A 72,089-nucleotide genomic window follows, 5' to 3' on the forward strand; every position below is an offset into this window, starting at 1 on the left:
CATATATTACAATATCTTAAATGATAAAAATATTCTGTTTTTTATTGTTGATTACTATGGCAATGGCAAAGTCTGTTTGTTGATTTAAAAATTGAATCAAAGTGAAATTATTTTTAGTTAAAAGTTTGTATGTTTAATTTATAATTAGTAAGCTATTACATGAGGAGGATTCACTTACTGGTTAGTTATGCAATTATGTATAACCTATACCAGATAAAGAACAGTCTATTCATTATAAGATTCAGTATTTAAGGAACTTGAAATATGCATAAATGTTTATATAAACTATTGTTTTCTTTAGAAAAGTTTTTATTGAGAATTAATAGAGGCAGGCTTTTTTTCTCACTACATATTTTTGACATGTTCACAACTTAGAAAAATATAGGAAATCCTTTGTTGTTTTGCTATACATTCTCTGTAATATGGTGACACTACAACAATTCCTGTGAACGTTCCTAAGAAAGGAAAAAAATCATGAATTTCAAGCTACACCCAGCTGTAAAAGTCTTTTTCAAAATAAATTACCTTAAAGCATCACCATATACTGTATCATCATACTGCATCAAAGGGTTAACAAATAAAACATACTGCACAGATATGTCCATTCTACTATTATTTATAAGTCTGAACTCTCAAATGATTCCTAGTAATCTTTCATACTGACTGCTCAAAAGTTATACAAGGTTGGGAATCTGCTACTCAAAGGAAATTGTAAGAAGTGTGTTGGTTTTATTTTTACAGTTGCACCAAAGATTGCCTCATCAGAATTCTGAACCACAACCATAGGAGGAAACATTGGAGAAGAGTACCTAGGAACATGAGAAGAGGAGTTAAAAGAAGATCAATGGAAGGGAAAAAATGGTTCTTAAGTGTGAAGTGGACACATAAACTCTCATTCAAACTATCTAATGTCAAGTAACTAGCATGGGTCAAGTTCTCTAGCTCCGCAGAAAGTGGAATCAGCAGACAAGCATCAAATGAGAGATAGAAAGTATGTACAATATCATATTTTGTATTTAAATAGCCATCTAAAAATCCCTTTTTCAACTTTTCTATAGTATTGAACCAGTCAAAATGTGGATGTAAAACATAGAGAAGGAACTAAGTCCCTCATTTGGGAGAGATTAGCCTTACTGTTGAATGGGTTCACAATCTTAAAAATCAGTTATATCTATTATCTAAAGGCATTTGCATTTTTCTTTTCTCTTTATGAAGCTGAAATATCAACCCACATCTATTTGAGGACATGCCTCCAAATGCAATTCTGACATAAATAGCACTGAATAACTTTGAGAGAAAAATGAATGGCAACCTAGCCATGCACAAAACCAGCACTTGCTTCTGTATATTTCACATTGAATAAACACAAAACACTACTTACTATTCCTTTTAACCTACTGCTGGAGTATGAATGGAATTGAATTTGGTTCCCTTTTCCTTCTCAATTTGTGTGGGAATATAATGGGAGTTTACAGAATTTAAGGTAAAGTTCATTAAGCAGTAACACTTTCTTTCATAAATATGAAATTCCAATAATGCAAATGGGCTTTTAAAGAGGACACTGGGGGAAAAAAATTACATGTGAGCCTAAAGGTTGTGTCTTACTCATGGTAAAGAAATACAGTCATGCTCATTTTAGTGGTATTGAACATACTTTGCTCTTTAAAAAAATATATTTTAAAATCCTTCTGTGGATTTGTTTCTGTGCACATAGCAGTTATTGCTTAGAAATAAGTATCTGAAAAAATATTCCCCTATCAAGCCAGTATCTCACTCCAACTACAATATGAAACTGCCATTCAGTATCTACCACCCCTCCTAACTCCCAGAGTTAGTGTTAGAAATGTCATTTTAAAATCCAGTGTGATTTTTTTTTCTTAAAAATAATTCGAATGAACAAATATAAACTGGCTATAAATGCACTGAAAAAAATTTCAAGGGAAGCTCACTATCATGGAAGCATAACTTCTCCATCCTCAGTCAACAAGTAACAAAGAGGGCAAAATCATAGTGATTTTAGCTGCCTTGACAATTGATATTGATTTTTGTGGCTAAATTGATGATGCAGGAATCTCTATCAACCAATATAATCAAAATGATTGGGTAAGCCATAGCTTCATAGTTCAATGAACATAAACTTTATTTTAAAATCGTGAAGGTAAGCCAGAAAAGGTAAGTGAAAAAGGCTTTTAGGATCTTAAACTTATTTTAAAATATTTGAGTGATGACATACATTTTTAGAGTTAGCCAGAGATACACGACTACATGTAACACGTTATATAAATATAATAATTACATGATATAATAATTATTACATAAAAAATGTGCTTATGCTACCAATATGCTTTCAATGTGAACTGCCTCTGTGATGAAGGCAGGTAGTAAAAGCTTGGAAAGCATCTTCAGGTTATATGTATTGGTATATTTATTTAAATTGAAATGTATTAATAGTCTGTTCAGAAAGGAGTATTCTAGTTTCCCAGACTGGAGGAAAGAGTGCATTTTCTAATTCTCTCTCAAAGGAACATGCTAACTTGGAGCTTATATAAAAGGAATAAAGCAACTCATTTACAATATACCTATTATAGATAAGCATTGAGGAAGATACACATATAAATAATGCAAAGTCCCTGCCCTTTAAGATCTAAGTCTGGTGGGGGAGATATGAAACATATTTTTAAAAAAGCTATGCTATTAAACAGAAAATAGCAATTCAAATGAATAAACATACATTAAGCACATACTAAGGCAAAAAACAAACAAACAAAAAACCTGACATAACAAACAGAGTGCTCACTTCTAAAAGGCTAAAGAAAACTTGTGTCCAGATCCTACCTCTGACATTTACTAGCTATGAGACTCCAGGCAAGTCTCTGAACTTCTAAATGTGCCTCAGGCAGCTCCCTTGGATTTATTTACTAAGTCATTGATGGATCACAGTCTTTCTTTGTAGAGGATGATTTCATATCAGGAGTTCTTCCTGCTGACGAAATCAGATTTTTGGTCTATTCAAACATATGCAATGCTAAACATCGGGAATACAGAGATGAAAGTAGGCAGGTCTTGCCTTCAAGAAACCTACAATCTTGTAAATAAGTAACTATAATACAAATTAGCATATGGTAAGTCTACAGGAATGGTCCATCCAGAAGGGTATAACAGATTTAGGAAGGAAATAGCCCTTCTACCTAACAGTATTTGGGATTTTTTCTTAGAAGTGAAATTGGAAGTGTGTATGCACAGATTCCCACAGATGAAGTTGTAGGGAATCATTCCACATCAAGTAGGAAATGGCATGAATAAAAATATGTACGGTACAATAAACCCGTAATTATTACATCAAATTTAATACTTTCATTTTCTATATGAGGCAACTGAGGCCCAAAGAGATGAAAGTACATGCTCAAGGTGACATAGACTGTAAAAAAGAATCCTTATTCAAATCCACGACCTCTGATCTGAAATGCAATAAGCACTTCACTCTGCAAAACTACCCTGGGCAGACTCATTGATGATGGAGTAATCAAGTTGGTTTGAAATATAGAGTACGTGAAGGGAAACGCTGTGAGAATTAGCATACATTAACAAAAAAAAAGTCCTTGAATTTCAGGCCAATGAGTTAGAACTTTATTTAATGGATAACAGGACTCCATTTAACAATTTTAAGATGTGGAATGATAGTCACATTTCTGCAAAAATAAAATTAAGTTGAAAGAAGTGACAAGATAGTAAACTTGTCATGTTGAAACAAAATCCCATTATTCACTTAAAATAGTAATGTGCTGAGGTAAAAGAAAATCCAGATTAAAAGCAAAAAAAAAAATTAAAAAGGAAAGCTCTCATCAAGAAATCATGGCATAGAAAAGGAGTAAGAAAGATTATCTGAAGAACTGGATAAGGGGGAGGTAATTATTCAAAACCCCAATTCAAGAAACCCCAATGAAAAGATTGTTGGTTTTGGAGTCAGAAGAATTGGGTTCAAGTCCCACCTTTGATTACCTATATGACCTTGGGCAAGTCATATACCTTCTTTGAATCTCAGTTTCCTTATCAGTAAAATGAAGCTTTTTCTAAATGTATAATGCTGTGATACTTTCACCAACCTGGCTTTTCTCTTCAGTATGCTTTCTGGCTTAATAACTCTCTTGTTCTATGGTACCTAGAACTGAATAGTCCAGATGACATCTGACAAGAGCAGAGTACAAAGAGATTATTGTCTCCCTATTTCTGGAAACTGCCTTAGTAAAACCCAAGATCACATTAGTTATTTTTGGTTTAAAGATAATACTGGTGATTCATATGGAGCTTGCAGTCTACTAAAACAGCAACAACAACAAAACAGATCTTTATCAGAACAATAGCTTTCTAGTCACATCTCTCACATTCTGTACCTGTGATGTTCATTTGTGTACCTATTTGTAAGACAATATTTATGTTGATTAAATTTTATCTGATTAGATTCTGCACAATGTTCTAGCCTGTTGAGATCATTTTGGAACATGGTTTAATTGTCCGGCGACGGTGATCTACAAATTTGATGAGCAAGGTATCCATGCTTTTATCCAAGTCATTAACAGAAATGTCAAATAGCACAAGGTTAAATCCAAATTTCTGAGATAATCCAATGGGAACTTTCTGCCACATTGACTTTAAACCATTAATGACTATTCTTTTGAGTGTGGCTATCCAATCAGGTTCTAATCCATCTAATATTGATATGGTCTGGGTTACATCTCTCCACAGGAATAGGATACAATAATTTATGAAAAAAATTACTAAAATCTAGGCAAACTATATTTGTAACTTTCCTTTCATCCTTAAAAATACTTTACTTATCATATCAGGAAAGGTAGTTTGTCATAATCTCTTGTTGATCAAGTCATATTGGCTCCTTATAATGACTGCTTCTCTTTTTAGATGCTGACCAATCATATCTTCATAGATTCATTATGGAAGTTTTCAGAAATAGAAGTCATTCTCACCAGCCTAACCTTGCAGACTCTACTCTGTTCCTTTACAAAAATAGAACATTTCCCTTTCTGAAATACTGGGGTGACATTCTATGATCTTTCCAGTATTAATGACAGTGGCTCAGCAATCACATCTGCCAGTTATTTCCATACTTGAGGATATAGTTCATCCAAAGCAGAGGTGTTCTGTACTTAATATGGCCTTTTTTCTCCACCAAAGAGAATGGCCTTTGTAATGAAAATGACAGAAACAAAATGATTAGCAAGGAATTAATAAGAATCCTAGTTAAGTGAGGAGTTAAGTAAAAAAAAAAAAAAAAAAGAATGAAATCCAGGGAAGGGAAGAGTCATTAAGGTAATGTGTTTGTTTCATTGTCCATTCCACACCACATCTCTTCCACCTATGACAAGACATGCTTTCTTTTCCTTCTCTTTCATTGTGCCATCCTACTCTTCACTTAGACAATGGAGGGAAAAACAAACAAACAAAAACAACAAAATGATTTTATCATTGAATAATACAGCTCACTGGGGCAGAAAGAGGAAATAGAATAAGTTATGAAAAGGAACACCAGCATGGTATAGAGGCATGAGAGAGATGGAGCCTTTCAATTCTATACTTGGCTTAATTAGAAAGAATTAGAACCTTGCTGAGAAATTTCCCTCTAAGAGTTAGTAATAGAAGAGATGAAATCTGGACAAAACCTGAAACATACACTAAATTTATGAAAGATTTCAAAAGTTTAGAGGAAAAATTAATGGGATGTGACTTTTTGTATCTGAAATCTTTTTTTTTTTTTTTTGAGGTATTTTGAGAGAAAAAAAAGAATGAGTTCTGGGTCATGTAATGACCAACAAGATGGAAAACATTTTCTGTAGTCTCCACTAATTCTAAAAATAATAAATAGAATTATGAGCTAAAGGTAGAGTAATCATAATTGAATCCTTGTGTAAAAATCTCAACAATGCAAAAGTCTTATGAATTAACAATGGAGAATGCTATTTTATAACGCACTCTTTCAGCACCCTTATCTTACAGCTTTCATCCTCTGTCAGGGCATACAAACTAATCCACCATCTTGTGCTTTGGAACTCAGCCACCCACTGCAGTCCCTGCCAGCATACCTCACCCCATGTTCCCCTCATTGTCCTGTTTCACCAAGTACCAGACATTACCATCTATCTAGCCACATAAAGAAGATAGGAGACAGGAAAGTGTAGGAGGGAGAGAATGAGATCCCTTCTTCCTGACATGACCCTTAGGTTAGAGAACCCTAAGCCTACAAAGACTGTTGGGTACATGGCAATGTGGCAAAAAGCAGTAGATACTGATCCAGCTCAATAAACTAAAGAATGGAGGGAACTAGGGCAGAGGGCTATCTCGTATGGCTGTACCAAACTCGAAGGAAAGGAAACTGGAATACAACTGAGCCTCCTCCTTTCACTCCAGAATCTACTTTGGGCAAGGATGTGGAGATAAGTTAAAAGTATATTCTGCAATGTGGGAGGTGGCTGAGAAAATTTTGCTGTTCAGTCCTGGGGATAAACCAATAGTACTTCCCAGATCAGTTAAAAAGACAAATGAGAATCTTGAGAGAAGAGGTTAAAAGTAAACAAATAGCAGAATTTATGAATTATATAACAGAAATACTTAGGAGAATAGAAAAACTTCAACTCATGGTGGCAAGTCTCTCTAATGAAGCAAAAGAGAGAACAATTTATTGGGAATAAAAACACCGAAGTGAAAGATAATCTGGAAGAGAAGTAAAAAGTAGTAATATTAAAAGAACATGATCTCTATGTATGAAAAAGCTATTGATCTCAAAGACAGAGACACCTTAAGGATCATTTATCTCCCAGAACATGACAAATTGAAAAACTTAAACAAAATAATGCAGGAAATAATACAAGAAAACTCCCCCAGAAATTCTGAATACAAAAAACAAAAATATATTTTGAAAGAATTCAGAGATTATCTCCAGAAACAAGGAAATTAGCATTTGTTAAGTGCCTACAATGTCTCAGGAACTGTGTTAAGCACTATACAAATAAAACCTTATTTGAATCTCACATCATCCCAGGGAGGTAGGTGTTATTATTATTATTATTCTCATTATACAAGTGAAGACTCTGAGGCAAGGTTAAATGAGTTACCTAGGGTTACACAGCTAGTTAATTATATGGGGCTAGATATGGCTCTTCTTGACTCTATTCCACTAAGCCACCTTACTGCCTCCCAGAAACAAACAAACAACAACAACAACAACAAAACTTATGCTTCAAACTTCATTTTTCATAATGGCTAAATTTAATAATTTCAATAACAACAAATTTTGCAAAAATCCAGGGGGAAAAAAAACGATTTTCTATTGTAGAGGAAAGTCAAACAACACAATGCATTATGTGCCCATCAAGAAGCGGAAAAAAATTTTCAAAAAAGTAAAAGAGTTCAAGATATAGCCTAAATTGACATACTCTGTAAACCTGAGCCTAATCATCAACTTTTAAAAAGGATATTTAATAAAAGAAAGGCATTTGAAATATAGCTGAAAATTAAAAGACATGATCTGATGATTCATTTTGCAAATACCTCAAATAATAGAAACATAAGGTAAATAAATACAACTAAAAAAGAAAAAGTAATGAAATACATTACAAATTGCTAAAGACTATTAAAATAGAAAGAAAATCTGAGTATCTGTTAGGATTAAGCAGTAGCAACAACACAGAGATGATTGAGATTATTTATTTTTAAGCTGCAAAAGTTAATGAAGATGAAAGTTGAATTTACATAAGTTGGAGAAGTGATGATGGAGGTACAGAACTGAAACATCACAAACTAAAATCCACAGTCTCCCTACAGATGAATCAATATATTTTGTGGGATGAAATTAGAGAATGGAGGGGCAGCTAGGTGGCGCAGTGGATAGAGCACTGGCCCTGAAGTCAGGAAGACCTGAGTTCAAATCCGACCTTAGACCAAATACTTGATGTATACTAGCTGTGTGACCTTGGGCAAGTCATTTAACCCCGATTGCCTCACCAAAAAACAAAACAAAAATTATAGAATGGAAGGGTGCATGAAAGGGGAATGAGGTGAATAGAAGGGAATGAGTTATGTATCCAAATAATACCCATGGAGGAACAACGAAGGGAAGATAATGCAATTTCTTAGCAAGAAGAGAGACTGAAGAGAATGGGAGATATAGCAAAGGGAAGAACTGAAACAAGCAGACAGACAGAGGTTGGTCTGAACCCAACAGGGAGAGGCTGTCTCACTGAAAAATGCTTCCATTTTGGAATAAGTATATTATGTTATGGGAGATGGGAATATTACATCGGGTCTAATTTGTGGAGTTGGTACACAGAGACCAATTCCTCTGAGAGTGTTGTAATTCCATGGATAAAAAGCTGCCACAGAAATAGGGAAATAAGAGTCACTGGGGATATCTGGCATCCAGAAGGACTGGAGGACAAGGATGAAAAGTCCCATGGCAAATAGGAAAGAAATGATCATTGCAAGAGAGTGGGGGAAGGGGCTATAATTGTACCACACTATTTGGGATATAGGGAAATTAGTACCAGAAGGCAATATTTCTATTCTTATTATGCCCTGCAAAAACTGATATTTCTAAGAATGAGGTACAACAGAAAGGGAAAAGGTCAAGATCTACGGGATAATAACACAGAAATAATTTAGAAGAGAAACTCAGACTGGGATTTTAGAAGTTTTGATGGCATGAGGAATTCAAAGAGACCAAAAAGAAGAAAAACATAATGAATATAATGACTCAAAGAATAAAAAAAGGAAATGGAAAGGGAAATGGATTAATAAAACAAGGTACAAAACTCATTTTTAAAAAGGTGCAGAAAGCAACAACAAAAATATATCCATTTCAAACCAATATCTTACTGATAATAGCAACTAATACTGATAAAAAAATTTAATAAAATCCCATCAAACAGATTATAGCCATTCATTCAAGAAATCATTCATTATGACCAAACTGGCCTTACACTAGGGATGCAAGGATGACTCAACATTAGGAAAAAAATCACATAATTAATCATATTGAAAACAAAAACAATACAAACCACAAAATTATTTCAACAGATGAAGAAAAAGCCCTTGACAAAGTCAAAATTCATTTATGGTTAAAAATACTACAAAGGATAGGCAGAGATGAATTTTAAAATATCTTATAAACTATCTACTAGACACTATTTTAGCTAATATTTATCTAAAATCAAAAGCAAATATCATAGGCAATGAGAATACATTTTAAAATCCCCAAATAAATACAATAAGTAAAGCAAGGGTGGCCACTCCCCTCACTATTATTTGACAAAACTCTAAAAATGTTATCGAAAGCAATAGGAAAAGAGAAATAAAAAATGGTGTAAAGATGTTTAATAAAAGAGATAACTGTAAGTTAAAAAAATAAAAGAAAAGATATGATCTGTTGATTCAGTTTGCAAATACCTTAAACAAGAGAAATATAGGGAAGGTAAATAAGAGATTTAACTATCCCTACTTACAGATTAAATGATTTTACTTGGAAAATAAGCAAAGAAACTAATTAAGATAATACCTTTAGCAAGTTACAGGTTACAAAATAAACTCACAAAAATCAATAGCATTTCTATAGATTACTACTAAAATTAAAGGGACAATTGTAAAAAAAGGAAATTTTATTTAAATTTTAAAATATATAAAATATCTGGGAGCCATTCTAACAAAGCACATTCAATACCTCCATAGATTTAACTAAAAAGTGTTCCTTTAATAAATACCACTTTAAATAAGTTTGAGAAATATTCAGTGTTCATAGATGGACTCTGCCAATATAATAAAAATGACAATATTACCAAAGTTAAAGTTTTAATGCTATACAAATCACACCATCACACTTTATAGAATGTGATAAAAGTCATAACAAAATTCATGTGGAGTAACTACAAAATATCTATGAAAAAAAAACAATGGAAATAATTAAAAGGAGGGATAATAATGAAAGTGAAGTAATACTTCCAAACCTCAAACTATATTATAAAGTAACAGTCATTAAAACCATTTTTTTTTATTTTTTTAACAGAGAACTAGCCAATTTTAATAGGCTAGATAAAGGAGAATAAAAATTAATTTAACTCAAAAGCTTGGTATTTGAAAAACCTGAAAACAGAAATAAGAAAGAATACCTTATTTGATAAGAACCTCCAGGAAAACTGGAAAGCAGTATGGTAGATATTAGGTTAAAATAACCATATTCCACAAATAAATTCAAAATGTATATGCAACCTGAATATTCATATAATCATTAAATTTAGAAGACAATTCATATATCACCAATGGGCTGGAGATGAATTCTTAAAAGATAAAAACAAGTGTAAAAGATAAAATCAATAACTTTGGTTATATGAAATTGAAAAGCTTTTGCACAAATAAAATCAATGCATCTAGTGTAATAAAGAAAACATTTAAATGGAACAAAAATGAAATTTCTTAGATGAGTCTGGTATCTAAAATATATAGACAAGTAACAGATATATATGAGATCAACAGCTACTCTGCAATAGATGAGTGGTTAAATACTTCTCAAAAGAATTGTAACCTATTAATAACCACTGGACATAATATTCTAAAATCACTAATAATAAGACAAATGTAAATAAAAACACTCCTGATGTTTCACCTCACATCCAGCAAATTGGTAAAGATGACAAAAGAGGGGAATGGCCAGTGTTGGAGTGTACTGAAAGATATGCACACTAATACACCGTTGAGGGAGTTGGAAATTGGTACAATTATTTTGGAAAGCAATTTGGAATTGTGGAAAAAAACTGACTAAAATATCCATAGCCTTTGAACTAAAGCTTCCCAAAAAAGTCCTCAGAAAAAAGTTATCCTGAACACAAGACCCTTGAAAATAACAGTGTCCTCCAAATTACCATACCCACTCCCAGCCCCCAGAGCCAGTAGTGAGAGGAGAAATCATTGTGGAGAAGTGCTCTTTCTTACTCATTACCACTTCCACCAGCTCGACAATTTTTGGTAGTGGTAATGACCAATTACCACCAACAAGTAGACACAGGAGATCTGGGAGTAGTAGAACCTCCCAGACATTTCCAACCCAGCTGTCACATACATCTTTACTGGAAGCAGCTCTTATGCAAAAGGGGCCAGCAATCCCCACCAACTACCCACAGGCCACCCACAGGGCAGGCAAGTCAATCCAGCTGAAGCATTAAGGTGCTCTGAGAGACAAATAGAAGGCAACATATATAAGGAACATCAAATCATCACTACTACCTTAACCATCTCTCCCTGGCCCAAGATCCTGAACCCAAGAGCCTCTGGAATTGCAATACTTCCAGCCCTGTGTCCACCTCCATCATCCTGGGAAATACTTTTTTTTTTTCATAATTGAAAAAAGTGTGTTTCGTTTGTTAAGAAAATGTGTCCCACCCTATCCCCTACTTCTTTGCAGAAGTGGTGTAGTTCAGGTGTGGACATTTACATATATTGTCAGGCTTCACAGATCTGCTGGTAAGGTTTGCTGAAACATTTTCCTCTCTATTTTTTATTCTTTCTTACTAAGCATAGCTTGCTAGGTAGAAAAGGTAGAGGGAACCAAAATGAAAAAATAAAAGCTCTTTTGAGGAAAGATTGGGGAAATTTGGGAGACAGTATGGTACAGTAGAAGCATTAAGAAACCTGGATCAAAACTCTTCCACTTGTGAAATTTTGGAGAAGTCACTTAGCTTTATAGAAGCTCAGATTCCCCATCTGCAAAACGAGGGACTTAGACTACCTGCCCTCTGTCATTCTTTAGATCTGTGAAGCTATAATATCAAATTTAAAAATGAGTAACAGTAAATCAGTATAGCAAAATTAGAGGATGCAGCTAAAGTAGCCCTCAAAAGGGGGAGAGCGATATTTGAATATGTTAATACAGAAAAATAAGAAAAATGCAATTTTAAAGATGAGAAAATAACTACAGTTGATGAAGTAGAGGATTATCATCTCCTTACTCCTGCAATGCCTTTCAATGTGGCCAAAGATGACTTTTTTTGGGGGGGAGGGCAGCAATACCATATTTCTGATTCATAATGAGCTAAAATCTCATTTTTTTCCCAACAAGCTGCTAACATTACTTACTCCATCCTATACTTGTGAAATTTATTTTTTGAACCCAAAAGCAACTTTATACTACTCAAAAGTTATTATTTTTTAAAAAATCAACAACCAGTTTATAAAAAATGTTCAAAAATCACTAATAACCAAAGAAATACAAAATAACTGTGGTACAATCTTATATTAAGCACATTGGCAAGGGTGGTAAAACATGACAGAATTAAATGTTGGTAAGGATATGGGGAAATAAGCATGATAATTTACTGTTGGTGAAGGTGTGAATTGATTCTTCCGAAGGAATATAAAATAGGACAACACTTTAACATTGGTTGAATTTGGGAAGTGGAGGGATTAACAAAAGCTAACTTCAAAGATTTTTTTTTTTACCATAAGTGACTAAAATAATGTTGTGATTGACAGCCCATAGCAATACAGTGGGATACCATGTGAAACATCAAAAAGAAGTGTATATCTTCAAAGATTCTCAATGTCTGCTCTTAAATATATATTCTCAATACCCACTCTAAAATAATTTGTTTTAGGAAAGCAATAATTTTGTTTCATTTGTCTCCTTAAAGCAAAAGCAGTGTTGATTCTTTTTAATGATTACCTATGAGAGGATAAAAGAAAAATCTATTTATATTGGATATACTCTCTGAAACTACTGGAAACCATTGCACCACTTTCTACGTGAAACCTTTACTGATCTTCTCAGATGCTATTGTCTCCCACTCAGAAAACCAAACTACATACACACACACACACACACACACACACACACGAACAATGTATCTATGTATATGCATATAATTGGACTTATTTGTATTTATATATGTATTTTCCCCTGGCAGAATGTAAGTTCCTTGAAGGTAGGAACTATTCCATTTCTTTATTTCATAGTACATACAAGGCATTTAATAAATGTTTGTTGAAAAAGAAATTAACAAACAGTTTGATTCTATCATAGAAATATCAGTTGGAGATATTCAACCTTATTAGCTCTTATACCCAAATCACTTATTTCACCTTTGGGAAAATATATTAGAGCATCAAACCCATCTAGTTATTATTCTGCCTCTTTCCTCTTCTTAATATTCAGTATAACAAAAAAAGAAAATACCCCATCCATTTTATATTAGGCTTCTGGTATGTATGCATACTATATTTTATTGGATACTGGTCCAAGAAGGCAATCAGCATTCAACGTGTACAAAATTAGCCTATCAGTAATTATAATTTCAAGATAGTTTTCTTCATCTTAAAGGTAAAACTATCCATTTTATTCCAAAATGCATCATCTTAATGAGAAAAGCTCTCTTTTTACATGCAAGGCCAGCTTTCTCCCTCCAACACTTCCCCCTCCTTCTTTAAATCAAACTGAATAGACAAATTCACCAGAAGAGATCACAAATTGCTTTGGCCAAATTTTTTCTAAAAGCTTTTAAAAATTCTATCTCAACATTTTATTTGCAGGTTTATACACACACATACACACACACACATATTTATTCTACATATATTCATATATGTACATATACCTGTGTACACATACTTCACATATATCTGTCGAAGGAATGAGGATAAGTCAGGTTCATCTTTTCCACTGTTATTTAGGAACTATGATGTTCTTTGCTAACAAAATGAGAAAAAAACAAACAAACAAAAAACAAGGTTTATATTTCCACAAACTCAATGAAAAGCCCAAGAAGCACACCAGAGTAAGACTCTGATCATTGTCTGTAGCAAGAAAGACATTGAAAGATCGGAGCTTCTCTAGTCTGTGAAGGAAGACTGTAGCTTCAGGACATAGGATTTCCTGATTTTAGGCACTCTAGTAAATAGGTTTTGACTAGCTTGATTGAGGACTATTATTAAATCTGACACCAAGGTCTCAGATTTTTCAAAAGTGCTAGTTGCGATATCCTCTTCAATGGATACAAGTTGGGATGAAAAGACTGCACCTAAGTTGCAGTGTAGTAGCTAATTCAACATTTCAGCCAAGTTTAGTACGATAGAATAGCTCTCAATTTTGGATATCTTCTAAAGCAGTAATCAGGCTCACAAACAAAACTTCCGTGTTAACAGTTTCCATGCCAGGACTCAGTAATACTGCTGTTAAACTCCCTTTGTCACTGGTCCAGGTATCACTTAACAAAGAGTTCTGTTAATTCTGATCACCTCAAATGCCCTATAATGCTGACTTCAGGTCTATTTCTTAAAAAGCTACTCATTGAGAATGTGGTCTTAAGCTAGTTCCTAATGATAGATGATTTCTTCAGATATAAGACTTCTTTAACTTTTTACAACTGAAGAAGGGAAATGCCTGAAGTTCCTTCAAAGCAGTTGTTACAAATATACAAGGTGTCTCTGCAGATAATAGATGCAGAGAGAGTTGTAGCATGCATAGAACTGTCAATCACTAAATATTTAATGAGGAGCAAAAATATGGCAGTTTACCTGTTCCATACATTTCAACATTACTATCTGGAGAGTGGTAAAAGCAGCAGTAAAAATAGAATTACTCAAAATTACAGGGTATTATGATATTGGGTATTATGCTTTGATACCTCTACCTCCAACAAAGGATTATCTACACTGAAGTCAGCAAATAATTTTAACATTGGTATTCTGATTAATTGCCACACTATGCACAGTAACTACATAACCTTTGCCTACATCTATTTCCATAGGTGATTCTGTAGGTGAGTTCTCAAAAAATGCTGAGAGTGGAATATTTTCCTCCTGGACATGGAAGGGCTCCCATTCCCTTTATCTGCAACACATTTTTAATTTTACTGTATTTTATTTTATTTTGTTGAACAGGAGAAAGGCTCTGCCATATTCTAGCAGAAAGTTCCAAGTTCAGTGTTACTATTTTCCTGTGGGTCAACTGGCTCATTCTATTATTTGATCTTGGGTTGCACATTCATTCATGTTGGTAAAAGCCATTTGCTTAACACAGATTCTGATATTCTGAACACAACACCTTTTCAACTAGAAATACCTGTGAATTGTACATCTGGAAAGCTGCAACAAATTAGTTTTCTGTTCTTTAATGACATAAACTTTGATACCAAGGGTGTTTTCTTTAGCAGGAGATATTTTAGATTATCTGCAACTTTCCTTTTCTTTTTCCAAATGAATTACACAAGATGATAGCACAAAACTTGGACAAGCTGCTGTTTGGTCTGACAGAGCTCTCTGGCAGAAGTATGAGCATAATGGTCTAGTAAAGGAAGGGGATATTCTTTCTTTTCACATGTTATCTGGAATTCAGTAGAAGCTCTAAAGTCTTCACAGTATTAGCTTCAACAATCTCTTGTAGGCTGACTTGTATGAGCAGGCTGAAGCTGGGACAAAGAGACAGTGATTAAGATTAGTAGTTTTACTGATCTCAGAACAGTCCTCAAGAATATGCTGAATTGCTAGAACCACCTAAAGTTAGTAATGATAACATTGCCTGTGAGGTCATTTCTTTATCATTCTTCTCTGTTCTATAGATCACTCCAAATGCAACATACATACACTACATGCATCATGGCTTCTGACATTCTAAATCTTCTAAACCTTTCTGTAGAGCTTCTCCTCCAATCCCAGGTCATCTTGCCCTGGATCACATACCAACCTTGCACATTCTGGAAGTTCCCTCTCTGGAAGAAAGGTTGTATGTGTGCCTGTTGTACCAATTACTAGTACATTCTTCTTGAGGTCAATGTTACACTGATGTCGCTTGAGCATATCCAGGCCCAGAAGCATATCCATGGGTTGCTCCTCTATTATAGAAAAAGAACATGCCAGAAAATCTCCTTCAATCTGAACCTGAGCTAGATGCACCCTACCAATAATCTTCTGGGTTCCCACACCTTTAGCAATCCCTGCCCACCGCTGGTCCACAAGTCTCATTATATTACACCGTACTGCACAAGCTTGGCTCATGATCGTCATCTGAGCGCCTGTATCAACGAAGGCTTTCACAGGATGTCCATTCACTTTGCAGTTTATATATAACATCACTACTTGGCCAAAGCTCTCAGGAGCCTCTTCCATTGCTATGGACATGTTTTCTACAATGTTCTGTTGCCTGATGGCTTCTTCTATCTTGGCCTGTGCTTCCAGATCAAAGGGGTCAGCTGCAAGGAGGTGAAATCTCTCTTCCTCTCTTAAGGCTTGGTGTTCTTGTTGTTCTATCAAAACCCTAGTAAATTCCTCAAGATCCCCACTGAGCAGGGCTTCTGCCAGGGATGGGTTGCGCTGCTTGAGCATTGCCAATTCACGGGGGTTGGAAAGTAATATGTCCCGAAGGACTGCGTGGACTGCGGGGTTGTCCGTGACCTGTGGGGCTGCAGCCATTCCCGCCAAGCTGTCTGACGAGTGTGCAGGCCGCAGGCGCTGGGAGCCCGATGTGCCTGGCACTGCTATACTGCTGAAGTCTATCCCTGTGAAATCACCAGGAGTGCCAGGATCTTCATTCTGCACCTGCCTTAAAATCACTACATCACCATCTCTCAGGCCATAGGACGCCAAAGACCGATGGTTGTCTTCGAGAGGGTTCTCTGCAAACACAATCTGCGCCTCCTCCGCAGATATACCAGACTCCAGCTCGCAGAGGACCCGGAAGTTGTAGAGCTCGAAGTCCCGGTCGACCTGGATGGAGAAGGTCACCTCCGTGGAGTCCCTCCGCACGCAGTACACGGTGAGCTGCATGGCCGAGCCTCCCTGGCCGGGCCTCAGGGGAAGGCTGCGGCCTGGGGGGCCACGGAGTCTCGCGGCCCCAGCACGGGCCCCTTTCCTCAGGCCGTTGAGCATTCAAAGAGCAACTGTCACTTTCTGTGGAGCCGACTCTCCTCTGGGGAGGCCGAGTTCTTCTCACTCCTCAGCGGTCCTAGACGCCTGCCAGGGACAGCTGCTGCAAAGCTCACCGTAAAAGAAATTGGCCGTAAAAAGCGATGTCAAGGGAAGCGTAGTCAAGTAGCCTCACTCAGGCTTCCCAGCCTGCCTTACGTCAGGGCCCTGGAGCTGGTGGGGAGGGTGGGGAGACGCAGCGTGAGAGCTTCCATCAAATTTTAATTACTTCCCTTATCATACCTTGAGTTTGATTCCAGCCAAGTGTGGTCATAACACTCACCCCTGGAGAGAGAGCGCGCTTTCAGGTTGACCCTTCTCTCACCGCCTGTGAAACGGGAGAGAGAACCGAGGCCCCAGAGGTCACCAGGGCTTTCCGCAGTAGGGATCCCATCATAATCACGCGGCGTTTTCGTGGTTCTTCCAACGCTGGGGTCTTTCCACACACCTCTGGGTACCTTTGTAGTCCCATAGCCAGTGTACCCTGTTGTCTCACCGTTAAAATGGAAAGCCCTGGAGGGCAGGCATTGGTTTATGTTTTGTTTGTTTTTTATCTTGGGATTCCTCACATTTAGCTTAGTGGTTGTCACATATTTAAGGAGTTAATCTTTAAATGATTGAGTTTGTTTTTGCTCACAGCCCCACAGCAACTAAGTACCAGAGGCTGGGTTTGAACTCAGGTAATAGAGGCCTACTAATACAGCTCCTTGATTTTATAGGTGAGGAAACAGGTTTGCTGAGGGTAATTTATTTACCAAATCAAAATCTCATTGGTGGAATTTGAACCCCTATTCTCAGATTCCGAGAGCATCAACCTTTTTTCTCCAGTTTGCACAGTGCAGCCTCTATTCACTATAATAGACTGCCTCTTAGTGTGTTTAATCTAATTCTAGCGTTTTAATGTTTGTTAAGTTGAATTCTCGGTCTTTACACTTGTAGAAGAACACAAAAATCATTTGTGTTCCTATAACCTTTTTTTTTTTTGGATTAGTCACTATGACAAATTTGTCCAGGGGGGTCCCTGAGAAGAGCATCTGCATTGCAGTGTTACAGCGGCAATATTAAAGTTTATCACAGCTTTTTGGCTGCTGTTCCAGATGCTGTGCAGTCTTGGGTTTTAAGATTTGAAACGAAGGCTTAAGGGTAGTTGTCAAACTAATTTCTCTGTCAGGTATTTATTTGGGCAATTTCATTACTCCAGTCACTAAACTTAAGTTCTCTTTCTTTCACATAGTATAATTTCTTTCAAATTTAGAGTGTGTGACACAAACAGACTGGGACTTACACTGGCATCTGGAAATCTATGTGAGATCAAAGACTTAGCTTCAGTAGAAGAAGGATCACAAATCAAGATTAAAGGTAAAAGGGGGGGTCAAATGCACTAACACCTGTGCACATACCAATGTTAGCCTTGAAGCTCCATTTCTTTGGCCTTCACCAGACCACTTAGTAGTATATAGCATGTCATTGTTTACATGTCTCTTCAATCCCACTTTTTGCTTGCTGACCATTGTTAAGCATTTCTGGCAAAAAAAAAAAGAAAAAAAAGAAAAAGAAAAAAGAAAAATATATATTTGTGTGCACATGTACTTCTGGAAGATTCATTGCTCTTAAGAAAAACAGATTTTTGCAAAAAAAAGTGTTGAATAATTTTTTCAAAAGTATTTTTAATCACTGTAGAAACAACTTCTATGGTGTAAACAGGACTGTTAGCCAAGTATTAATGTGTGTTGTTTTTTTTTTCCCATTTAAAAATTGAATGCCTTTTGATTTTTTCCATGATGGTTATTTCATAAAACTACCCTCCCCAATATAAAACTGAATAAGTTTGTCCAAACACACACACATTGAACTTTCCTTTTTAATAAAGAGGAACAGTTAAGGATGCCTGACCAGCAAAGCAACCAAGTCTAACAAAGTGTGCTACAATCTACATCTGTGGTACCCTACTCCTGTTCCCCAAAACCAAGATGTGTTAAAAGAAGTGGTGACTTCTATGGTTCCTTTCAGTTCTGAGTGTTATGTAAGAAATGATAAAAATGCTATCATCATACAGGACCAAATATATGCCTCGTAAAACCTAAATACAGCAATGAAAGTGATGCAGATAAAAACAGTAGAGTGATTAAAGGATGAATAAAGCAGCTTTGTTAAAATTGAAAGACAGCTTTACAAAGAATATATTTTAATATGGCAAATTTTCTATGATTAGTTTTCTATTTATATTATTTTCCTTTCAAAGATATCTCATTCTAGGAGTGCAAACTATATTTATGCAGCCTTTGTTGAGACCAATATAACAAGTAGAATGCTGAAGGAATGGTATTTACTGGTTAATTGAATTTTATGGTGAATTCAGGGTTGATCAGACTTTTTGACCTTTTTAAATGAAAATCATTTTAAAATGTATTAAGCAACTTTCCTGCCTTAGTAAATGAAATTTAGCAAACATATTTCAGTATTTCTTCAAGGAATGAGTGTTTATAGTGCATCAGGAAATTATTTTAAGTAGCAACTTTTTTTCTCTTTTTTCCCCTTTTTCATTTCTTTATTTTTATTTTTTTGTAAAGCATGAAACAGAGATGATATGTTCCCCCTCCATGAAAGTCTTTAAAAGAGGCTGAATAACTGCTTATCAGGTGTATCCTTGGGTTTGGGTGTGGCTGTGGAGGTCCTTTCCAGCTCTCAAAACTTATGATTCTTTAAAAGATTTTGACTGTGACTTATTCTCTCCAGATATGTTATGTCAGTATCATCCAATCTCTCCAAATTTCAAGTTTTTTCTGATATTACAGATCGAAGGGAAAGGCATCCAGGGACTCATGAAATCCCTAATATAATGTCTTGTGGGCTCACATTCCCCTGTGTTTTTTCTCTTTTGTACTGTATGTCTCCAGTACCTATTCATGTTTCTGTCATCATCTATGCCTTGTCTTTAGTAGGCTATCAATATTTTTGTTTATAAGAATAAGGAAGGTTTTTCTATTAAGTAAATTCCTCATACCAGTTTATTTTCTCTCCTTGCCTTAAAGTCAAATCCTAAGAAAAATGTCCATTTCGTTTAGTTTCTTTCCTACTAGGTTCTAGTTAGTTGAAATTTAATACATTCTGAATTTCACCTGCTTAATAAAAAATTTAAAACCAACTAATGGAGCTACCGAGATCACAAGAACAGAGTTTCAAACAAGGGAAAAAATGCCCTATGTTGAAAATAATTGTTTTCAAGTGTATTTTCCCCCATTTCACTTTTGCCATTACAAACTGAAAAGATGAAGTATTTGAAAGACCTTGAAAGAATGTAGAGCTACTTTTAGTGTTTTCCTATTGAAAATACAGAATTACAGAATTTGAGAGCTAGAAGGATGAATCTATATACTCCAGGTTATTTAGTTCAAAAACCTAGGCCCAGTGAAATGAATTGAATTACTTTAAATTCATACAGATAATGAGGAACATAGTCAAACCTGAAACCCAGAACTACCCAATGTTTTATTTTGTTTTTGAAAAAAAAACAGAAGCAAACAAACAAACAAAAAAAGAAAACAACTTTTTTTGTTGATAACCTTGTTTTACATCACCTTTACTTCTGAAAGCATCCTTTCCCTGACTGTGATTCAGTAAGGCATTTGTTCTAAAAAACATTTTTGTGTGAAATAGGAAAAAAGAAGTTAAAGAAAACCAACACATACATTATCTAAGCAAGTCTACAACCATATTCATTAGCTCATCTTTTCAAAGTAGGGAAGAAGGTCCATTTTCTCAATTTTGATCCTGGGATAGGTTTTTTCAACATAATTATACAATGCTTAGTTTCCCAATATTCTTTCTATTAAAATAGAATATTAGAGTTGGAAAAGACTTCAGTGGCCTTCTAGTCCAACCAATAACTCTGTAAGAATATTGTCTTCAACATTCTCAAGTGTCCAGCCAGCCTTTTCTTTGAAAGACTAAGAGTGATAGAATGTAAGAAACCTTGACTCAAAAGTCAAAAGACTTGTGTCAAAATCTTGCCTTTGCTTCTTATTCCCTGTATAGTCTGGGGTATTTCACTTGACCTCTCTGAACCTCAGTTTCCTATTTGTAAAATGAGTGCGTCGGACCAGTCAATAGAGTTCCCTCTATCTCTAAATCTATGCTCTTAGGATATTCAGTGAAAGTGAATGTATTATATCCTAAAGCAACGTATTCCATTTTGGCATAACTATTATTAGTATTTTTTTTCCTTACATCATGCATAATAAACCTATCTTCTTTGTAATTTCCATCAATTGCTTCTAATACTCTAGGGCCAAACAAAGCAAGACTAATCTTTTTGCCACATGATAACCCTTCGTATGCTTAGAGATATCTTGTCATGCACTTCTCTGTCTTCCCAATCTTCTTCAGTGTGAATATCCCCAGTTTCTTCAACTAATATTGATGGCCTCCTCTCACAATCTTTCACCAACCTAGTAGTTCTCCTCTGGATGTTATCTAGCTAATTGTTGTCTTTCCTAATGTATGGCACCCAGAACTATACTTTAGATATGATCTGGCTTCCTTGCCTCATAAATATTTTGGGAAACATTAATAAATGTTTTCTCTTAATACTCTTGTGTTTTTGGCCCTCTATTATGTAAGACAGAATGTAAGGGACCTTTTTGTTTCACTTTTGTCTTTTTATCTTAATGCCTAATTCAGTGTCTAGCATAAAATAGATACTTAATAAATATGTTAATTTTTTGATTAACTGAAATGTATCTAATATCTATAGTTTGTGGGTTTTGGATAAAAAAAGATTAATAACGAGCATTTGAAATGATACATAAGCCTAGCAACTGGGAAGTTGATTTTGAATTGAAACAGAAAGATTTCACTTGAAAAGAGAAATCTCTTTCTTATATGCCCTTCTTGCGAGAGCCAAGCTCTGCTTGAAGAGTCAGCTCTTCAGGATTGGGAGAGACCTCTGAGAATATTTTGTGCAGCCCTTCCATGGTGCATGAATCCCATCTTTTCTCAAATGCAGTTGTATCCAGTGCAAAAAAGGATCCAGTGCAGCCGAAAGGAGCTATCGGCAGGTGAAATACAAAGTTATAGCAAAAGCTAGCTAAGGCACAAAGGCAACATGCTCAGGGAAGTGAGTGAATAGTATTGTGTCTTGGACATCCTCTTGCCTCTGGGCCTTGCCTCCCTGATGTCTGGTATTTTTCTCTTGCACCTAGTTTCCTGTCAATGAATCCATATATATCCTCATTACCTCACCTGCTCTTCCCTATCAAAGTAGTGTTTTAATATGAATTAAGTTTCTGGTCAGGCCTCTTCCTAGCCTCACCAATGGATGGTGCAAGAATGGAATAGTAAATCTACAATATCAATTACATTCTGGATTTCTTGAAAACTTCCAGTGCAGGTGAACTTATCTCATCCTGACAGTGTTTTTCATTTTCATTCATCTCAAGATGTTACAACATTATTTCTTATATGGAACAGAATTTCTCTCAGCCATTTAGATATATTCAATGAAGATCAACAGATCTTCAGGCAACTTGCAGTGAATGATAAAACACCTGTAATTGGAGTCTAAGGGTACAGCTCTGTTTTACTTTCCATTTTAGCTCTATTAATTTAATAAAATAAAAAAGGCCAATACTTGACGAAAACATAGTTGGAGGTGTTGATAGTGAATTAATGAAATGCATTTGCTAGCATAGAGGGACATTGTGAGTAATTTAAACACATTTTAAACAACTTTCCATATAACATTCACTGGATAAGACTAAAACCAAATTGATAAAATGAACAATATCAATCCTCTTCTTTGTTACTGTAGAAATATCTATTTTGCATATTTATTTAAAAAGCAACAAATACACTATGATCTACAGTTGAAACATTATGATATAAACAAAAAATTGGCATCCCTTAAAGTACAGATTGCATAAGAGAAATTGGACTTACTAACAATCATATTGAAAACTTGCAAAGTTAACAAAGCATAGTAAAGGATGGTGTTTTAGCTCACCTGTGGCAACAAAGTTAGCAAATGATTCTACCAGGTCTTAACTGATCTGAAACAATATTGCTGGAAGAGAATCACAGAGAGCCAAGAGAAGAGATAAACAAACAATTTTGGAACAGCTGATGACTTCCATCTTGATTGGAAATGTAGAATCCTAATAAGAGGCCTTAATGGTTCCTGCCTTCTTTATTTAAGGGTTTCTTTTTTTTTTTTCTTCTCCAGCTCATTTTACAGATGAGGAAACTGAAGCAACCAGGCCCTGGTTGCTTTCCTGGTGCTCTGCTGGGCCATAGGGTGCCTGGCTGCTCACCCAGTACTGAGCTAAGATTCATGAAAGAGGAGTCTGGTGCTGTACCAGGGCTGCAAGGGAGTCTGGCCGTTTGCTTGGTGCTTCTCTGGGGCGCAGGGTGGGCCTGGTGCAATGCTGTGTCCGTAGAGTGGAGGGGGCCTGGTTGCTAGCCTGGTGCTGTGCTGGGAAGGGCTGGAGGAGTAGGGGTGCTGGTGTTGTACTTTGACCCAAGGTGGGGCTGGTGATGCACCTGGGCTGCAGGGTAGAGGGGGTATGCTGGCCATTTGTACCAAGCTGCTGATTAAGGCTGGGTTTGGGTGCTGGCTTGCTGGGACACTGCCTGCCCTGGACTGTGCTCCCCTTTTTACCCAAAACAGACCTTTCTTACCAACCTTCTAAGTTATCTTAGCTCAGAAAAAAAATTGTTTATCAAATTTTTTTGATGATTCTTCCATTCCAGAATTCATTTTGAGGCACTATTTTATAGTCGTTTGGAGGTACATTCCTAGTTCAGTCATTCTGAAGAACAATTTGGAACTATGCCCAAAGGACTGTAAAACTGCACATACTCTGACCCAGCAATACTGCCATTTTGTCCATCCTCTTATCAAAGAAGAAGGAAAAGGATCCATATATACAAAAATATAGTAGCTCTTTTAGGGGATGCCAATCAATTGGGGAATGGCTAAAAAAGTAGTGGTGTATAAATGTGATAGAATACTATTGTGCTGTAAGAAATGAAGGGGATAGTTTCTGAAAAACCTGAGAAGACTTATATAAACCGATGAATACTGAAGTGAGCAGAACCAGGAGAATAATCTGCACAGTAACAGCAATTTTGTAAAGCTGTTCGTCTATGAAAGGCTTAGTTTCTGTCATCAATACAATGAACCAGCAGAACCCCAAAGGACTCATGCTATAAAATGTTATCAGCTTCCAGAGGGAGAACAGATGAACACCTAGCACAGATTGAAGCATGTTTTTTTTTGTTTTGTTTTGTTTTGTTTTTCAAATGTGGCTAATGTGGAAATATGTTTTGCGTGACTTAATATGTGTAATAGGTATAATATTTCTTAAATTCTCAATTTTGAATTGAAAATAAAAATAAAATTAAAAATACTTTTTAGGACCCTACTAATGCTAGTAAATTGAACTTTATTAGTGTCTCTGATTGGGTTAGCATCTGGTTTAATGTCATACAACTGCTTCTCAAAAATTAAAAAAAAATAAAAATAAAAGATGCCATAGCATATGCATACATCCTAGCTCTACCCAGAACTGACATGCTGGTAGGCTTGGAGTGACCAATGATGGTACTTCTTTTTATTCTAGTACCACAAGAAGGAATGATAATGCTTAGGGGCATATGATGCTGATCACTGACATGGGCAAACTATGAATCCTCATGAAATAGACTGAAGACATGGAAAACTTGTGTTATGTAATAATACTGTACTATAATGAAACTTGACAGACAGATTGGTCAGTGAATAGAGTACTGGGCCTCGTGTCAGGAAGACCTGAGTTCAAATCTGGCCGAGGACACAGCTACTGTCCTCGGCCAGATTTGAACTCAGGTCAGTCATTATTGAACAACTGAACAACAATAACAACAATAATGAAACTTGAAATATCTCACCAGTTGTAGGCAAGAGTTTCAAAGATTTTTTTAATCATAAATATACTTCTGATTAATGGAGGATCATCATTTAAAAAAAGAAAGAAAGAAAAAACTTGCATCCCTAGACCTATGTTAGAAGAAATGAGATGAATCAAGGACCAACTAAAATCTGACAAGGGAGAACCTGAGGTGGTTAAAAAAACAACAACAACAACAAAACTTCAGAAGTTATACCTAATAACAGACAAAGGAGCATGATGTCATGAAGGATTTTTTTTTTAAAAAGGAGATGAATATACTTAGACTGGAATTCTGAAAAGAAAAGCACTTTTTGAGTTTGATGGCAAACTAGCAAAATAAATTTTACCAAAACAGTAATTCCAAAAAAACTGCAGTAATCATCATGAATGAAGTCATTCTCACACAGTATTTAACATAAATTATAAAAATACTTTGATGATAAACACCATGATGACAAGCAAATTGAGTGAGCAATTGAGAATCTGCAGAAAGACAATGGAAAATTACTTGTCTATCTAGCTGATGCACACATCCTTAAAGCCCTATTTAAAGGCAACAGCAAAGAAACATTCAGAAAGGAATCCAAAAACAAAAGCCTATCAGAAATTTTTGTTTGCCTTAGTTAGCAATCAAAGGAAGTAAAAATATTAAGGCAGTATAGAATCTAAAAAGCACGAAGAACAAAGTAAACTAAGAATAATTAAAAAAAATATTAAAGGCTTCATAAGAAAATGAATCAGAGGTGTGAGAAAACTAAAGAAAGAGAATGTGGAAATTTTCTGATTTTATATAAGGTAACAAAAAGTTCTAAATGAAAAACAAAATGCAGATTGAATCACATAAGACCTCAACTGTCTCCCGTTCCTCACCCCCCCCCAAAAAAAGCTTGCACACTTTAAATCAAAGGAGTTGATTGAAAGTTTCTTATCTCTTTAAAAGTGAAAATCAAGAGGGCAAGATTAAAGGTCTAAATGATTTGCTCTACACTTTTGCTGCTGGGGAAGAGAAGTAAATCCTCCCTTCCTCCCAAGGCAAAGAGTTATTCCATCTCAAAAATGAAGAAAGAAATTTCAGCTCTCTTTTTACTAGCACAGATGACTATTTTGACTAACTCTTTAGAGTGTAACTTGTTAAAGGCCAGGAGTATATGGCTAATAATACTTCTGGCAGCTGTTAACTAGCCACTCTATAATTCCATCAGATTTGACTCATGAATCAATCAATCTTTATACTTCATTAAAAGTAGTAGAGTGTAAACACTTTCTAATACTTGCTTTATTGGCTTAACACCATATTATCTGTGTCATCTCCCTTTACATCTTATAATTTTATCAAGTGAGCTGGGAGAAACTCCAGTTGATAATGGGGTTATCTATTTATCTCTCCCTTATTATACTTTACCGTAAGTTAAATATTGTATGCCCTCAAAAATTGATCTGGAAGATGTTGTTATATTTTTGTATATCACCTATTTTGAGTAGCACCATAGTGATTTGGGGGGGGGGCTTAAAATTGTTCTTCTGAGTGTCTCCCAAGTGTCTTTTTGTTCTAAAGAATCTCAGTGAAGGCCATGTGGTACATTTCTCAGATAATCTTCAAATTAATGGTTTTCCATGAAGTCATGAAGTTCCAATAGATTGTGGGCCTAGAGATTACATTTATTCCCAAATACATATTTTTAGGAAAAAACAATGAAACTATTGGGGGAACTGGCCTAACTGTTCTGCCTATGTACATACCTTTGTGGGTTCTTCAGACTACAGATATTTTATGGATATTTCTAGTCTACTTGCTGAATTGTGAAGAATTGAGTGTTCATGCAAAAAGACACTGATTAGCCAAAGAAAGATCCCTTTCTTTCTTAGTGGCAAATAAACATGAGTTGCAATGGGCCTCTGGGTCAAGGAGGTACCCCAGATCCCATCTCACCTACAGCCAACATAAAGCTATGAAGACATGGCTGTCTACGTGCTTCTGTTATTGTGTCTGTTATTTACTGTTATAAAATAAAGGAATATAGGGGGAAAAGTGCAACCTGTTGAAATTTGAAAGGTCAGAAGTCCATTCTTGAATTGACTGGCAGCCAACCCTGGTGGGGAGCAACCTGCTCAACCCAGTGTAGTAAGGAATGAAAGGTGGCCAAAGAGAGACTTGTACATCAGAAATACAACATTCAGAATTGAACTTGGTGGGATAAATGCTTTGTAGCAACTACTTAGGTTTGATCCCACTTGCCCCAGTGAGGCAGGTCATATAAGGGAGAAAGTATGCCCCTAGGTTGGGGGAATATATTTATACTCCTTGCTATATCTCCTGAATTCTGTCAAGGTACTTAATGTATTCTGGGAAGTCCAAAAATCTCCTTAGAGATAATTAATCCCTTTAACAAATAGGACACATTCTAAATGAAAGTTCAAACTCACCACTGATTAGGACAAGGGTAAGAATTTCTAAAACAAATGCTGATAAATTCCAAAGATATTTTTGGACTCCCCAAAATCTATCAAACACTTTGTTGGATTATTTAGGGTTTTTTAGGCCACCTGGAAAATTTTTATTTTATGGAATTGTTGTTCAGAGGAATATCAGATAAGCTGTCCAAATTAATGCCATATTAAGTCAAATTTGCTAAAATATTTAAAAAGTAAGAACATAAATGAGTGCCCACAATGTTGCTAGACATCAGTACTTTAGAAATGTAACATTGAGGATACTCAACTATTATTTTCAGGAAACATGGAAATACAAGAGATAACAACTTAAAAATTCAACAGTATGCATGTTATCATAAATAAACTGATCTGATTTGTAAAGTAACTTCATAAGAGAATTAACTCCCTATTTGAAGTCTCAAAATACAGTACGACAAAACAAAATGTTAATGTTTCTCAAACGTATCCTATAATATTAGGGTATCCACCATGAAAAGAATCTGGGATAAACCCCAACAGTATAGCATCTGTTCTGGGCCTACCCCCTCAAATCAGTCAGTCAGCCAATAAGCATTTTTTCAAGTGCCTAATATGTATTGTGTGAAGTGCTGTCGATACAAATGCAAAGAAAGATAGTCCCTGCTTTCAAAGAGCTTACAGTCTAACAGAGGGAAGACTATACACTAAAGGAAGCTGAAAAGAGGGGATGTAGTTGGGAGTGGGTGGCCAGTGAAGGTACCTGATGAAGAAATGTCAAGTGAAGTCCCAAATTAGTGCAGCCTGGTAAGAAGTAAGCATTTCAAGGTTGTGCCCAGGGAAGAATGACTACTCCAGTACTTTGAAAAATACTATGTCATTCTGCATTCTTAAAATTGGAGTCCATAATCTAATAACTTTTACCTTCAATAGTCTGCCAGAGGACAACAAAGCTAAATCTTGATCAAAATGGCACAATATGAACAATAGTAACAAAGAATTCCATGTAAACATAGTGTGAATAATTTAAGCAATTTTCCCAGAAAAACAAACATAGAATACATTTTCTCATAAATATATACAGCATCATTGGGAAAGTGGGAAAAGTATACAAATAGAGAAAGTAGAGGTATACATACAGCAAACAAAGATGGCCAAGACAACAGTGAATGGTCCATAGTAGGCACTTAATAAAAGTGTGTGTTACTTTATCCCTCACTGACTTGAAGGTCAGGCGTGTAACATTTTATCCCTTCCCCATAGTTCTCTGGTATCCTTAAATGAGTACTAGTTATTCATCTCCATCTTTGGATCAAGTCCCTGACAGGGCAGGGAGTGGGGGTAGGGGATGAGGGAGAAGGCATGGGGCTGTCTAGGTGAAGAACAATTCAGGTACAGGTGGTCACGATTCAGCCTGCATTCCTTATCTTCATCTGGGTTACGTCCGTGGGTGTGGGTGGGTATGTGTGTGTGTGTGTGCATGCGTGTGCGCCAAGGGAGTCAGTTATTCAATAAGCATTTATTTAAGTGCCTTTTATGTGCCAGGCACTATGGGATACAAAAAGGGGCAAAAGGCAATCCCTGCCCTCAAGTAGCTTACAATCTACTGGGGGAATATATGCAAACAAGTATATGCAAAGCAAGCTATATACAGTATAAATAGGAAATAATTAACAGAGGGAAGGCACTAGAATTAAGAGAGGTTGGGGAAGGCTTCCATAAAAGATGGGCTCTTAGTTGAGACTTAAAGGAAGCCAGGGAGGTCAGTAGTCAGATCAGAGGAGGGAAAGCATTCCAGGCATAAGGAATAGTCAGAGAAAATACCAGGAGCAGAGAGATGGAGTGTCTTGTTTGTGAAACAACCTGGCCAATGTCACTAGATAAAGAGTACAAGGAAAGGAGAGAGAAGGGTTTAAGAAGAATGGAAAGATTGGAGTGGGGGTTGGGGGCTTTGAAGAACTTTAAAAGCCAGAGAATTTTATATTTGCTCCTGGTGGCCAGAGGGAGCATCTGGATTTTTTGAGTGGGGGAAGGAGAGTCACTTAGTCAGACACTTTAGGAAAATGACTTTGGTGTCTGAGTGGAGGATGGATATGAGTGGAAAGAGACTTGAGATAGGTGGACCTATCAGCAATTGCAACAGTTCAAGTGTGAGATGATAAGGGCCTGAACCAGAGTGTTGGTGGTGTCAGAGGAGAGCAAAGGATATATTGGAGGGATGTTGCAAAGGTCCTATAGACAGACTTTGCAACAGATTGTATGTGGGAGTGAGTGAGGAGGCAAGGATGACACCTAGGTTGTGAGCCTGAGGGATTGGGAAGATGGTGGTGCCCTCCGCAGTAATGTGTGTGTGGAAGGGTAGCAAAGTTTATTTCTCTATACTAAAATGCTGAGAGGGAAGCAAAGAAAAATTTAAATAGTTAAGCCAGTACTTGGCCTCTGACACTACTTGGGCCAGTCACTTACCCTCTCAGTAGCGCACACACTTAAGACTATAACTTTCAGAATAGCTGCTGATTTACATTGGTAGGGGAAGTTCGCTCACCAGGAGTCCTTTATACCAATGAAATCATAGGTCTGAAAAGGGGAGAAGGGAGTTAAAGCAATAAATCTAATAATAACCATTCAGTTCAATTCAGCAAGTATTTGTTAACAGTAAGACCAGACGTGTCAATTAACACCCAAAAAATTATGGTTTTACTTTGGAATAAACATTTTCATCCTATTTCATTTTTTCTTATGGATAAAAAAAAGTGTTCATGTCAATTGACTCAGCTTGAGAGCCATTTTTATGTTCTAGGTGAGGGTACAAATACAAAATCCACTTCCTTGCCCTCAAAGGGCTTACATTCTATTGGAAGTAAAACATATACACAGACAAGTAAATATGACATATAAGCAAAGTAAATACAAAGCCAAATTCATAAGTCATAAGCATATTTGTTTTATTTTCTCCTTAGAGGCTGAGTGCCATAATACCAGTTGTCTCAAAAGACCCTTTAAGCTAAACTGCATTAAAACTGCATTGAGACTATTGGGACACCTTGTAGCTCAAGTGTAAGTCTTGAAATCAGGACGACCTGGGTTCAAATTTCCTTTTTGACACTTTAAATTCCCTGGAACATATCTATTAAATCACAGACCCACAGGGCAGTCAGTGGAGGGAATTCCCCAGTTTGATAAATCATAAAGGGTTCTTATGTCTCTTCCATATGTTATAATCTCTTTGTAAGCAGAGATTGCATTATTTTATGTCCTGCTTTTTACATTTTCACATTCTATAATGCCAAGGGGTCTCTCCAGTCATTCTGATCCATATCTGGCCATTGGACCCAGATGGCTCCAGATGAGAAAGTGAAGCTGGTGACCTTGCACAGCCCTAACTCACTTAAATCCAATTCACTTGCAAGTCATGGCATCATTTTTCTCATGTCATGGTCCTCTTTGAGAATGAGGACAAAGGACGAAAACAAGGGTCAAGTCCCCAACAATAGTGTTTCCCCAGTTTGGGAGATCAGGGTATCCCAGTTCCATTTAGGCACTTAAAAGTCAGATTACGGGGCAGCTAGGTGGCGCAGTGGATAGAGGACCGGCCCTGAAGTCAGGAGGACCTGAGTTCAAATCCGGCCTCAGACCAAACACTTGACACTTACTAGCTGTGTGACCCTGGGCAAGTCACTTAACCCCAATTGCCTAAAACAAAACAAAACAAAAGAAAAACAAACAAACAAACAAAAGTCAGATTAGCTAAAGTACATACATACTCCCCACAGGGGAAGAGAATTAGGTTAACAGCTCAGTTCTTTTGTCAATCCTCTGATTCCCTGTGGCTATCAGTCTTCCTTTTCATTTGTCAGTCAACATTTATTAAGTACCTAATTATGTGCCAGGCACTGCTAAGTGCTGAGGATTCACAGTATTGTGTACTTCTTTTATGAACTTCATATTTTAATTTGAATTATGTTTATTATTGTATCTGTGAATATTGCCAATCAACCCATAGGGCATAGATAGACCTACAATATCTTCCCTTGTTCTCAGCATGGTCCTTTCGACATAGCAGGCACTTGGTAAGTGTTTGGTAAATGAGATAATGAATAAGGTAGATTGGGTTGATCTAGAGAATCAGTAATAACTTTCATTGGCCTACTAAAATATTTTTCTCAAATGTCTTAACATACTTTCATAGTCAATTAAAAAAGGAAAAGCAGCTAGATAGCACTCAGTGAGAGAAATATCTTCTAAATTACCTTTGGCATTCCTCTGGGACAGTAAGTCAGAACAACCTGGGGGTGAGAATTTTAAAAGAGACAGTCTTTGTTGCAATAACCATGGACGGTCCTGTTTCCTATAATTATTTATTATCAAAAAATGCATTTGAGCATCAGTGCTCAGAATGCTTTTGTAACTTGATACTGTCTCAAATCAGGGTACAGATACCAGCTCCAGGGGGGGAAAGAAATTAAAGTTTTCAGCATATTTGTATTCTGTCTCAGAGTACCTGCTTCTCAAAAAGATAGATTGTTCTGTTCTTTGGAACTACAGTATAATGCATCTAGAGTAACTGTTCTGCTACTTTCGGAATTAGCTGGGCAATCCTTGTTGTTGCCTTAAGAGATTTTTAATTATATAGTTTATTTCAGTAATGCTTTGTTTTATAGTGTTCTTACTTCCTATAAGTGCACTTTGTGTACGTGGCAGCTGTTGTTCCTTTAATTGTATGGTTAAGTATCATATAATTACAGGGTAAACACATAGTTATTTTTGTCCAGTGTTTAAGTTACACAGTATTCTTAACAAAAGAACCAAATAGTACTTGTGAGTTCTTCCTGTGATGCCCCTAAACAGGTTCAGGCACAAACCTAAACCTTCATCTGATTTTCCCCCTTTCAAATCAAAACAGCAGTGCCAGGCTAAAGTGCACCTTTATGTGGAAAGCTGTGTTACTTTGAAAGTGAAAGCTCTCATACCACTGAGTTTTTGATGCTGTTTTAACATCTTAGTAATACAAATATCAAGCAAAAACATTCCAAGTTCAGTTCTCATCTTTCTCAAAGAATCACAGATGCTCAAAGTTAGTAGGGACCTCAGAGGTCACCTCGTCCAACCCATCCCTGAAGCAGAAATACCCTTTCTATCGCTGCATATTCTTAGAAATTGGTTTACAATCCAATGTACTTATATGAAATATAGCATGATGATTTCAGTCTAAGAGCTATTCTTGATTTTTTAAAGGAAATGGAGGGAGAGTTAAAGTGACAAAGAAAGTTTCAGTGAATAGAAGTGCAGGAATTAGTTAGGGTCAAATTATACTTCTTACTCTCCTATTCAGTGGAACATTAGATTTTAAAATATTATGAACTGTTATCACTGCTATTTGAAGTTCTGATTTGATCTTCATCAGTTTAATTGCTCTTTTTTTTAATCATGAAACTACTTACCAGCTTATATTGTCAGTTTAAAGTTTTATGAAATAAATATTAGTATTTCCTTATAAAATGTTGAAGGTGTGCATGAAAGGATGCCTTAGCTTTTAGAAATTTATTACTGAGTTTTATGGATGTCAGTCATAGTGTTAACTGTCACCTGAAATTCCTTTTTATTAAAACTCTGTCAGTTTGCCTTACCTTTGTTCTTTGCCAAAGTAGGGATGCATCAACTTTTATTTCATTATTCTGTTCCTTTTTTGTATTTTTATTTTTCTCAAATCAAAATCATAATTTTCCTTTGTTGTTGATCAGATATAATGTACAGTGGAAAACCAAACTCAGTCTTCTGGGGGGGGGGAGGAATGAGTTAAGTACTATTTACAAAGCTTCAGGTGTTTTGTTTTGTTTTTAACCAAATCTTCATAGGATTCCCTCAGAATAAAGTGAAGTAGCTACAGGAGCTAACAAATTTATTAGGTGAAAATTTGTCAATAACCAATCAATGAACATGTGCTGAACACTCTTAGGTTCAGGCAGAATAAAACAAATATGAAACAGTCTGTACCCTCATGGAGCTTATAATCTACTAGGGGAGCCAGTAAGAACACATGTAAGTATAGACAAAATAGGAAGTGATTATGGGGGAGGTATGTTCAGTCAAGGCCTCGGGTAAAAGATGTCACTTGAGCTGAGCTTTGAAGGAAATTAGAGATTCTACAGAGATTTAGAGGAATTGCATTCAGGCATGTGAGGCAACTAGTGCAAATGCATGGAGATGGGAAATTGAGTGTTGTGGGTGAAGAAAGACTAGAATCTATCAATAAGCATTTAATAAATACTTTTTATTTTCATGCCACTGTGTTAAATGCTAGAGACATAAGGTAAAAGCAAACTGGGCCTTGCCCTCAAGGAGCTTACAAGAGAGACAGGCTGAATCAAGCATGGAGATGCTGAAGGAGAATGATGTCTGTCTTTTAGTACACAGATGACTTTGGACTTAGCACTTAATCTCTCAGGGCCTCTAGTTTTTCATTCTCTAAGAAAAGGCTAGACTAAACACCTCCGAAGGTCCTTTTGGTCTCTTCTAGCTGAAAATCTATAATTCTAACATCTGTAATTATTTTCCACAATTAATTATACATTGTCATATTTTTCCTATCTGTCTTGTGTTTTTCACTGTAATCCTTATTTTTTAAAACAATTGGCAACCACATGTTGAAAATATTAGAGACACCCTAAATATCTGAAACACTGTATCCTCAACATACTTCTCCAGGCATGTATATTCTATGTTTGTAACCAGTGTTTGCTTTCTGACAGTGAAATTTGAAGATTAGAGTTTTCTTCAGGCAACTGTCAACACTTTGGTTTTTCAGGTATTTCATTCTGTTACCAACATTAGCTTTTTCATAAAAACATTGATGTGGAGAGATTCCTGAAAGATATACTGTAATCATGTTTTTATATGCTCATGTTGTTATACATCATATCAATTTCTCTCATTTTCTTGACATGTACACGTATTCCCAAAGAACAGATATTAATGTAGGCAGTCTACAGTTATCAAAGTAAGTCTGGAAGATACTCCCCTCCCAATTTGTGTAAGTTAAGTCATAGATTCTCTCAAAAAGACAAATCTGCATTTATTTGGGATGTTAAATGCTTTAGATAGCTTATCATCAAAATTATCTGTTTTTATGTTCTTATAGAATGGGTTCCACACAACTATGAAAGCCCCATATTCACTATATTTTCATGGTGTTTCAAGTCACATAATTATGCACAAATGCACAAATCAAATACGAATGGTAAATCAAAAAATAAAACATTTAATTGGGACTGAATAACCAGGTATATGACACAGAGCTATTTTCTATCCTTCCCCATGCTCCATACACGAAGAATGAATCTCTCATAGTTTCCTATGGTGATGATGGGAACAAGAACTCTTTGTGGACAACTCACAATCTGAGGTGATTTTTTCGTGGCTAGAATACTCTTAGAAATGCAGTGCTTGGTGTTATGCCAGAAATTTCCCCGACTCCAAACATTATCAGAGGGTGGTATTGCACTTTGATCTCTACCTTCAAAATTGCCATTTGCTGCTTCTCTGAGGAGTTGTTTATGTTATCATCTGCTAGGGATGCCATGTGTGGCTGGGGTTGCTGTTTTCCAAGTTATTACTACTACTATCTGTTAGAGCAGTTTCTCATTGTGGAGAGGGAATATTATTGCTCTTTTGTGAAACTGGCCACTGCTAACATGGATAGTTAATAAACTTTTTATTATTTTTTATTTTATTTTTAGTTTGAAGTAACTTATTCCTGTGGGATACTTATTTAAAGTGGATTTTTATCTCTTTTTTCTGCATTTTGATAGTATTATGTAGAAATACTGCTTATTATGGATACTATGGAAGTGTTTTGCATAACTGCACATATATAACCTATATTTGGTTGCTTGCCTTATCAATTAGGGTGGGTGGGGAGGGAAGAAGGGAGAAAATTTGGAACCCAAACTTTTAAAAAGGAAGATCAAGAATCTAGAATCTAGAGCAACAAGTGTCCAATTCAAATGCAAATAAATCCGTATGGGCTGCATATTGACTTAGAATACCACAAATTAACATTAAAAAAATAAATTAAAAAAAAAAGAAATACTGCTTATTTATGTGGGTTTATTTTAGATCTTTCAATTTTGATAAAATTCATAATTGTTTTGACTATTGTTAGTCAATTTTTTAGTTTTCTAAGTATTCCATCATATTTCAAAAAAGTGATAGTTTTGTCTCCTCATTGCCTATTTTTATTCCTTCAACTTCTTTTTTTTAATAGTTTTCATTTTTTCCAATTACATGTGAAAAGACATTTATCATTCTTTTTTTTTAAAATATGAGTTCCAAGTTTTCTCTCTCTTGTTCTCACCTCCTCCATCCCTAAGAGGGTAAGCAATTTCATATAGGTTATATATGTACAATCAAGTAAAACATTTCCACATTAGTCATGTTGCAAAAGAAGAAATAGACCAAAATAAAAAAAAGTAAAAATAGTATCCTTTGATCTGCATTCATACACCATCAGTTCTTTCTCTGTATATGGATATGATTTTTTTTTTCGCGAGTCTTTTGGAATTGTCTTAGATCATTGTATTGCTGAGAATAGCTGAGTCATTCATAGTTGATCTTTATACAGTGTTGTTGTTATCATGTAGAAAGTTCTGGTTCATTCAGTAAATCTTTCTAGGCTTTTTTTCTGAAATCTGCCTGATAGTTTTTTCTTATAGCACAATAGTATTCTCCTCTCTGTCTCTCTGTCTCTCCCTCTCTCTCCACATAGGAGTATCACAATAGTTCTAGTATAATATTGAATAATAGTGGTGATATTGGTTATCTTTGTATCAACCGTGATCTTATTGAAAAGGCTTCTAGCTTATCCCCATTACAGATGTGTACCGATGATTTTAGATAAGTACTGTTTATTATTTAATGAAAGCTTCATTTATTCCTGTGTTCACTAATGTTTTTAATAGGAATGGGTACTGCATTTTGTCAAAAACTTTTTCTTCATCTGTTGAGATAATCATGATTTCTGTTGGCTTTATTATTGATATGGTCAGTTATGCTGATAGTTTTCCTAATATTGAACCAGTCATGCCTTCCAGGTATAAATTCCACCTGGTCATAGTTTATAATCCTTGCAACATTTTGCTGTAATATCTTTATTAGTATTTTATTTAAAAAATTTGTATCAGTATTATTAGAGAAGTTGGTATGAATTTTCTTTCTCCATTTTAGCTCTTTCTGGTTTAGGGATCAGCATTATATTTGTGTCATAAAAGGAATTTTTTAGGACTCTTTCTTTGCCTATTTTTTCCAAATAGTTTATGTAGTATTGGAATTAATCATTTTTTAAATGTTTTGTAGAATTCACTTGTGAATGCATCTGACCTTGGGGATTTTTTCCTTAGGGGAGTTCATTTTATGGCTTGCTCAATTTCTTTTTCTAAGATGGGGCTCTTTTGGTAGTCTGTTTCCTCTTCTATTAATCCATGCAGGTTATATTTCTATAAATTTTTATTGATTTCACTTGGATTGTCGCATATAACTGGGCAAAATAGTTCCTAATGATTGCTTTAATTTCCTTTTCATTAGTGGGTGACTTTTCCCTTTTCATTTTTGATTCTGGTAATTTGGTTTTCTTTTTTTTTGTTAATCATTTTTTTAAATCTAATTAACAAATGGTTGACATTATTGAATTTTTGCATAAAACCAGTGCCTAGTTTTATTTATTAGCTCAATAGTTTTCTTACTTTCAATTTTATTAATTTCACCTTTGATTTTCGGGCTTTCCAATTTGGTATTTAATTTAATTGGGGGATTTTTAATTTGTTCTTTTTCTAGCTTTTTTAGTTGCAGGCCCAGTTTGTTGATCTGTTCTTTCTCTGTTTTATTGAATTAAGTGTTTAGAGGTATAAATTTTCCCGTAAGTACTGCTTTGGCTGCATCTCATAAATTTTGGTATGTTGTCTCATTGTTGTCATTCTCTTCTATGAAATTAGATTGTTTATTTTTTTTCAAAGTACCTATTTAAAAATTTTCATTTATTTATTTATTTATTTTTATTTTTCAACATTCACTGTTATAAGATTTTGAGTTCTAAATTTTCTCCCCTTCCCTTTCCCCCCTCCCCAAGACAGCATATAATCTGTACATTCATGTACAATCATAATAAACATATTTCCATGTTGTGAAGAAAAATCAGAACCAAAGGGAAAAACCACAAGAAAGAGAAAAAAAAGAGAAAATAGTATGCTTTGATCTGTATTCAGACTCCATAGTTATTTCTCTGGATATGGATAGCATTTTCCATCTTTAGTCTTGGAATAGTCTTAGATTATTGCATTGCTGAGAAGAGCGAAGGCTATCAAAGTTGATCATTGCACTGTGTCACAATGTTGCTGTTACTGTGTACAGTCTTCTCCTGGTTCTGCTCACTTCATTCTGTATCAGTTCATGTAAGTCTTTCCAGGTTTTTCTGAAATCCACGTGCTCATCATTTCTCATGGAACAATGGTATTCCATTACATTCATTTATCACAACTTGTTCAGCCATTCCGCAATTTATGGGCAGCCCCCCAATTTCCAATTCTTTGCTATCACAAAGAGAGGTGCTATAAATATTTTTGGATATGTGGGTCTTCTCCCTATTTTTGTGATCTCTTTGGGATACAGAACTAGAAGTGGTATTGCTGGATCATAGAGTATGCACAGTTTTATAGCCCTTTGGGCACAGTTCCAAATTGCTCTCTAGAATGGTTTGATCAGTTCACAACTCTACCACCAATGCATTAGTATTCCAATTTTCCCACATCATGTCCAACATTTATCATTTTCCTGTTATGTTAGCTATATTTGATATGGTACCTCAGAGTTGTATTAATTTGCATTTCTCTAATCAATAATGATTTAAAGAATTTTTCATTGATTGTTTCTATGATTTGTTCATTAACACTCTCATTCTTTACGATTAGATTATTTAGTTTCTAATGAATTTTAATTTATGTTCCCATGGCCATTTATGGAATGTAATTTTTATTGCATTATGATTTGAAAAGGAAACATTTACTATTTCTGCCTTTCTATATTTGATTGTGAGTGTTTTATGCTGCAATACATGATCAGTGGTATATCAGTCATGTACCACTGAAAAAAAAGGTCTATTCAGTTTTCTCCAGAGGTCTATCATATCTAACTTTTCTAAAATTCTGTTCATCACTTTAACTTCTTTCTTGTTTATTTTGTTGTTAGATTTATCTAGCTCAGAGAGGGGAAAGTTGAGGTCCCCTACTAGTATAGTTTTATTATTTCCTTGAAACCTGGCCATCATGTTACTCTTCTTGGACCTTTCCAAACCATATTGCCGCACTTAGATCATCCCTCATCCTCTTCAGCTTTCTAGTTTACTTTTATTTATCTGGTGTCATCAGAATATAAGTTTCCTTAAAACAGAGACTGCCTTGTTTTTATTTGTGTCCCCAGTACTTAGCTCAGTATCTAGTACTTACTAAACATTTAATAATTTTTTCATTCATTATTTCACCTCCTGGGGACATATACCCAGTAATACAAACATTTCAGTGGTGATAACTAACCTGACCCAACCCAAATGAATGCATGTCGGTAGGTGGTATAGTAGATAGAGCACTGGACCTAGAGTCAAGAATATCTGAATTCTGGTCTGGCCTCTCATTTTTACTAGGTGTGTGACCCTGGATAAGTTACTTAATCTCTGATTCTCTCCATTTCCTCATCTGTAAATAGGAATAATAATAATAAGTAGCACCTACCTCTCAGGGTAGGTTGCTGTGAGGATCAAATGAGATAATAATTGTAAAGTGCTTAGCACAGTGCCAGGTACATAATAAATGTGATGTAAATGTTATCTGCTATTATTATTATTGTTATTGTTGTTATAGAAGCAAGCATGTCCACATTGAAGCATATATAATGGGAGGCAGAGAGTCATACACTGTCATTTACCCTATAGGATCCATACGTGGTCCCTGACAACCATCTTCTCCTCTCAATTTTAAGTTGGATCTGGCCAAAAAGAGAAAGGGCCAACACACTCCAGAAAGATATGAGGATAGGAACTTATGATGGTCCTATACCCCATGCTAACCGGATACCCCCATCCTACCTACACCATGGTAATAATAATTCACAAAAAAAATTGCAGGAAGCTTGGAAAATTAAAAAAGGGAGGTGTGAAGAGGCACATGACTGAATGGGGCAGGTACAGAGACCAGGATGGAATTCAGGAGGTGTCCAAACTGTGGATCACAGGCAATGATGGTGTCATTCTATGTTCTCCACACTGGTCAGAAGATGCCTCTCCTGGGGTTGGGTACGTGGAAGAGTGAGCTTGGGCAGATGAAGGCAGCTTTTAAGGCCTGGCCTTCAGATTTCGTCTAGGTCAGGCAGGAGCCAGTATGAATGTACACGTTGTAGCCTCCCTGGGGGAAAAAAGTTCACTTATCCAAACTCTACTCTAGTTCAAGCTCCTTATATACCATGGGGAAAGTGGAGCAGATCCCAGGATGGGCAGATTGATAAATGGCTAAAGCCGCTCCTTTAGTAGTCAGGTAATTCTGTACTTTCCTCAACTCTTTGTCCAGGTACTCAATACATCCTTAGCTGGAAGATTTACAAAATTTAAGAGTCACACGGAATTCCCAATCCTGGGCTTTTCTTCCTGCCTTGGCTTTAGGTAGGAAGCACTTAGGGTATTAGGGATGAGTCAGGCCCATGAGAAAAGGAGATGCCTGGATGCAAAGAGGGTGAAAGTATAGCAGAACAACTTCATAGGGAAAGAATCTAGAATTAGTGTACTGTTCTTAAACACTACTGCTCTTCTTAACCACTCAGAACTTTATACCTTCCTGTTTGTAAAATGAAGATAATAACACTTTTTAATACCTACATACCAGGGTTTTTGTGAGAAAGAATCATGAGAAAATTTGTATGTAATATGTATTTGAACTAGAAAGCACTATATATGTGTTTATTGTTGTTGCTCAGTTGTTTTTCAGTTGTGTCTGACTCTTCATGACTCCATTTGGGGTTTTCTTGGCAAAGATACTGGAATGGTTTGCCACTTCCTTCTCTAGCTCTTTTTACAGATGAAGAAACTGAGGCAAATAGGGTTAAGGTCACACAGCTAGTAAGTGTCTGAGGCCATATTTGAACTCAAGAAGATGAGTCTTCTAGACTTTAGGCCTAACACTCTATCCACTCTGCCACCTAGCTGCCCTATACTGTGTACATACAAATTATTATTATTATGAACAAGTGTAATAAAAATAGCCATATTCAACTCTGTAACTAGACATATTTTGACTAAGACTTTTTTTTTCCTTTGGTGAGGCAGTCTGGATTCAGTGACTTGCCCAGGGTCACACAGCTAGTCAGTCAAGTGTCTGAGGCCAGATTTGAACTTAGGTCCTCTGAACTCCAGGGCCAATGCTCTATCCACTGTGCCACCTAGCTGCCCCTAAGACATTTGTTTTAACATCAAATCTTTTAACAAAGATAAAAGGCAGAAAAAAAAGTTTAAAATGCTAGACTTGAAGTGAAGAAATTCCATTAATTCCTAATTTTTCCATTAATTTATTAAACTGTCCTTAGGATAGATCTTTTATGTTACTTTAGTTATCCCTGCAATGTGAGCAAAATATGTAGTGCATTAAATCTATGTACAATTAATATTTATAAAATATTTGGGTACTTTTTAAAGGAAATCTATTACTTATATAAATAGAAAGCATAACATAATATATTCAAATTTTATGAGACTGGTAATCCTTTAGTGGTTTTTGGAAATGTCCATGGAACCCCAAATAGATGTTATGATAATGTTCTACTTTTGTATAAAACTTTATACTTTTAAAAATATTTTCACAATGATTGCTTTAAAATTGCCTGTGAAATATATAAGGTAGGTTTTTAATACTAGTCCCCCAGGTGCTTATGAATAAACAAATGGAAAGAATTTACTGAGTGCTAACAATGTGTCAGGTATTCTGCTAAATTCTAGAATATGAATACAAGGAGTAAGACATTTCCTGCCCTTCATAGAGTTTTCATCTGAAAACTGTCTGTCGATATCTTTTGACAATTTATCAATCGGAGAATGATTTATGTTCTTAATTAATTTGACCTAGTTCTCTATTTATTTGAGGTATGAGGCCTTTACTTGAGAAGCTATAATTTTAATTAATCACGGTGATTCTTTGCACTTCATTATGGTGCTTTACAAAAGTCCTACTACTTTTTCTTAGTTTGATATGGAAATAATTCTGCATTCTCAAACACAATACCGGCACATGAGAGGTTCTATCAAACTGTAAAGACTTTGAGTACAGTTCTAGAAAGAGCCTATGCCTTCTCTCTGAGGACCATCCTATACCTTCTTTCTGGGAACCAGCATAGCTGAGTGTGAAAAGGATTGTTTTCAGATGGTTGGCTCCTAGGTGATTAATCCTTTGTCTATGATGACTTATGAAACAGATAAACACACACACACACACACACACACTCACACACACACACACACACAAATTTAAAAAATTCAAAAATCTTTCAATCCCATATGCTTTCCCTTCCAAAGTGATTGCAGCAATCTAGTGCTTTCCTCTAAGATTGTTTTCAATTTATCCTTTCTGTATCGTTTGTGCATAATTTTTTACATATTGTCTCCTGATTAGATTGTGAGCTCCTTGAAAGCAAGGACTTTATTTTCTTGCTTTTTGCCTTTTTTAAATCCGTAATGCTTAGCACTGTGTCTGGCACCTAACAGGAACTGAATAAATGCTTCTTGATGTGACTTGACTGGTGGTAGAATGGTGGAAAAGAGACAGGATGTCAAACAGTTTATAGGGTACAAATACACATTTAACTGTTGGTAGTCTAAGGGTGAGATATTTATTCAAGGGTTTTATACATGACTGGAGGAATTAAAACACATCTATATTGACATCCTTACATAAATGATTCCAGCTGAGATAAAGAAGTGACAATATGTGGAATAACGGGACACTGGTTCTCCATGAAGGAAAAAATAAAGGAGCTGGCAAAATCATTCTAGAAGTTGCACTTTTTAACACTGTATTAAATTTGTAGTAACAAAGATCTTACTTGACTTAAATTCTGTTGTGATCCAGAAAATGAAATACCCTCTTGGGAGCCAACTGTTTGCCCAAGTGAGATGAATTATCTCAGGCAGCTGGAGTAAATTGCAGAATTCCCTGGAGAAGTACCACAACTGGATCAATAGCTTTTGCATAGGGGGTATTTTTCTTACTCTAGTGAACCCCTGAAGAGCTTTCTGGCCTTCATTTAGAACACTTACTCTCTGAGACTCCAGACCATCCCAAATCTACATCTCCAGATCTGTAACTATTTTTGTTTCCATTTACCTAAGGCATCTTTAGTTAACTATCCTCCTGTGTTATAATAGTAAATTACTGTAAAGTAAAATGTCACAACCAAGTTTCTAACTTTCTTCCCAAATAGGTAGCCTTTTGCACTTTCCTGTCTCTATGAATGTCATCATTCTATTCACAATTCTCTGGAATAAGTCTGGTCTTGGACTTGTTATGATACTCTTTTCTCTTTGGTTTCCCGTGGTGGACAGAATAGCATAGTGGGAAGAGTACTGTATTTTGACAACAGAAACAGTTTCTAATTCTGGCTCTCCTAGAACTGATGAGAGCTGGGCACTTAGGGAAGTCACTTCCCTTTATTGGTCCTCGGTTTCAATAGCAGCAAGAGAGGCTGAACTAGATGACTTCCCACTTCACTTCCAACTTTAGAAGTATGTGCTTCTTTTTTTCTTTTTTTAAAATTAATTTATTTTGAATTATCAACAATCACTTCCATAAGCTTTTGACTTTCACTTTTTTCTCCCCCTCCCTCCCTAACTTTCTCCCCAAGCACACAATCTGATATAGGCTATACATATATATTCTATTAAACATATTTTCACATTAGTGATGTTGTAAGTAAGAATTAGAACCAATAGGAGGAACCACCAGAAAGAGGGAAACAAAACACAACAGATGAAAAAAAAAATAGCAAATAGTATTCTTCAATCTGCATTCAAATGCCATAGTTCTTTCTTTGGCTGTAGATAGCATTTTCCATCATGAGACATTTGGAGATGTCTTAGATCCCTGTATTGCTGGGAAGAGTTAAGTCTATCGATATTAGTCATTGCACATTGTGGCTGTTACTGTGTACGGTGATCTCCTGGTGATCTTACTCAGCATCAGACCATACAAGTCTTTCCAGGTGTTTCTGAAGTCAGCCTGTTCCTCATTTCTTATAGCACAATAGTATTCCATTACATTTATATACCACGACTTTTTCAACCATTCCCCAATTGATAGGCATCCTCTCAATCTCCAATTCTTTGCCAACACAGAAAGAACTGCTATAAATATTTTTGTACATGTGGGTCATTTTCCCATTGTTATGATAGAGCCCTGGGATATAGCCCTAGAAGTGCTATTGCTGGGTCAAAGGGTATGCACATTTTTATAGCCCTTTGGGCATAGTTCCAAATTGCTCTCCAAAATGATTGGATCATTTTACAACTCCACCAACAGTGCATTAGTGTTTCAGTTTTCCCACATCTTCTCCAACATTTATCATTTTCCTGTTTTGTCATGTTGGCCAATCTGATGGGAGTGATGTTATTGTTTTGATTTGCATTTCTCCATTCAATAGTGATTTAGAGCATTTTTTCATATGACTGGCTTTAATTTCTTCATCTAAGAACTGCCTGTTCATATCCTTTGACCATTTATCAATTGGGGAATGACTTGTATTCTTATAAGTTTGACTTAATTCTCTATATATTTTAGAAATGAGACCTTTATCAGAAATACTGGTTATAAAAATTCTTTCCCAATTTTCTACTTTCCTTCTAATCTTGCTTGAGTTGGCTTTGTTTTTGTAAAAACTTTTCAATTTAATGTAATCAAAGTTATCTATTTTGCTTTTTGTAATTCTCTATCTTCTGTTTGGTCATGAATTCTTCTGATTCTCCCTAAATCTGATAAGTAAACTATTCCTTGATCTCCCAGTTTGCTTACAGTATCAGCCTTTACATCTAAACAATGAACCCATTTTGACTTTATTTTGGTATATGGTGTGAGATTTTGGTCTATGCCTAGTTTCTGCCATACTCTTTTCCAGTTTTCCCAGCAGTTTTTGTCAGAGTGGGTTCTTATCCCAGAAGCTAGGGTCTTTAGGCTTATCAAATAATAGATTACGATAGTCATTGACTACTGTCTCTTGCATACATAACCTATTCCACTGATCTACCACTCTATTTCTTAGCCAGTACCAAGCAGTTTTAATGATCACTGCTTTATAATACAATTTAAGATCTGGTATGGCTAGGCCACCTTCCCCTACATTTCTTTTCATTAGTTCCCTTGATATTCTGGACCTTCTGTTCTTCCGATTGAATTTTATTATTATTTTTTCTAACTCTATAAAATAATTTGTTGGTAGTTTGATTGGTATGGCACTGAATAAGTAAATTAGCTTAGGTAGAATTGTCATTTTTATTGTATTAGCTCAGCCTACCCATAGACAACTGATGTTTTTTTTTCCATTTGTTTAGATCAGACTTTATTTGTGTGAAAAGTGTTTTGTACTTGTGTTCCTATGGTTCCTGGGTTTGTTTTGGTAGGTAAACTCCTAAATATTTTATAATGTTTACAGTAACTTTAAACAGAATTTCTCTTTCTATCTCTTCCTGTTGGACTTTGTTGGTAATATATAGAAATACCGATGATTTATGTGGTTTTATTTTATAGCCTGCAACTTTGCTAAAGTTGTTTATTATTTCAAGTTTTTTACTTGATTCTCTAGGATTCTCTAAGAATATCATCATGTCATCTGCAAAGAGTGATAGTTTTGTTCTTCTTTGCCTATTCTAATATCTTCAATTTCTTTTTCTTCTCCTATTGCTAAAGCTAACGTTTCCAGTACGATATTGAACAACAGTGGTGATAATGGACATACTTGTTTCACCACTGATCTTGTTGGAAATGCTTTTAGCTTGTCCCTATTACATATGATACTTGATGAAGGCTTTAGGTAGGTGCTATTTATTATTTTAAGGAAGACTCCATTTATTCCTGTGCTGTCTAGTGTTTTTAATAGGAATGGGTGTTGTATTTGTCAAAAGCTTTTCTCTGCATCTATGGAGATGATCATGTGGTTTCTGTTAGTTTTGTTGTTGATATGAACAATTATGCTGATAGTTTTCCTAATATTGAACCAGCCCTGCATTCCTGGCCAAAGTGTATTTTTCTTGTGATAAGTTACTGTAATTTATTTGCCAATAATTTATTTAAAATTTATGCATCTATATTCATTAGGGAAATTGGTGTATAATTTTCTTTCTCTGTTTTGATTCTTCCTGGTTTAGGTATCAGCATCATATTTATCATAAAAAGAATTTGGTAAGACTCCTTCCTCGCCTATTTTCCCAAATAGTCTATATGGTATTGGAATTAATTGTTCTTTAAATGTTTGATAGAATTCGCTTGTAAATCCATCTGACCCTGGAGATGTTTTTTTCTAGGGAGTTCATCAATGGCTTATTCAATTTCTTTTTCTGCAGTGGGGTTATTCAAGTTTATTTACTTCTGTTAATCTGTACAATATATATTTTTGTAAATATTTATACATTCCACTAAGATGGTTAAATTTATTTGCATACAGTTGGGCAAAATATTTCCTAATTATTGTTTTAATTTCCTCTTCCTTGGTGATGGATTCACCTTTTTCATTTTTGATACTGGTAATTTGGTTTTCTTCTTTTTTTTAATTAAATTAACCAAACACTTCTCATGCAAATAAAATCAGATCTAAATAATTGGAGAAACATCAGTTGCTCATGGGTAGACCAAGCTAATATAATAAAAATGACAATTCTACCTAAGCTAATTTACTTATTCAGTGCCATACCAATCAAACTACCAAAAAACTATTTTATAGAGTTAGAAAAAATAAAAACAAGATTCATTTGGAAGAATAAAAGGTTCAGAATATCAAGAGAATGAATGAAAAGAAATGCAGGGGAAGGTGGCCTTACCAGATCTTAAATTGTATTATAAAGCAGCAATCATCAAAACTGCTTGGTACTGGCTAAGAAGTAAAATGGTAGATCAATGGAATAGTTTAAATATGTAAGACACAGTAGTCAATGACTATAGTAATCTATTATTTGATAAACCCAAAGACTCTAGCTTCTGGGATAAGAACCCACTCTTTGAAAAAAACTACTGGGAAAACTGGAAAAGAGTATGGCAGAAACTAGGTATAGTCCAAAATCTCACACCATATACCAAAATAAAGTCAAAATGGGTTCATGGTTTAAATATAAAGGCTGATACTGTAAGCAAACTGGGAGAGCAAGGAATAGTTTACCTATCAGATCTATGGAGAACAGAAGAATTCATGACCAAACAGGAGATAGAGAACATTATGAAAAGCAAAATAGATAATTTTGATTACATTAAATCGCAAAGTTTTTGCACAAACAAAGCCAATGCAACTAAGATTAGAAGGAAGGTAGAAAATTGGGAAAGAATTTTTACAACCAGTCTCTCTGATAAGGGCCTCATTTCTAAAATATATAGAGAATTAAGTCAAATTTATAAGAATACAAGCCATTTCCCAATTGATAAATGGTCACAGGATATGATCAGACAGTTCTCAGATGAAGAAATTAAAGCCATCTATGGTCACAAGAAAAAAATGCTCTAAATCACTATTGATTAGAGAAATGCAAATCAAAACAACTCTGAGGTACCACATCACACCTATCAGAATGGCCAACATGACAAAACAGGAAAATGGTAAATGTTAGAGAAGAAGTGGGAAAATTGGAAAACTAACGTATTGTTGGTGGAGTTGTGAAATGATCCAACCATTTTGGAGAGCAAGTTGGAACTATGCCCAAAGGGCTATAAAAATGTGCATACCCTTTGACCCAGCAATAGCACTTCTAGGGCTATATCCCAAAGAGATCACACAAACGGGAAAAGGACATACATGTACAAAAATATTCATTGCAGCTCTTTTTATGGTGGCAAAGAATTGGAAATTGAGAGGATGCCCATCATTTGGAGAATGGCTGATGGTATGTGAATGTGATGGAATACTATTGGGCTATAAGAAATGATGAACAGGCTGACTTCACAAAAACCTGGAAAGACTTGTGTGGTCTGATACTGCGTGAAGTGAGCAGAACCAAGAGAACATTGTACACAATAACAGCCACGTTGCACGATGACTAATATTGATAAACTTAACCCTTCCTGGCAATCCAAAGATCTAAGACATCTCCAGAGGCCTTGTGATGGAAAAATACTATCCATATCCAAAGAAAGAACTATGGAAGCCGAATTGCTGATTTTTTTCTCTTCTGTTTAGTTTTGTTTCCTCTTTCTGATGCTTCCTCCTATTGGTTTAAATTTCTACTTACAACATCACTAATGTGAAAATATGTTTTATATGAATGTAAATGTGTAGCCTATATCAGATTATGTGCTGTCTTGGGGAGGTTGGTGGGGAGGAAGGGGGAGAAAAATTTTAAACTCAAAAGCATATGGAAGTGATTATTGATAAATCAAAATAAATTAATAAAAAAAGAATTGGAAAAAAATAAATTAACCAAAGTTTATCTGGTTTTTTGTTTTTTTATAAAATCACCTCTTAGTTTTATTTATTATATAGTTTTCTTTTATTATTATATTATATTATTATATATTTTCTTATATTATTATTATATTATATTAATTATATAGTTTTCTTAATTTCAATTTCATTAATTTTTCCTTTGGTTTTCAATATTTCTAATTTGGTGTTTAATTGAGGATTTTTAATTTGTTCTTTTTCTAATTTTTTTAGTTCTATTCCTGATTCATTGATCTCTTCTTTTTCTATTTTATTCATGTAAGCATTTAGAGATATAAAACTTCCCCTTAGAACTGCTTTTGCTGCATGCCATAAGTTCTGGTATGTTGTCTCATTATTGTCATTCTCTTGAATGAAGTTATTGATTGTTTCTATGATTTGTTGTTTGACCCAATCATTTTTTAGGATTAGATTACTTAGTTTCCAATTATTTTTTAGTCTATCTTTCCATGGCCCTTTATTACATATAATTTTCATTGCATCATGATCTGAAAAGGATTCATTTAATATTTCTGCCTTTCTGTATTGGATTGTGAAGTTTTTGTGCCCTAGTGCGTGGTCAGTTTTTGTGTATGTGCCATGTATTGCCGAGAAAAAAGCATATTCCTTTCTATCCCCATTCAGTTTTCTCCAGAGGTCTTACCATACCTAACTTTTCTAATGTTCTATTTACCTCTTTAACTTTTTTGTTGTTTATTTTGTGGTTAGATTTATCTAGTTCAGAGAGGGGGAAGTTGAGGTCCTCCACTAGTATAGTTTTGCTGTCTATTTCTTCCTGTAACTCCCTGAATTTCTCCTCTAAGAATTTGGATACTATACCATTTGGTGTATATATGTTTAGTAATGATATCAGTTCATTATCTATGGTGCCTTTTAGCAGGATGTAGTTTCCCTCTCTTATCTCTTTTGATAAGATCTATTTTTGTTTTTGCTTTGTCTGAGATCAGGATTGCTCCCCCTGCTTTTTTTAAGTCAGCTGAAGAATAATATATTCTGCTCCAGCCTTTTACCTTTACCCTGTGTGTCGCTCTTTTTCAAATGTGTAAACAGTATATCGTAGCATTATGGTTTTTAATCCATTCTGCTATCCAATTCCATTTTATGGGAGAGTTCATCCCATTCACATTCACAGTTATGATTACTATCTGTTTCTTTCTCTCTGTCCTCCCGCCCACTCCCATTTATGCTTTTCTTTCTCCTTTCTCCTTTCTCCTTTCTCCTTTTCCCTCCTCATTGGTATTTTGCTTTTGACCATTTTTGATCAGTGCTGCTTCCCTTCTATTAGCCCCTTCCCTTTTCTTCCCCTTTACCCTAACTACTTCTTCCCTCCCTTCTGTCCTCCCTCACTTTTCTTTCCCTTTTTCCCTCCTACTGCCTATAGGGCAAGTTAGATTTCTATACCTAACTGATTATATTATTCTCTTTTTGAGCCAAATCTGATGAGAATAATGTTCAAATAATGCTCATCTCCCTTTCTTTTTTCCCTCTGCTGTAATAGGTTTTTGTGCCTTTTCCTGTAATGTAATTTACCCTTGTCTGCCTCCTCCTTTCCTTTTCTCTCAGTACATTTTCTTAGATCAGATTAATCCACTTACTTTGATCCACTTAACCCACTTGATTGGATTTTTTTTATCATTATGTCAAAGTCAACTTTTATCCACTCCCTTTATGTATAACCCTTTAATATGGTGTAATAACAATACAGTTCTCAAGAGTTACAAGTGTCATCTTACCTTGTAGGGATGTAAACAGTTTGCCCTTATTAACAACATGCTGTATCTTTCTGTCCCATTTACCTTTTTATGTCTCTCTTGAGTCTTGCATTTGAAGATCAAATTTTCTGTTGAGCTCTGGTCTTTTTATCAGGAAGTTTTGGAAGTCCCCTGTTTTGTTGAATATCCATCTCCTCCCCTGAAAGATCATGCTCATTTTCACTGGGTAGTTGATCCTTGATTGTAATCCAAGCTCCTTTGCCTTATGGAATATTGTATTCAATGCCCTGTGGCCTTTTAATGTAGAAGCTGCAATGTCCTGTTTAATCCTGACTGTGGTTCCATGATATTTAAATTGTTTCTTTCTGGCTGCTTGCAGTATTTTCGCTTTGACCTTGTAATTTTGGAATTTGATTACTATTCCTCGGTGTTTTCATTTTGGGATCTCTTTAAGGAGGTGATCAGTGGATTTTTTCTATGGCTATTTTACCCCCTGGTTCTAGGACTTCAGGGCAGTTTTCCTTTATGATTTCCTGAAAGATACTGTCCAGGCTCTTTTTTTCATCATGATTTTCAGGTAGACCAATAATTTTTAAATTGTCTCTCCTGGATTGATTTTCCAGGTCAGTTGTTTTACCAATGAGGTATTTTACATTTTCATCTATTTTTTCATTCTTTTGTTTCTATTTGACTGATTCTTGCTCTCTCATAGAGTTATTAGCTTCCATTTGCCCAATTCTAATTTTTAACAAATTGTTTTCTTCTATTAGATTTTGTACCTCTTTCCCCATTTGGCCAATTTTATTTTTTAGGGACTTGTTTTCTTCAGTGTACTTTTTTCCAGTTGGCCAATTGTATTTTTTAAGGACTTGTTTTTCTTCAGTGTACTTTTTTTCCAGTTGGCCAGTTGTATTTTTTAAGGACTCTTCTACCTCTCTCATTTGATTTTTAAAATCCTTCTTGAGCTCTTCTAGGAAAGCTTTTTGGGATTCAGATCAGTTCATATTCCCTTTTGAAGTTCCAGATGTGGGTTTGTTGACTGCGTTGTCCTCTGCAGAATTTCTTCCTTGATCTTCACTGTCCTCATCATATGAATCTAAGGTATGTTTCTTTTTGCTCATGGGGCTTGCTTATTTCCTGGCCTTTAAAGAGATTGAGCTCTCCTGCTGGGGAACAGAGGGCACTGACCCAAGCTTCATGTGTTGGGAGCCTTGGGCCTAGCCACTGGATTTGTGTGATGGGGCCTCCAATGTTGGCAGTTGGAGGCTGTAGGGTTCTGGTAGCTTACCTGGTGTTGGGTTGGAATCAGTAACAGAGGAACTCTAGGGGTAGGGTTGGGGTAGTCTGGCCCCTGGAGGTTGCCTGCTTTCCCTTTCCTTTTGCTTTCTTCAGCTACTTTCAGATGGATGTTGCAGGATATTTATCTGCCTGGGGCCCCTTGGAGCACTTAACAGAGTTTTGTTGAGGCATTTGGAGACTGCTGTAGAATGCAGAGGCACCTGGTGGTTTTCTGAACTGGTTTCCACCAATTACCCTCACTGAGGCACTCTGGGGTCCAGGTGTTGGTGTTTGCCTGCTCCACCACCAGGGTTTCAGTATCTCCTTCTGGTATGCTGAGGTGGGGCTTTCCCCTAGCTTGCTGGGATGCCTCCCACTCTGTACTGCTCCCCTTCCTCCAGGGCAAGAGGGGCTTTTCCCATTAATCCCTCATGCTACCTGGGCTACTCGACTGCTGCACCCCATCTTTCTTCTGGTTCAGTTGCTTCAGGGTTTTCCTGGGGTGATATTTTCTGGGCTTTCAGAGGTTGATAAGGGAGAGTGAGAGTGTATTTTGGTCCATTGGAATGAGCAAAAGCTACTCTAAATATAGTCATTTTTTTTCCCTTTTCTTTTGTCTGTTTTTGGAGAGAAGGGGAAGGGAATATACCTTTTAATTTAACTATATAGCTCTTATGACCTTTTCCTACAAGACCACAAAGATAGATGTCATTTGGAGGAAGGAGCAAAATAAGCATAAGGCTCAATGGGAACCATTGACATTTATATACACTTCAAGATTTTTAATGCATGTTACATACATTATCTCATTTGTCCCCTTTCACTACCTATGTGGTATATATTACAGGAAATAGTATTCCAATTTTGTAATGAAGAAACTGAGGAACAGAGTTGGAGTTACAAAATGGTATAGTGGTTGAAAGAGTACTAGATTCAGAATTCAGAGTACTTGGGTTTGAATCACATCATTCATCCAAAGGTTTTTTAAGCACCTACCACTATGTGGTAGGCACTGTATTAAGCATTCAGGATACAAAGAATGCAAAAGCCATTCCCTGCTCTCAGGGAACTTATAATCTAATGAGGGAGACAACATGTAAATAACTCTGTACAAACAAGCTATATACAGGATAGATTGGAAATAATCAACTGAGAGAAGCTGCTAATCCTAAGGGGATAAAGAAAGATTTCCTTCAGAAGGTGAGATTTTAGTTGGGATTTGAAGGAAGTCAGGGAAGTGAACAGGCAGAGATAAAGAGAGAGAGAATGGGGCAGTACCAGAGAAAATGCCCAGAGGTGGGAGATGGAATGTCTTGTTTGAGGAACAGCAAGGAAGTCAGAGTTACTGTGTAAGCAGTAGAATGTAAAATAAGACTGGAAAGCTGAGGGAGGTGGAGGGTATTTCATAGTAATAATAGTGATAATGATAATAATGATAATGAAGGATTTTTATGCCAAACAGAGGATTTTATATTTGATCCTGGATGTGATAGGGAGCCATTGAGTTTACCGAGTAGAGGGGTGACATAATCAGATCTATGCTATGGGAACATCACTTTGATAGCTGAGTGGAGGATAAACTGGATTGGGGGCAAAATCTGCTGATTATTATCTGTGTGACTTTGGAAAATCAATCTCTCTTAGGCTCAATTTCCTGATCTGTGAAATGACCAAGATATATTAGGTGACCTCTTATGTCCCTTCTAAAATTTAAAATCTGTGATCCATTTAAGATAACATAAATAGTAAGTGCCACAGTTGGGATTCAAATTCAATTCTCTATCCACTATACTATACTGGCTCAATATTCAAAAGAAAAACTTTTTATAGTCAGAACCTTCAGAATGTATGTATGGTTTTTTTTTTTTTTGCATATAATGATATAACTAAATAGGTCAACTTATAGTCTTAAGAAAGTGCCTGGACTTAAAGACTTTTAATGACTTGTCCATGGTCACACAGACAGTAGTAAGTTCCAAGGGTGAGATTTCAACCCAGATCTTCCTGTCTAGAAGTCTAGCTTTCTAATCGTTATGTCACTGCCTCTTTTAAAGCATATAATAATTACTTACTGACTTTCTGTGGATTTAAGTTGATGATTGTGGAGGTTGTTTAGAGTTACAATTTTACATTAACTTCAGTAATATTTCTGTAAGCTTACACTTGTAAGCTATAACTAAATATTACTCTTTATGCCAAACAAAGCCTAATTGGTAAATATGCTTTTTGTTAGCTCCTTTCCTTGTACCAAACTGAACTGGCTTTAAAGGAAGAAGATGCTAATCTTCCAGCCTCCCTTTCCTGTGTTCCCTTAGTTCTGTGATCCAGTCATTTAGTAAACATTTTTGAACACTACTGCACCAAGCTTTTTTTTTTCTTTCCGTTCAACTTTCATAGCATTTCCCACATCTGTTCTCTTCTCTTTACTCACACAACCAGTGATTTGATAAAAAACCTAACCTAGTAGTCTAGCTTTGCCTACAATAATAGCTTTTGAATATCCTCACAGATTCTCTTCCCTCCATTCTCCAATCAATTCTCCATACAACTGCCAAAATATTCTTCTTTATGGCCTTGATTTATCCCTGTCCTTCCTCTGCTCATGATCCTTGGGTGTGACATCCTACCTCTAGGATATGACATAAACATCTTAACTTGATAATTAAAGTCTTCCACAATCTGGATCCAACCTGCAAAACTGGACTGCTAGCTGTTCTCTGAAATCCATCCTACACTTACCATCTCTAGGAATTCATACAAATTCTTCCCCATACACAGAATGCATTATACATTTTTGCATTCTTAGAATCCTTATCTTCTTTCCTGGATCCATTTCAGAATTACCTACTTCACCATGAAGCCTTAGCAATTTTTTTTTTGAATTGATATGGTCAGTTATGCTCATAGCTTTCTTACTGCTGAACCAACCCTCTATTCCTGCTATAAAACAACTTGGTTATAGTGTGTGGTCTTTGTGATATATTGATGTAATCTCCTTGCCAGTATTTTTACATCAATATTTATTAGGGAAAATGGCCCATAGTTTGTGTTTTTTTTTCCCTCTCTTTTTGCTCTCCCTCGTTTAAGTATCAAAACCATGTTTGTGTCATAGAAGGAATTTGGTATGAGAGTAGTCTAATTTTGGTTGAAGCATAGAATGCGTGAAAGAAGTAGTGGAAGAAAAGACTGGAAAGGTAAGCTGGGGTCAAATTATGAGTAATCTTTAATATTCCAGAGTATGAACTTTGCTTAGTAGAACATAGGGGGCCATAGAAAGATATTGACCAGATTAGTGCATTAAATAGCAAGATAGCAGAGATAAGACATCCATTGTGGACATATGCTGGGGGAAAAGGAGAAAGTCTCTGTAGACATTTTCAGACAGAAAACTCTCGGATAAATGTGAGAGCACTTGATTAATCTTGTTGCCTTAGTCTCCACATTATTTTCTTTTAGAGGCCTAGGGAGATAAGATAACTGACACTCTGAAAGCCCCTTTCTTTAGGAAAGACAAGCATGTCAAACTCTGGGCACCTTCTTGAACTGAGCAAAACCATCAGAGAGCCCCAGAGAATGTGGCTCTAAGAATACCCCAAAACCTTAAGACCTTATCAGCTTCCTATGTGAGTAATGGTCCTCAACTCTCATTTCCACCATTGAGCCACCTTGCTCTCAGCTGTTGCAAAATGGGCTTCTTCTGTTTCCTGTTCCCCAGTGGCATTCTACCACTGAAATCCTTGTTTAAAGTATTCTGTGGTTAATCCCTGGTTGGTTGTCCTTTGTTTTGGAAGAAGACCAAAATGACATCACTATGCTTAGAGTCAAGTTACGGTGTGCCTGACTGTGGTTGATCAAACGAATACGAGCTTGGAGTGTTCTACCACAGGTCAGGCACAAGTAATCCATGTGAACATTTTGGGTGGATTCTCTAAATCTGTGCATCTTGCATTTCTTTTGAGTTATTTCATTTCTGCTTTGCTTATAGAGCACAGCATCTTCTCTGGTGTGGGCACACCAGGCTGAGTAGTCCTGTGCCAGCGTCTCCCATGTCACATAATCAAACTGCTTGAAGAGGAAGACTAAGTTTAATGTCCTGAATGCCTCCTGTCTCTGCCTGCTGTTGACAATAGGAAGGATTTCTTGGGGGAGGGGAAAGGTCCGACTTGGGAGGGGAGGAAGGACAAAAAGTAGAGGCAGGGGGAACTGTTAGGAGGTTATTGTTCTGTTTCTTTTATACCCCATAAATTGTCTTGAGCATCACTGTGTATATTATAAGTGTTCAGTAAATAATTGTTGAATGAAATAATACCTTATTTATCATAGTTCTATAAAGGGTTGAGTTCTTAAACATTAATGAGAGCAACAGAAGGGTTTCCCTATGTGCAGTACTGAAATAATATTGCTAATTAATCAGGTTAGTTAAATATTTAGCTCCTTAAAGAAGATATTGAACCTATAGGCTACAAATGTTAAAGTGCAAATTAAGTCCAGCTTTTCAGGTAAGGGTGCAATATTGACAAAGACTTAAAGTTTTAAAGCAATGAAACTGATTTTCCTCAAGGAGAGGTAGCTCCTCTGATGAATCCATTCTCCCCAGAGGCTCAGCCAGTCAGGCAGCTAAGGCACTGAAACCCAATTAAGATCTTTCCCTTGTCCTATCAATAAGGTGCCAATGGGCATACCCACACATTTCATGGAAAGATATCTATCATTTGTCTCAAGGGCTCACTTACCTCCCTCACCAAGCTGATTGAGGAGTTCATTGAATTTATCAGGCAACTCCCTTGATCAGCCCTCCTTATGTTACAAAAGTTTGTTGTTACTGTTGTTTTTATAAAGCACCATAGGAAGATTAGGTAGTGTTCTGTTTACTGTTGTCTGCTACTTGAACTTAGCCTCTGGACTTGTTTCTAAGTGTGAAAAGAAGACTATACTGTAATTCACACAGGGGCAACAGAACAGTAAAATACACAAAGAAGAAAAGAAATGAAGGAAATGACAAGTTTTAGATTTACCTTTTTTTTTTATTTTAGAACTATTTTTTTTCTCAGTGTGTTCTGCTTCCAGGTGTTAAAATTGGCTTTTCCAGTAAATATTTTGTGGAGCTCCCTAGGGAAAGGGGAAGGTGATAGTCTGTGGGTTGCTTACAAGGAAAGAGTTGCTCATGCACACATAGGTGTCTCTGAGGAATTCAGCAGTGATTCAGGTGTGCTGTGTATATGTTTGCCTTGGCAAGATTGACCACCTTATCTTTTGTTTTTATTTTTATTTTTTTTTTCATTTTAAAACATTACCCACTCCTACCCTGAAGCCAAATCCAGTTGTAGTCCAACCCTTTCAGTGCTGAAAGGTATACATACTGTTGTATTCTGCAGTGAGGATCACATAAAGGGCCATGCCCCACAGTGAAAAGGGCACTAAAATACAGAGCTCCCAGGGCTTATCTTTTCTCCCCCAAATTATTGAATTTCTATCTCTGGCCTACAGAATTTACTTTCAAATCCTTCTGATACCTCTGGCCTCTCACTGTGGAAAGAGAAATAGTCTGTTCTCTCAGTGGATGCTTAGCAGAAGGGTAAGAATTGTCCCTTTCTCGCAGTGAGCCATTATTTCCAGGAGAGAGAAATTAAAGGGTCACTAGCTTGCTCTTCTTTTAAAAAAAAATTTGAAGGATTCTGTGGCTTGCTGAAATTGACGCTGGAACATTGGTGTTTGCACCTTAAGTGGATCAAAGACCAGTGGGATACTTCGTCTTTATTCAACAAACATCAAAGCTCTGCTCTTTGGACATTATATTACCATAGCTTTACCACAAATGGTGAACTGCAAACGAATGGATTTATTTCCTTCCTTCATAGTATTTGGCAGGATGCTGCCTGTGGTCTATATGGTGTTCATGTGTGCTTAATTGAAATATTTATGAGTGGTTATATCATAGAACAGTGCAGAAGCTGGAAGGAGGTGCTCCAAATGTCACAGAATAGTCTGGTAAAAGTTACCCAGAACAAGGGGTCATGGCACTCATCAAAGAAAATGCAACTGCCTCTGAAAGATGAGGGAACCTAGAATCATATGCCTGTCCCACATTTTCCTGAAATTGAACAGAAGAATGTTGCTTTGCCAACTCAAATTATTCCTTATTGCCTGATTTTCTGTTGTTAGAGATTCATTATACTATGATAGAAAGAGTTCACGTTCTGGAATCATAGGACCTATGTTCAAATCCTAATGTTTACTGTCTATGTGACCTGTGGTAAGACACTTAACCTCACTGGGCCTCAGTTTCCTCAACTGTAAAATGAGGGAGTTTTACTAGATGATTTCTGAGGTCTCTTTCAGTAATAAACCTATGATTCTTTGGTCATCCTTTTATTTTATGATTTCAACGACAGGAGGCAAATACCCATGGGAAAAGTAACATTGGAATCTTTTATTAATAACTTCCACCTTAGTGAGAATGAAGGAACTAACAGATGATTTTTCTGAGGCCACTAGAGAGATTAGTGCATATGGGACCAGTACTTGGTGCCTAGAATAGGATAACTGGGGTGGGATGGAATGTAGGGGAGAAGAAAGAAGTACTGTTCAGTGAGTTAAAGAATAAGGCACAGAATTGGAGCCTGGGACACCAAAGGGAATTTTTTCTAACTTTCAAATTTTGTTCAAGTTTGACAGTGGCTATGCTGTATCTTCCAAGGGCCTTTTCCAGACTTCTGTTCCTTCTAGTAGATTAAGAAAACTTAATCATCTCCCCATTGGGAATGAATATAGAAAGCAGAGCCTGAAGTTAACTTTCTCTTAATCTCTTGACTGTTGGCCATCTTCTGTGTGGAAGTAAGATTCAGAAGTTCTCTTTCAGTAAGTCAACATTCGGAGTACTCCCTGACTATTCTTGGCATGATTCAAGACAAAAAATAAGTAGTAAAGATTCTTCCTGCCATCAAGAAACTTACATTCAGCTGGGGAAACAAAGCAAATAAACTGGAAACTACTAGAAAACAGTAGTAGAAACTATTTTCATTATTAACTGGCAGAATACCAAATAATGAGGACCTAACTGTAATATGGGTGGGGAACAAGGATCAAGGCTGTCTTGGAACTTATCAGTCACATCAAAATGCCAAATTTCAAGAGGGCTGAGTTTCAAGTTTTCTTAGATGTAAAAATGTTAAGAGCCTGGGGAAAATGTGTCAGAGGAACCAAATTTGGAGAGCTTAGGGTAGAGTAAGGCTTGATTAAGAACTTTGGGTAAGACAGAGACTGAATATAGCCTCATCATTATCCTAAGATTGTAGAATTATAAATTTAGAGTTGGAAGGGACATTAGAAACCATCAACATTTCAGCCTGCTTATTTTATTGATCGGGAAAATGAAACCCCAGAAGGTTAATAGTCAAACAGGGTGTAAAACAGCAGGTGGGATTTGAACCTAGATCCTCTAATCGCAAAGCCCTGGTTCTTTCTATTAAACAATGGTAAATGACTGAAGGCATTTATAGTCCTACTGAGAAATCAGTACCATTTTCCTCTGTTATTTAAGTCTCTCTATATAAAGAGTTGAAGTTGTAATTCAGGTGGATTTAGACCCATCAAATGGTTTATCCACACATCTTTAAGATCACAGGAAGGAATTAATGACAGACAGGAAGTGTAGGATCCCCATTGTTCTTAAATTATGGATCTCTCAAAGAACACTTCTTGGAGGAGTAAACAGGACAATAACACTAACATGAGTGAGAAAGTTGAGAAAGGAGACCAAAAAGCAAATACTTGTAGCCACCATGCAGTTTGAGGCTAGAAGGGTATCCTGGGACTTTAAGTAGAAAATACTTTCCTGACTATTCATTAATTTCTACCTGAGCCTTTAATCAAATCAGGCAGATTCATACAGACACGGACATGCCATATAGTTAATGTAGCTATACCCTCTTAATTCAGATAACCAGCCACAGTAAGCCATTTGTTATCTGGCATTATCAGGAAATGATGTATCAGGTTAGTCAAATAGTCTTTCTTAATAGAGATATATCCCATTTGCTAGTGGCAGCATGGTTTAATTAGTAGAGATCTAGCCACAGAACCAGGAAACTTTGGTTCATGGTCTGCCTCTGACACATACGGTTTTGGTAATCCATGGCCAAAAACTTAACCTGTTGGTGCTGCAGACAGTTCTCTAAAACCATAAATTGTGGAGAAGGTGCCAGTCTGCAGGATAGATGGAGTTTCCTTTCTCAGTAGTACTCTAAATCAATGAAATCACGGATCTAGTTGCTATCCCTGTAGAATATATAATATATTTAGACTCTAATTAACAGAGTTATATTGAATAATTACCTTTAATGGTCAAGGGAGTTTGCTCCATAGGAGTTCACTGTACTCATGAAATCACAGGCCTAATCACAGCTCTACCTTGTTCCTTCCAAGAAAACAAAGAAGATAAGACGTGTTTTCTGTTCATGGATTGCTAATTTTCATAGAAAGAGAGGAAAGGAAAAGGAAGGAGGGGGAAGGAAAGAAAAAGGGATAGGAATGGAAGGCAGAAATGTGTGTAAAGCCCCAACTTTGTGCCAAGCACTGTGCTAATGCTTTCCAATATTATCTCATTTGATGCTCACAAAAATCCTTTAAGGTAGGTGCTATTATTACTCCTAATTTATAGTTGAGGAAAATGAGGCCTTCTGATTGTTCTACAAATGACACTCCCTCTCACAACTCCAAGCATTTTCTCTGGCTATCCCCCATGTTCGCCCTTCTCTACCCTAACTATTGACCTCCCTGAATTCCTTTATGTCCCAAATAAAATCCTACCTTCTACAGGAAGTCTTCTTTTAAGTACATCTTTTAATTCCAGTGCTTTCACTTTCTTAAATATTTTCTGTTTATCCTGTACGTAGTTTGCTTTGTAGATGTTTGTTTATATGTTGTCTCCTCCATTAAATTGTTAGCTCCTTTAGGGCAGGGGCTATTTTTTTGCCTCTTTTTGTGTCTCCACCTCTTAGCACAATGCCTGGGACATAGTAGCCACTTAATAAATGTCAATTGAATTGAATTAAGGTAATCAGAGGAGAAGTGACATGCCCAGGGTCACATGACTAGTCACTTTTTGAAGCTAAATTTGAACTCAGGTCTTCCTGACTCCAGGCCCAGTACTCTGTTCACTGTGATAACTAGCTTCCATAGGACTTAGAGCTTAAAGAAATCTTAGAGATAATCTACTTAAAAATAATTTTATAGATGAATGATATTCTTTTTTTAGGGTATAAGTATTTATGTGTTTTTTTCTTTTTTATTAATTTATATTGATTTATCAACAATCACTTCCATAAGATTTTGAATTTTAAATTTTTCTCCATCTCCCTCCTCGCCTCCCTATCCAAGACAGCACACAATCTGATATATATTCTGTTAAACATATTTTCACATTAGTGATGTTGTAAGTAAGAATTAGAACCAATAGGAGGAACCACCAGAAAGAGGAAACAAAACACAACAGAAGAAAAAAAAATAGTATGCTTCTATCTGCATTCAAACTCCATAGTTCTTTCTTTGGATGTGGATAGCATTTTCCATCATGAGACATTTGGAGATGTCTTAGATCCTTGAATTGCTGAGAAGGGTTAAGTCTATCAATATTTATCGTCGCACAGCATGGCTGTTATTATGTACAACGTTCTCTTGGTTCTGCTCACTTCACTTAGCATCAGTCCATACAAGTCTTTCCAGGTTTTTCTGAAGTCTGCCTGCTCATCATTTCTTATAGCACAATAGTATTCCATTACATTCATATACCCACAACTTGTTCAGCCATTCCCCAATTGATGAGCATCCTCTCAATTTTCAATTCTTTGCCACCACAAAAAGAGCTGCTATAAATATTTTTGTACATGTGGGTCCTTTTCTCATTTTTATGGTCTCTTTGGGATATATCCCTACACGTGCTTGGCAAGGTATGCACATTTTTATAGCCCTTTGGGCATAGTTCCAAATTGCTCTCCAAAAGGATTGGATCATTTCACAACTCCACCAACAATTCATTAGTGTTCCAATTTTCCCACATCTTCTTCAACATTTATCATTTGCCTGTTTTATTATGTTGGCCAATCTGATAGGAGTGATGTGGTCCCTCAGAGTTGTTTTGATTTGCATTTCTCCATTCAATAGTGATTTAGAGCATTTTTTTCATATGACTATAGATGGCTTTAATTTCTTCATCTGAGAACTGTCGTTCATATCCTTTGACCGTTTATCAATTGGGGAATGACTTGTATTCTTACAAATTTGACTTAATTCTCTACATATTTTAGAAATGAGTTCCTTATTAGAAACATTGGTTATAAAAGTTCTTTCCCAATTTTCTACTTGCCTTCTAATGTTGCTTGAATTGGCTTTGTTTATGCAAAAACTTTTCAAGTTAATGTTATCAAAGTTATCCATTTTGCTTTTTTGCTTTTTTTTTTCTCTATCTCCTGTTTGGTCATGAATTCTTCTGTTCTCCATAGATCTGATAGGTAAACTATTCCTTGCTCTCCCAGTTTGCTTACAGTATCAGCCTTTATACCTAAATCATGAACCCATTTTGACTTTATTTTGGTTGGTGTGACATTTTGGTCTATGCCTAGTTTCTGCCATACTCTTTTCCAGTTTTCCCAGTAGTTTTTGTTAAAGAATGTATTGTTATCCCAGAAGCTGGGGTCTTTGGGTTTATCAAATAATAGATTACTATACTCGTTGACTACTGTGTTTTGCATATTTAATCTGTTCCACTGATCTACCTCTCTATTTCTTAGCCAGTACCAAGTAATTTTGATGATTGCTGCTTTATAACACAATTGAAGATCTGGTATGGCTAGGCCACCTTCCCCTGCATTTCTTTTCATTAGTTCCCTTGATATTCTGGACTTTTTGTTCTTCAAAGTGAATCTTGTTATTATTTTTGATGAATAATATTCTTAAAGCACAAGTCTGAGTATGCTACTACCCTGCTCAATGAATTCCAGTGGCTACTATAACCAACAAATGCCTCTGTTTGTCACTTAAAAACCTTCACAACATAATTCCAACCTACCTTTACATCTTCTTTATGTACTCTGTAGTGGAATTAAACTGATCTTTTCATTGTTCCTCATGTTACACTCCATCCTGTATCTCCATGTATTTGCACAGATTGTTCCCCGTGCCTAGATTACACTGCATCCTCACTTTGGCCTCTTATAATCCCTAGTCTTCTTGAAAGCTCAACTCAAATTCCACATTTTAGATGAACCTTTTCCTGATCATAACTCTTGCTCCAGTTTTTTTTAAGCAGTAAGACTAGATCTGTAACGTCATTTCTTTTTGAAAACCAGTTCATATCTGAAACTTGTACTCTTTGAAAGTTTCCTGGGGACACTAAGAGGTCAAATGACTTCTTCTTTCATTCATCCTGTATGTGATAGAGGTAGAGGTGTCATCCTTCTGGCTCTATTGTCAGCTTTCTATCTTGTATTCCATACTTTAACTCCCTGACCCGCCAAAATTATCTTGTATTTATTTTGTATGTATTTTGTAAATAATTATATATATGTATAATATAATATTATATATATATATATATATATATATATAAAACTCCTTGAAGTTAGATTGCTACTTTTTAGTTTTGTTTTGTTTTTGTCTTTGTACATTTGGCATCTAACATACATAATAAGTACTTAATAAATGCAAACTGAATGTCAGTGAGGTTAAATGAATCGCCTGACGTCAAAAGTAGTAAAACATAGTAAGTAGAAAAATTTATGATTTTTACCCAAATCATTTGACTCTGAATTATGTGTGTATTCCATTCTACTAAGATTTGGCTTGAGCAAGATAAAACTTTATCTTTTTAGGAAGTAGTAAGTTTCTAATTGCTGAAGATTTTCTGGTAGAAGCTAGATAACACCAGTCAAGGATGTTTTAGGGAGAGGAGTCCTGTTCAATTTCTAATTGGACTGGATATCTTTTGGGGACCCTTCCAACTCTTGAAATTTTATGATTCTTGTACTAAATTGTTTAATAATGATTATTTGGTTGTTTTCTAACATGAATTGATGGCCTTTTTTGCTAATCTTAGAAAAGAAATTCTCTTCCCCTTTTAACTCTTTGTGTATTCAGAATCAGAAAGAAAACAGTTAGTAGAGGAAGTAATTATGGGAGGAAGAAGAGCTCGCTCAGTATTTGTTATAACAAAATGGAATCAATAAATATTGACTGTTAATAAAATAATAGAAAAGTATAGGCAGCAGAGCAGTAATAATGTTCATACTGTGTGTGTGTGTGTGTGTGTGTGTGTGTGTGTGTGTGGGTATGGGTGTGGGTGTGGGTGAGTAGTGAGATGAGAGAGATTACTAAATCATTTTCTTTTTTGACTGAACCTGTAATTTCACCAACTTGTGTGGTTCCTGGTGAGGAACTTCCTCCATTCAGTCCGATCAGAGACTTCTGTACAACTTCTGGTCTTAGAGAATTTCCTGTGGGTGCTGAGCACATGAAGTGACTTAATCAGGATCACACAGGCAGTATAGAGCAGAGGCAGGATTTGAATCCAAGACTTCCTGACTCTGAGACTAGATTAGTGCCTCTCATTATTTCACCACCAAATATTTTGTCTCTTTGGTTCCCTGAAACTTTCCTGTGACAGACGCTTTAGGCATTGGAAACACTCTCCCAAGAAGAACCATTCTACAAACTTCAAAGTAATGAGCCTTGTCAGATAGAATTTATCGTGTCAGATGGTTTTTTCATCTCTCACAAATTTTGACTTTCAAATATTTTTAAGTTAAAGAATAAATGGAAAGTGAAGGAAATTATATATATATGTATATACACATACATATATGTATATATGTATATGTGTATATTTAGTTAAATAGTTAAATAAATAAATTTTAAAGAGCATACATAAAAATTCCAGGTTAAGAGAAATGTTTTTAAAATTCCTATTTTCTTTTCATTCACCAAATATGCAGTTTTCTGTTATGTGTGCTTTCCTGGTTAGTAGACGCTACATGGCAAAAGCCTAACCAGCCCACTGCTGAGGTCCCAGGAATGTGGGCTTTTTCTCCCTTCTCATTTTTCTGAGGTGATGTCACCCAATGTAGAGTTATAGTGAACATTTATTATCTTTGAGCAGGAGAGGTTGCTATGTATAGTTTCAAGCTTTTATCCACTTATTTTCTTGCCTTAAATTCTCACTCAATCTATTCTCTCTTTTGTAATTAAAAAAAAAGGAAGAAAGAAAACAAGATTCCTTTCATTGTACACATACAACTTCAGATGTCAAGGGTGTATCCCTCCTAATTCAGTCCTGTAATTTGTGCCAAGAGAAAGCTTTGACTTGTCTTCCATGCTCCAGTTCATGTCTGTTGCCATCTAGGTGCATGCTGAAAAAACACACACACAGAGACCATACATGTACACACAACTATTATTGTCAGTAGAGAGTTTTGTTTGTGAATTGATTATGACCTCTGTCGTGTACAGTATATCTGTCTCCAGTAGAGCTTTCCATTCTTTATTTGACAGACTGCTGTATAACATTTTTAATGAACATGACATACCATATAATAAGTACTACTGACAGTTCAGAATAAATATTCATCGTAGTGAAAAGGCAATAGCTTACTCTGCTCCCTTCATTATAAAAGGAACCTGAATACTTAACTCATTGTCCTCCCCTTAAAATGCACCCTTTTATATCAGAAATGTCTTTTTTTTCCCCCTTTTTTTCTGCATCAGTGTTTTGGTAAACATTGCCACTATCCATAGATAGGTCAAACTGATGTCAAATACCAAATAATAAAAAAATCCAGTCACTTCCTACAGATGTTTCTAAATGCCTGTATGTTTCATGTGGAATAGATTAAACATCTGGTTGATCGATTGTATCTTTCACTTTATCCAGGGTGTTTTGTCTTGGAGACACAGATGTACTGGCCACACCGACCTTGTGCCGGCCGCGCCGTACACTCTCCTCCTGTAAGGAGCAGGCTGCCAGAGTCATACTTACTTACCAGTCTTCGGTGCCTACCCGGATACACACACAGAGACGACCCATCAGGAGGCTGCCAACACCCGAGCTTTATTCAGAGGCCATCACAGCAAGGCCAAGCAGGAAGGCCAGAGCAACAGAGCAGGAGCAAAGAGAGCGCACTCCCAACCACGACCGTTCCTCAGTACCTACTTAGCCCCTCCTCCTCAGCCCGCCTACTAGTCAATGATTGTAGGGTCAGATACCGGAAGGGGCTGTCTGAGTTTAGCGCACCAAGGGAGAGGGAGTGACGCAGAAGGCTAGGACCGGGTACAGGAAGGAGACGTCTGGGATTAGTGCATAGACAAAGAATACGTGACCTAGGAAGTCAGGCCCAGATACCGGGAGGAGGCGTCTGGGGTCAGTGCTACACAAAGGGAAGGTACGTGACCCAGGAAGTCAGGAAGGACACAGGAAGGAGGTGTCTGGGGTTGATGTTGCATATAGGGAGGGAACTAAGCAAAGGGAACTTGTCCTCTGCCATCCCACTCCCACATGGCACCGCCCCTTGCCTCAGGAGCACATGCTCTGGCTACTTCCTTGCACCCAGCTTATCTCATATAGCACTGCCCACTGCCTCAGGGCTTCTCCATACCCAGCCCATCCCAGTTCACCACAACTCCGCCTACCACAGCCCTTGCCTTGGCTTCCAAATACCCAGATCTTACCCCAATCTTGCCACAACGCCTACCTGGCAGTAGCCAACATCAGACAGTCCCTCACAATTCCCCCTTTTTGTTTAATAGAGGGGGCGGAGACGGGGTCTCCATACTAAGCCTTCGGTTTTGAGAGCCTCTATTGAACCTCTAAGAATCCTAAGGAAACATCCTAATATAGTGGGTAGTAACAATAAATGTATAAATGCAAAAGAGTTATAAATGCCCAATGGGTTACAAAGGAGGGGATGGGGAAAGAGGCATGCTTAATCCAATCACTAAGGTGATGAACAATATCATCAGTCTCGTGCTGGTGCCAAGTGTCAGATATGTTCCGTGCCAATGTAATTAACACCCGCAAAGCCTGGAGTACAGAGGAAAGATTTGTAGCCTAGATCTGGGAAAGGGCATGGGTATCATTACACCAAATAGAAAAGAAAGGGAGAGTGTCTTTTATGCTTTGTGAAAGGGCATCGCAAGTGGCGTTATGGTTTAAGGGTGTTACACAAATGGATCAATATCAGCCATCGCATGGCAACTGCTGTCTCAATTCCAGCCACATAAGTTCATTCCCAATGTCCTGAGTAGCCAATGCTACTTTTTGAATCTGCTCCTCCAGCTGCTGATCAATATCAGCCTGCACTTGGAGGGCTTGGGAGAATTTATTGGCCAGTTCCTCTATTTTTTGAGGTAAGCAATTGCTGTCCACTATATAAGTCCTGTATCTGGAACTCCTCGAAGATGGATGCTGCCAACGCCAAGTGCCCCCAGCCATTCTCTCTTGTGTCCCAGGGCACTGGAGCTGACGCAACCTGTGGCAAAGTCCTGATCGCGCAAAAAGTGAAAACAGTTTACTCAGTTTAGACATCCTAACTGTCTTTTCTTTCTGCTCTCTCTGAATTTTCTGTTGACTGTTTCTTCTCCCATCCTTGTTGTCTCTCCCAGGGCTTCTTCAACTCATTTTGTTCTTCTTTCTGGTACCCACCGGCTCTGGCCATCAGGATCTGTAAGACATAAATACCCCGGCCCTCTCCACAACACTACAGATGGGCCTTGCCAGTTTCCCTCATCGTCCTTCCAGAGAACTTTCTGGTTAAGGAATGGTGCATGTAGTGCTGTTTTTAAGGGGCCAGATGAATTACAAGTGGGTGGTGTTATTAGCTGTAGCATGCTAGGGGATAGGCCCGTGTCTCTATCTAGACAGAGAAAATTGTATGTATATAAAGCTTTATCCACATCTGCTTGGGTAGGCCACCGCCCTGAGCCCCGACCTCCTACTCCCCCTTTTTGTTTACTGAGGGTAGCTTTCAAGGTACGATGGGCTCGCTCAACAATAGCCTGACCTGTGGGGTTATAGGGGATCCCTGTAACATGCTTAATGCCAAAGGATGTAAAAAAGGCAGTCATTTGTGTAGATAAATAGGCAGGCCCGTTGTCAGTTTTAATGACATGAGGGATCCCCACAGAGGCGAAGCAATGGTACAGATGCTTAATAACTGATGGGGTGTTCTCCTTACTGGATACAGTGGCCATCATAAATTTGGAAAAAGTATCAATGCAGACATGGATAGTGACATGGCCAAGGTGAGTAACATCCATTTGCCACAAGTCATTGGGAAAAAGACCTCGTGGGTTAATCCCCTTACTGGATGGAGGGGGGAGAAAAGGATCACAGCGCACACATCGCCTCACAATTTGTCGAGCCTGTTCACTAGTTAAACCATACAGGCGTCTCAGGGAGCTCGCTGGTAGGAGAAAAAAATCATGGGCATGTTCAGGAGGGGTGAGGACTGGCAGTAGGGAGCACTGTAAAGCACGATCTGCTACATCATTGCCCTCAAAAATGCCTCCTGAGGTGGACTGATGAGAATAAACATGGAGAATGTAGAGGGGGTTGTTTCGCTGCAACAAAATTTGCTGTAATTCCCTCAGGAGAGAGGATATGGTGGACTTATGAGGTTGGAGGACGGCGTCCTCTATGCATCTAAGAACCTTTACTTCATATAGACTATTAGAGATTATGTTTATAGGCTCAGGATATTTACGGCAAGCATGGAGGATGGCAAAGAGCTCATTTTTCTGGGTAGAGTCATAGGGGGTTTCTAATACTGTTATTTTCTTGGAGGCCTCATGATAAATAGAGGCCTTATTGTTTTTTGTAGCATCAGTGAAAACATTTGAGCCTTGAACAGGTTCTCCCAAAACCTTTCATTGGGGTGGTACTAACGTTATTTGCTCTAGCATAGGGAGAAGCAGGCAGGAGGAATGGGGACTTATCTCAGCCCATTGGGAGCAACATGCCCAAGACCAATAGGTTTGCATAATGGCTTCTTGCTGTCCAGGTTCAAAAATCGAGTAAAGTAAAGGTCGCTGCCCAGACAAGTGGACAGCCCTTTGTACTGCAGCTAAGGCTAGTTCCCCTAACATCTCATAATAATTTGGCAGTACCTTGTGAGCCTTCTTTGCATATACAAATTCTAACAATTTGGGACCTTGGTGTATAACACAAAAAGGGCTCTGTTGATTGGCCAAGGAGACCTCTATTCTACCTTTGGGGTCCCATCTGGCAGTCTGGGCCTGGGCAGCAAGTGAGAATATTTGGGACACTGTTGCCATAGCAGCAGGAGTCCATGCCCGAGGGGAGTTTAAATCTGAATTTCCTTTTAATATATAAAGGCTGCGTTACAGCAGGAGGAATGGGTGTGCGGGCCCTGAGCCATTGGATCTGTCCCACTAACTTTTGGAAGTGATTCAAGGTGGTTATCTTATCAAGGCCTAGTTCAGGAATTTGATTGCTAATAGAAACAGCCTCCATACGAAGGCCAAGGTATGTGAGTGGGTAATTTTGTTGGACTTTGTCAGGGGCCACCACCAAACCATAATGAGCAAGTGCAGAGACGGTTTCTTTTACCAATCTTGCTAGTGTCTCATCACTGCTAGTGGCTAATAAAATATCATCCATATAGTGAAGTATTGTGGCTTTAGGCCATTTGTCCCTGATAGGGTCCAGCACTCTTCCCACATAAGCCTGACATAAGGTGGGACTGCAGCACATTCCTTGGGGCAGGACCTTCCACTGATATCTTAAATCTGGTCCTGCATTATTGGTAGTGGGTATGGTAAAGGCAAATCTCTTTCTATCTTCTGGGGATAATGGGATAGAGAAAAAACAATCTTGGATGTCTATGACTGTCACAGGCCATCCAGAAGGCACTAAATTAGGGGAGGGAAGGCCAGGCTGTAGGGTTCCCATGGGCTCTAGGGTGGTGTTAACCGCCCTGAGATCTATTAACATTCGAAATTTCCCTGATTTCTTTTTTATTACAAACACTGGGCTGTTCCAGGGGCTGGACGTGGGCTCAATGTGCCCCACCTGTAACTGGTGCTGCACTATATCACGTAAAGCCTGGGCTTTCTCTGCATGGAGGGGCCATTGGGGTACCCAGACTGGGTTATTAGATCTCCATGTTAGAGGAGTGGGTCTGATACAAGAAAATTTTTCTCGTTGCCCAACGGTCCCAATTAAAAATCCTGCGGGGGTGGTATGTAAACAGATGCCCCACAAGCCTTCAAAATAACCCTTCCCCATAAATTGTATCTCAAACCAGCAACCACTAGGGTCGATTTGGAAAATTCCCTTGCTATAAAGGGGAAGTCCGAACCACCGGGTAAAAGTCGGAGATATTCCTGATGCAGCCCCGAGGGCGCATTCTGAGGGGGTGGAGCTTCCATCTGGTAAGCTTGTTGAGGAGCCCTCGAGGGGCCCCTTGCCCCGCCTCCCGACTGGCTTGCAGCATTCTTTAGCATAATGGCTGGATTTGTTACAATTGTAACAAATTACCTTGGGGCGGGCTCCACCAGGTTTCTGGTGGCATTGCGCCTTGAACTGACTGGCTTTGCCGCATAGATAGTACAATTTAGTCTCTTTTGTTTTCAGCACTTCTGATAGTCCTCTCCAAACGGCTGCCTGTAGGTGGGCCACGAAATCCGGGAAGGGTTTATCAGGACCTTTTTTAATCTTGGTCAGGGAGGGCCTTTGTTTCCCCAGAGCCTGAATCTTACTAAAAGCCCATAGGGCACATTGGGAGACAGCTGCAAACACTGTATTTAGTGTCTCTTTTAACTCCTTAAATTTCTTCCATTCTAAAGGGGCCCAGGTCCTCCCTCCGTCGGATAAGTGTGGGGGAGGGGGCCGTCCCTCCACGTGGCTTTCCTTGCTACAGTTTCCTGCTCTCTCTTTGCTCCTGCTCTCCCGCTCCTGCCCTCCTGCCCAGCCTTGCTTTCTTTTCTCTTGCTTATTCTCCCATTCCCTGTTTCCAGTGTCCTCTGTCTCACTCCCTGATTCTGTCTCACTCCTTGATTCTTCCTCACTACTGATTTCCGCTTTTTTCACTCTTTTATATACTTCTTTCCTTTGCACCTCCCGATCCAGGACCTTAACAAACATTTGTCCCATCTTCCTTCCTTCACCCTATCGGCTATGGGTCTCGTCTCTCTTCCCGTGACCAGACCAGCTGATCCATGGGGTCTCTGGCTTATTTCCTCCACCCCACGTTGGGCGCCACTTGTACCGGCCGCGCCGACCTTGTGCCGGCCGTGCCGTACACTCTCCTCCTATAAGGAGCAGGCTGCCAGAGTCATACTTACCAGTCTTCGGTGCCTACCCGGATACACACACAGAGATGACCCATCAGGAGGCTGCCAACACCCGAGCTTTATTCAGAGGCCATCACAACAAGGCCAAGCAGGAAGGCCAGAGCAACAGAGCAGGAGCAAAGAGAGCGCACTCCCGACCACGACCGTTCCTCAGTACCTACTTAGCCCCTCCTCCTCAGCCTGCCTACTAGTCAATGATTGTAGGGTCAGATACCGGAAGGGGCTGTCTGAGTTTAGCGCACCAAGGGAGAGGGAGTGACGCAGGAGGCTAGGACCGGATACAGGAAGGAGATGTCTGGGATTAGTGCATAGACAAAGAATACGTGACCTAGGAAGTCAGGCCCAGATACCGGGAGGAGGCGTCTGGGGTCAGTGCTACACAAAGGGAAGGTACGTGACCCAGGAAGTCAGGAAGGACACAGGAAGGAGGCGTCTGGGGTTGACGTTGCATATAGGGAGGGGACTAAGCAGAGGGAACTTGTCCTCTGCCGTCCCACTCCCACGTGGCACCACCCCTTGCCTCAGGAACACATGCTCTGGCTACTTCCTTGCACCCAGCTTATCTCACATAGCACTGCCCACTGCCTCAGGGCTTCTCCATACCCAGCCCATCCCAGTTCACCACAACTCCGCCTACCACAGCCCCTGCCTTGGCTTCCAAATACCCAGATCTTACCCCAATCTTGCCACAACGCCCACCTGGCAGTAGCCAACACACAGCCTGACAGTCCCTCACACACAGACAACCTGAAATGCTCAGAATATCTCCCCTTCAAATGAAATCTCATAGTAAACAATGAAGAAATTCTGCAGATATAACCTGTATGGTAAAATGTTTTTCAGCAACCTTAAACTATGTACTACTTACTCATGCTTACAAATTAATATAAAATTAAATTATAATGTTAGTTATGATAACTGTTAAAATAGTGAATTAATGTAATCCACTTTAGGACTGTGTGGTTATTATAGGCTAAAAGCAGACAAAACAAAGTAGAGTTAGAGATAGCTCATGTCTTAACATCAACAAATTAAAATAAAGTCATTTTTCCATATTTTTCTCACCACTAATAAGATGATTAAAAAAAGTTTCCTTTCCTTTAGAGTGTTTTGACTGATCCATTATTTCATTGGTGTGAGTTCTTTCCCTTCCATACCTTCTCAGCCTCTTTGAGTCTTATCCATGGCTTTCCATAAGTCTTCCATTAAGGGTCTAGGGGTGTATAGGTTGTTTGGGGAGGATTAATACCTCTGATGTGAGCACTGCTGAGTCCTTTCCAGAGCTGCTTATTTACCTTTGGTGCCCACGTGCCATGTAGCTCTCACCTGTGGCTCCAAGAAACTGTTGCATGAACCCTGGTAAAAACGTCTCGGCAGATGGGGTAAACCAGGTTGAGGCTTCAAACCCCTCAGTTAGTTAGGAAGGTGTCTACCCCAAGAATGTGAAGTCTTCCCCAGTGGAATAGGTGGATGTGAACATTTTATTTTGATGGGCCATGAAGGTAGCAGAAGCAGGTGTTGTGGCACATTTAGAGTTTGTTCAGATACTGAAGATGCCGAGGTCATCCACTTCATCCAGAGCTGTCTCCAGTCATCTTGACTTTTGTCTTACCACTGGGCTGATGACTCTAAAAGAGAGAATGAGGCTGCGGACTTTGTACAGCTCTGCTTCACTTAAATCCAATTTACATGCGAGTCAAAAGTCATCACCCATATCATTTTGCTATTTTTGTTATTTTACTATTCT

General features: G+C 37.1%; 1 pseudogene; it reads right to left on the reverse strand.

The window, feature by feature from the left end:
• Positions 1–15,666: 15,666 nt before the first annotated feature.
• LOC114053857 lies at positions 15,667–16,809 on the reverse strand (annotated as a pseudogene).
• Between the last annotated feature and the right edge of the window lie 55,280 nt (positions 16,810–72,089).

The sequence above is a fragment of the Vombatus ursinus genome, unplaced genomic scaffold (genome assembly GCF_900497805.2).
Source record: "Vombatus ursinus unplaced genomic scaffold, bare-nosed wombat genome assembly UNPS02014812.1, whole genome shotgun sequence".
Lineage (NCBI taxonomy): Eukaryota > Metazoa > Chordata > Mammalia > Diprotodontia > Vombatidae > Vombatus > Vombatus ursinus.